This window comes from Falco peregrinus, chromosome 11 (assembly GCF_023634155.1).
Source record: "Falco peregrinus isolate bFalPer1 chromosome 11, bFalPer1.pri, whole genome shotgun sequence".
Taxonomy (NCBI): domain Eukaryota; kingdom Metazoa; phylum Chordata; class Aves; order Falconiformes; family Falconidae; genus Falco; species Falco peregrinus.
Window position 1 is genome coordinate 22685064 of NC_073731.1, and position 72089 is coordinate 22757152.

The window sequence follows — 72089 nt, forward strand, 5'->3', positions numbered from 1 at the left end:
ACTTTTTGTCTTGCACTTTTCCTTAAAAAATCTAATTATAAATTTTGGAAAACCGCGTGGTTTCTGTGATAGGAAAGAGGTTTGTGTACTGGAATGAGGCTGGAAGTGAGGGCTTCTTGACTTGGCACAGAGACCTGCAACAATCCAATTCAGGTCAAAGAGGAAAGGAGAGAGAGAAGAATAGGGAAGAGCCAAGAAAGAAAGAAGAAGAAAATCAAAGAACTGGGGCTGAGGAGGGACTGGGATATGGAGAGAACGTACACTGGTGAGGAGCAGAGAAAGAAAGAGGAAAAGAAATAAGAGGAGAGGAGGGACAAGACAAAGAAATGGGGGAAAAATAGAAAAAGTACAGAGGGCAGAGAGCAAAAAAAGAAGAACTTAGAGACAGAAGGAAAAGCTGCAGGGAAGAGGGTTTATTAGAGAAAAAAATCGCAGCTTGCTGAAATATGGTTGGCGTAGAAGATTTTTATTTCGTTCCCTGCTGCCTAGGCTCTGATGATTCCTAGGCTGAAGGTATATGACACTGGTAGATAACATACAGGCAGCTTCTGTGCTCTTCTGAAAAGCTTTTTGTGTCCCTGACAACTTGTTCTAATTGCACAAGTTCAAACACTTCAGATGTTCTGTGTGGCTGCAAGCACTTTAGAAAAGGTTGATGTAAAAAACCATCTCTCGGTAGTGTCTGTGGACTGGCTTTTCTTCACAAGTGCTTATGTTGATAGTTTAACTTTTTTAATCCAAGCACAGAACAGACACTGTAAATATCTTGATTTAAAAAAAAAAAAATAGATTGCAGGAAATTTGTGGGGAAAATGAAACTTGCTTCTATGTTTTCAGTGGGACTGGCCAGATCTTTTCCTGAACTAAGAAATGTTTGTTCAAGCACTTCCTTCTGTCTGCTTTCAGCACACCTAGGTCCTTTATCCAAACCTAGCACAGCTACATCAGCCTCTGACTTCACTTTTAATGAGTAATAGAAAACGCTTTGAACCTTCAAAGCCTGGGAGAGTACATGAAACTTATTATGATGTGACCAGGAAAAGAATAGTATATGTCTCAGCTGGGACCTCATTTGAGGTCCTCTTGGGAACTGATCATGGAAATGGCAGGACTGACTAGAGCTGAAAGAGCAGCATAATGGGAAAAAAAAAGGGGTTAGCAAGCAGAGATGGGGCTAGCAGATTTTAAGGCTTCTTTCAGTTGCTGAGGGTAAGAGTTGGTTGCACAAAGGGATTGTGGAGGTAGGAGTTGTTCAGAACCAGAAAGCAAAGGTTGCAGATTAAGGTGGAATGATGTTCCAAGAGAAAGAATAGGTATTTAAAGGAGGAAGACTATGTGGGAAAAGAGCAGGAGACTAGGACTTTAGCACTTCAGACTGTGCATATTGTACTCTTATTGTGGCTGGTTTACATCACCTAAAGTGAAAGCCTGGAAGTACGTGCTCTGCTTGTTGTATACAGAAGTGTGAGAGAAGATGACTACAGATGATCTCTTAAACAGAATAACTACTATGTGTCTTTGCACTTAGTTCTTTGAGCAATCATAGAAGGAAGACAATTCAAATAGATCATGATGCAACTGAAAAATAAGCAGTCAGGGAAAGTATGGTATTTCTTTCACTTTCAATCACAACTGATTTTCATCCAGGAATGAAACAAAAGCATCTTAGTCAGCTGAGGTGGAGGAATAATACATTCTGTGAGCTGTGAGGCTGTAGAAACAGCACACATGGGTTGCACCTGATTTGTGATGTGCTTGGCTATCAATCCAATTTGCAGACCTGGATGTGTAGTGTTCTCACACCACCACTTGGAAGAATTGCTGTTGCAGACACCCTTCGCCATTCTCAGGTGCACCGTTGGGTGCAGTAGAAGGATATCCTGGACATGTAATTCACATTTGAGCTAGACAATATATTCACAACCTGGTCTCTATGGCATAAGAAGTGTAGCTTTGGAAAATGTATTGACATAGAAAAAGCAAGAAAAGACTAATTTACTTAAATTTGCTGAAAGGCTCCACCCCCAACATTGCAATCATGAGAGCACACAGGAGATCTATGACATTACACAGGAGATCTATGACATTACTGGGAACTTGGCCCAGAGAGTATACACTCACCCACAGCTGCTGGGAGGAGGGGTGACAAAGCACATACAGGGACATGAAATGAATGTTATGATTTTAGTTTCAGCGAAACAGGACTCCCTCCCTTTTAAAAATATACTAAAATGATCTTTATCTGACACACCTACACAGGAAAGTTGGCTATTCAAACATTGGGAGGTGGTGGTGGGTAGGTGGAGAGAGAGATGGGCCCGTAAAAGTTAATCTATAGTTTAAACAGCCCCAGCTACTCATAAAATCAAAGATGATAACGGCAAGATTTTTCTTCCACCTGTTTACATATGTTATGAAAGGATTACAAAAGGAACATCAGTGGTATATTCTGTCAGGAGTGCACGAGTTGGCAGATGTTTGTTAAATAAAAGAGTTCAGGTAATGAAACAGTACTGAGGGTTCACAAGAGATGCCACATTTGCACATGCCAGTGCCCGTGTGTGTCCCCTTTCACACCCCCCCGTTCACCAAGCAGCACCTGCTCACACCGTTGTTCTTGGGCCGTAGTCAGTGTAGAAGAAAAAAGATGTGTAACACCAGATTTGAGGCAGGTGTCCTTTCCAAAGACACCCTGAACCCTAGCTGGGTGTGAACTCACCCACTGATGGCCCTGCTCATCTGAGGAGTCTGGGTCAACCAGGGAGCCTGTTGCTTCTTCTAAAAATATGGAAACCTTGCCTGGCTCACTGGTGTGCTGCAAAGGCTGAGGCCGTGTTTGTAGTGTACTGTCACACCTTCCAGTGGGAGAAGAGCATGGCATGGCTGTAGGTCAGAGCTGGCTTAGGTGATAGTTCTTTCCCAAAGCCCTTACAAAAGATGGCAGTCAGACATGTCATGTCAACAATGGCATGAAAAGTGATATCCCTGCATCATTTTTCCTGTAGACTGTTTTTCAAGTAAAAAGGCAAAAGAAAAGGTAGAACCCTACCTGAGGAAAACTCTCACTATGTAAAGAACAAAGGCACAAAGTCCATGTTCAAGCTCAGTGGGGGCAAAGCCTGGTCAAAGCAGCAAAGCTTTGTTTGGCTCGGTCTTCAGGTGACTCTGGCTTTTGGGATTTGGGATAACAAAACTGGCTTTTGTCAGATAGCTGAGTTAGAAGAACTTTGGTATTTGTATTTTAAGTAGGAATCACCTTTGCAGTGATGGGTTATGCTTCTCCACAGACACTGCGATATTGCATGGGCTGAGGTTTCAGGGAGGAAAATCTGAGTACAGGGGACACCTGGAAGTGCCCAACCCAAATAGCAGAAACATATCCCCTTGCAGTTAAGAAATATGAGTTATCTTATTCTGGTTGCTTATTGTTTTATTTTGCTCCAAACTGAGATATATAGTGAGAAGAATCAGAAAAAACCTCATTGATTCAGTTCAGATGAACCGAAATCCAAGTTGGATTTCAGGGACAGACTGGGGGTAGTGGAATTTGGGTTACATCATGTCTCTGCCATAAATCCCTTTGCTGTGCTACTCAGTGTGGCTGTTCTTGGATGCTCTAGTTCCTCACCTACAATATGGGGCTCATGGCTGTGTCACAGTAAACCTCACAGCAAGCTGTGAGATGAGATTTATCACATGAGTTGAGGTGCTTGGAGACCTGTCCTTAGTATATGCTGAAAAGTACAGATTTATATTGTCTTGAATTTCTTTGTTCAATAAAACAGATATGTAACGAGTGATTTATGGCACGCCTTACTTGTAGTTAATCTGAGCATAGTGTGAAATCAGTTTTCTTTTGGTTTCTTGCCACTTTTGCTTTGAGTCCCAAGAAAAATCCAGAAATGCAGAGGTGTGTTAACATGCTCTCCCCTTGCAGCCCAGGTTAAATATTTATTCTCTCTTGATGATTTTTACCTTAGTCCTAAGAGCTCCATAAAGCAGGTATCTGTGCAAACTGCAGGGAAAAAGATTGTTTGTTCATGTCAGGTCATTTTGGGAGCTTGCAAATTCATCATTCAACTAGACATGAGTATTTTTGCCACAAAAGCAGTGAAGACTCAAAATGTGTTCAAATTTACTAGTTAAAGAGTACATGTGGGAAGAAAATTCAAGATGTGATACTTGTCTTATAGTCCTCCAAATGTTCTCTTAAGGCAAGTATTGCTCATATTCCTACAAGATGTCTGTAGGAGTCCTATATTCTACCTTGGAATACCTGCATAGCTTAAAATTTATGTCAGTGATAACATTCAGAGTGGTTAGCAGGGTTGGGGAGGGAAGCACCATCAAAGGTCAACTTAAGGAGTCTCAGAAAAATTCCTGAGACAATTTCTCTTGTCTCTGCAGAAATCCAACAGTACTTTTCTCGACAGAAGGCTTAAGAGAACCCAGCTCTGTACCCCATTACAGATTCTCCATGCAGTTCAGCAGCAGAGGGGAAAGCTGAATCTGCAGCCTCACTTGGAAATGGTTTTGTTTAGCTCAGAGAACTGGGCTTGTGCCAATAGGGCACATTATAACTACGGCAAGGAGGGCAGATTTAGTGTCCTTCTTGATTACTCAAGTGTTGCTAACGGCTCTTGAAATACATCTGCAGCCTTTCTTGCCTGGATTACTCTGAGCTTTGTTATTTTACTTGAAAAAATCTGCAACTTTCATATGCAGCATTTAGCATCTTGCCTGTCATCTCCACAAAAAATCTTAGAGCAGAGTGAGGTGTAAGGTTGTATCTTTGAATGGTTTCAAGTGATTCTCCACTAAATTACAAAAGCCATATAGCTCAAGAAAATATTTAAAATTAGATTGAATCTTGGCTGTTTTCATGGGTTACTTTTTTTATATTTTCAATTATTTTTTATTTCCTTAAGAAATGTATTTTCTCTCTTTTTGCAAGTTTTTTTCTTTACTGGGTATGTACAATCATGCTTTTCTATGTCCAAGGCAAGTAAAGGAACACGAGCACTGCAAAAATGAATAGATTTACATTTGTCATCTAAAGTAGATGGTTATACAGAAGTGAGATTAAAATTGGTCCTTAACTGGGTAGCTGTATGTGAAAATTTGTCTCAAATGCTTTTTGTTATTCTAGTACTATTATTATTGCATCTCCTGCTCTTTACCCGTATTAATTTTCTTGATACCCCAATAAGAAAATCAAAAGATTAGTACCCTTGTTACATGGGCAGGGGACAGAAGCCTAGAAACATCAGCTTCCAAAAGTCACAAGAAAATCTCAATTAGATCAGTGAATCAAACTCAGATCTTCCTAAATACCTAAGTAGTACTGAAGCCAAAGAAGCCTTCTGTGCAACAAGCTAGTAAATGTTGAAAACAGAGCTTTGTATTAATTTTGTGGATAGCTGTTGAAAGTCCACATGAAACTGATACAATAACTGTTTACTTTAAAGAAATACGTAAATATTTATAGTGAAAAATAAGAGGACAAAAGAATTGAAAAACAGAGGATGTTAATTAACCCTTAAAAATAATTAACAAGACATGGCCTTGGGAGAAGGAATAGACACCATAAATACATCAAGCTAAGAAATAACAAGATAAGCTCAAGGAGAACCAAATGGTTAATGAGACCAAACAAAAAATTTCTTGAACTATCTGTGAACTATCCTAATTAGCATACTAAAAGATCCACTCTCAGCAAAGAAAGCCCCCTACTAACAAAGCCCCCTCCCCTTAGAACAAGCACAGTGAAGAAAGAGAATACTGTACCTTTACAGGGAGATTTGTTCCAAGCCTATAAATTTTTTCCCGTGTGTTAAGAGGTGTGCTAGCTTTGTGGATTTACCACCTAGCACCCAACTCTGTGCAGACATGCAATAAACTAATATCTCGGCTCTGTGTGTGGATGGGCTCTCACACAAGGGTGAAGAACCCAGATTCGAGATAACAAAACTGTATCCTAGTTGTCTAAGAGCCTTATTGTGGGTCTATTCACACTGTTTGTTAAACTTCCAGTCTATCACTGGGGTTGAATATTACCCTAAATCTGAATGAAATCTAAAATTCTTTATATTGTTACATTCGATTAATTCAATCATTGAAGTATGCCTGCTGCAGGACATGAAGCACAAGACAGGAGTGAGCTGGAAGTGAATTTACAGCAAATTGTAAAACAGCAACATCTCTTCATGTCCAAACACTGATTATGAATGAGCTGTTTGCTCTTTATGTCCTTCCTCAGCCATATTCACTTTCAAACCCAGGTTTTTAAACATTCCTGCTGAATGAGCCTTATAACTTTGGAAGACAAGACTATTCCAAGGGATGCTGCTCATACTCTGATGCAGAAAAAAGACAGAATTTATCCCCTGCTGATAAATGAGAAGAAAGGTAAAAATATGGCCCTTCTCTCTTAGTACAGCAGTTTTGTCAGTCCATAAGGCTGCAGTCCCCGTGGTGACTTTAGTGGCGGCACTGTCCCCTTCTGCTTTGCATCGCTGGTGGCTGCCGTGCAGTGCTGCCTGAGCTCCACACAGTAACCATTTTTTCACCTTGTGCCATAAGTACTGCTGGAGGATTTCTGGCAAGTCCTGCAAGTATGTCTTTGAAAGAAGTTTGACTCTGTAGGCTGCAGTGGCTTCCTTGAAAAAACTATAGTCTTGTGTTCTGCATTGCCTGGGTGCACTAATGGTGCTTTATGCTTTTTAAAGGTCTCTTTCCACGTTTACCCAACTCATAGTAAGTGCAGCTGAAACTTTCAAATGTGTTTGTGTTCATGTCTGCTCAGATTCCTCTATTTCTGTTAGAATTTATCCTTGGAGCAGTTTCTCCTCAGCCTATTTCAAAGGTGAGGGTTTGGTGTGGTAAACTGCAGTGTCTCAGAAGATCGGTGAAGTCTTGATCAGGAAATTAAAACTTTTTGATAAGAGAAGCTTCCATTTTCTCTTGTCTCTCCTCTGTCTCTGATAGGTTACCTTTCAGTTGTATGGAAAGGCTGTGTGTGCTGCAACTATGTTAGAGTATTAATGGAAACAAAGTGCTCCATGGTGACCAGAAATGGTACTTTACTATCCATTCATTCACAAACTGTGTTTTAAAGTTTTCCATCAAAATGCTGAAATGATGTATATGACTTCCACCTTCTAAGGTAAACAGCCAGACTTCCTAGGTTCAAAGGCTGAATTCTTGAGTAAAAACTCTACAAAATGTAAGAGCTAGCCATTTGATTCCAGGGCAGATGTTGCAATTACATTTCCCAGGAGCTATTAAACTTCCTTGTCACCTTACTGTAATTTCAATCCTTCACCAGAATGGAGCATCTTCAGTGTAATCAAAGCTTTGTTATGAGTGGGAGGATCTGTGTGGTAGATGCATTGTGGCTGAATAATGAAGATGGAGTAAAACACACAAGTTTCCTGTGTCCCACACTGCCCTAGAGTGCTATGAACAAGCAGGCTGAGGTTTTAAAGTTATTCTTAAATTTGTGTAATTAACAGTAATGGGACAGGATTTCAATTTAATTAAATGATTGACAATCTCAACAACAGGATTAATTTTTGTGGATGTAAAGTTTTAAATTTCTTTCTTCTCTTTCTTCTTCTCCGTCCTTTCTTTCCCTTCCCTTCCCTTTCCCTTCCTTTCCTTTTCCTTTCCTTTCCTTTCCTTTCCTTTCCTTTCCTTTCCTTTCTCCTTTCCTTTCCTTTCCTTTCCTTTCCTTTCCTTTCCTTTTCCTTTCCTTTCCTTTCCTTTCCTTTCCTTTCCTTTCCTTTTCCTTTCCTTTCCTTTCCTTTTCCTTTCCTTTTCCTTTCCTTTCCTTTCCTTTCCTTTCCTTTCCTTTTTTCCTTTCCTTTCCTTTCCTTCTTCCTTTTCCTTTCCTTTCCTTTTCCCTTCCTTTCCTTTCTTTTTCCCTTGCCTTGCCTTGCCTTGCCTTTTCCCTTGCCTTGCCTTTTCCCTTGCCTTGCCTTTTCCCCTTGCCTTTTCCCTTGCCTTGCCTTTTCCCTCTCCTTTTCCCTCTCCTTTTCCCTCTCCTTTCCTCTCCTCTTTCTCCCCGCCTCCACCCCCCACCTCTCTCTCTCTATTTTTTTTCAACACAGTAACTAGCAAAATAACTGTTAAGATAGAAATGGGAATTAACAAATGGAATAAGCTGCTGACAAAACATACATAACAGTTGTGGTGTAAACACCCTGCTCAAAAGAACAGATTTTCCATAATATCTCCCATTTTGCAAGAAGGGAAAAAAAAATGCTTCACAGCAGTATAAATAAATAACAGTGTGATGTGTAACTAATATTTTCTAATTTTCATAGGAGCCACCATCTTGGCAATATTGTGTTGCTTAGGAACTAACAAAAACATGTCTTTTTTTTGTTTTGTTTTTAATGGTTCCTTTGTGCCCTGATATTTTTCCAAGTTGGCAGCTGTAAGGAAAAACAATGTGATTTGGTTAGATTCAGCCCCTCTCTCTCTCAAGTCTGGAACAGAACAGATAAGAACTTGTGTGTCAGAATACAAAGTTTACTCAGCACGAGTCAAAAGCTTTTGATGTTTGCTATCCAATCTGGCCCGGCATCTTTGAAGTTCAGTTACTCATACTATAGCCCCATCAGTAAGAAATAGCCATTTTCCCTATGTTAGTTAGAACACTTGATGAATAGGAGCAGCCATAGCAAAAGCAGCAAGACATCGTTTTCAGAGCTGATCTAGGCATTTCTGTTTCTGTTGGTCCGAAAGAGTGAAAATATTCAATCAAATATAAGGAAGAAAATGGAAAGAAAATTCTACAGTGTAATTGGATATCCTGTTCCTAGAATGTGTTTCTCTATGTTGATTATCAGTTAAATGTAGTACACAATTTAGTCATTCTAAAGGCTCTAAAACACTCAACTGCATCCCCTTTGTATGCCTATCTTTTGAAGTTAGATACTGGTTCTCATTTGTTAAAAAAAATGAAACTTCTTAAATGTCTTAACCAACATCAACAAGTAACTCTTTTGACATAGGAAATACATTTCCATTCCAGTTTTTTTTCTTGGTCAAGAGGTCAAATTCACAGCTCGTGCAAATCAGCAGAGTGCCTTTCCAGGTGGTGGACCTCTGCTGATTTACACCAGCAAAGGATGTGGCCCAGGAAGGCTGAGATGAAGGAAATTGCCCCCAATAACCCATCACAGAGCGGGAAGTGGAACCCAGCCCTGAAACTCTGTCATGTGCTTTAACTACGAATTTGTAATTAAAGCAGGAAAAGAAAAGCAGTATGGTTCATGGTGTAACTCTTATCAGGGTCTTTTGAACTATGCAATGAATTATTTAATTGGCATGGATAAATTCCTTTTGCTTGAACAAAATCCAGCCACAGTGTTAAATATTGTGGATGTCAAATATTAAAATGATTTTTCCTGTGTTACTGGTAGTGTTCTTTGAAGGAAACAGTGACTTTGTTCTGGAAATAAAGCCGTACAATCAGTATACAACTAGTGAAGTCTCACATTCTCTACCTTTTACTGAGTAAACCTTAGACAACAAAGCAGAAACTCTCCTCTTTCATCCTTTGTGGGTTCTCAAGGAGACCAGTGTTTGTGATTTTTTTAAGGCTATTCTAAAGGGTTAGTTAGATTACATTCGGTAGCCAAGTAAAAACTGTACAGACAGAAGAAATACCACCACCTTTAATTGGAAATCTCAATTGCAGTCTCAACAAATTGTAACAAATCCAACTTCCTATTTTTTATTGTAAATATGCCCTGAGTTAGCTGTTGGGAAGATGAAAGGCTGATATAGAGGATACAATTGAATTACAAAGAAAAACACTGCACAATGGAGAGATCTTTTTTTCCCCCCAAGCTTTCCTTCTGTGAGACCCTGTCAAGTAATCCATTGAGGATTTTTTTATTAACATCTGGGTATTTAGTGCATGGTATTGAAATTCTTTCTTTTCTCTCTTCTCCCTCTTTTGTTTCGTTCTCAGCTCTATTTCATGCCTTGCCTCTTACCACCAGTCTGTTGACCTTTCCCATTAGAAGGATATGGAATCTGGGAGATGGGTACCAATTCTTAGCCACGATAGAAGAGATTGCACACAGATTGACACATGCACACTCCATACAGTAAAGGAAGAAGCTGAGTGACATTAGGCACCGCCCCAGAGATAGATGTATTTTGCCTTAGTGAAATACGTGGAAGCTGTTCATAATGTAACTCAGAGTGTTTGGAAGAAATTGTCTAGTTTTAAGTTGCTGTAATGCTCTCTGGCCTGGAATGTGCTCCAAATATACACTTTTTTTACCTTGGAGCTAGTGGAAATAACAGGAAGACAAGCTTCTACTGAAACTCAGGTATTGTGATTGTTGATGTTTCTACAGTTAAAAGAGAGGCATTAACATGTTTTCTCAATAAAGTACTAAGTTATTGCCAAATCCCCTTTTTCTCTAAGAAGTAATAAAAAACATAGAAAAGAGGGCTAGCACAGAGGTAGCAGAATATGCTACTGATTTTATGACCTCAAGTCTTTCTAAGGGAGTGTATGGATACCCTTCCAGCCAGAGACAGCATTTACTCTACGTGACCAAAAATGCAGATATTACTCATTTCAAAACAGACAGAAGTAGATTAATGTGAGATGAAGCTAGGAAAGAAACAAAGAATGAGAAAGTAGTTGTCCTTGACCTGTTGCACAGTCTGTTGACTCCTGGCTAGCCCGTGGGAAGAAGGGAAGAAAGAGATGTCTGTGCAGATGCATCTTCAGTGGGTTTACAAGTCTCGTTGATGGATGCCAGAGATCCATTGAACTCCCTGTTCTCCAGAGGCGTGGCACAGGTGGGTTTACCGCTCAGGGAGAGAGGGAGGTTTCCTTGTAAGAGACCCTTCTAAGAAGACACAGATATACACATATTTAAGAAAGTACTTTAGCAACACGTTAATTAAGAATGAGCAATGTGTTTAAATTCAGCAGGGAAGTAGTTCTGCTGACAGTTGATCTGTCCTTGCAGATGTGTTTTGTGCCCTTATCAGAGTGAGAAAAGGTAGCTCATGGGATTCTGGGCTTTTCTTCTTTTTTAGTCCCTGTAGAATAATACCCATCTCCCAGGGTAAGGCTATTAACAAACTTTTCCTCCTATACTAATGGCTGAAAGGTGGTTCTTGAGATATAGACCAGCAAGGGAAAATCAGCATAGTTCCACAAAGCTGATTTACTGCAGTCTTTGTTTTGATTCAATGGATCTGGTCTGTAAAATGAACCTTAGGCCAATAGAGGATGTGATTTTTACATTGAAAACACCATGTAATCCTAGAAAGATAAACTGTTGGGAGTTTTTATTTCATGTGCAACATCACTCTATTATGTTGCTTGGGCAATGGAAAGAAATCTTAGAATTTCTTCAGTGTAATCTTGAATGAGATCTTTATGTATGTAATCATATGTATGCAATCTCTGAAATTAGACAAAAGGTCCCATTGTGTTCTTAATAATCCACTTTGCTGCAATATAGTTGCAGGCACTGCACAGCCCTGGTGATACTGTTTTTCCACATCTCTCTGCAATGAAAGTATCTGTGTTTGGACTGTAGAATAGGAAGCTCTGTGATAAATCCACATTTGTCTCTATATTCTGTGCTATAGAGCAACTGCTGCTGGTGGCTTGCTGCAATAAGACTTGCAAGTATGTTGTTTTGTTTGAGGACACGCGGAACTCATTCATTGCATGAGAGTAGCTATCATTTCTGGTTCAGAGTTAACCATGGCATTTGTGATTTGAAGGTATTACGCTGTATAGCATTCTTTTCTTTCCCAGATTCTCCTTCCAACGAGAGGAAACTCGTAGGCTGATGTTTTGACAGTAAAGCAAATGTCGATTGCTCTTTTATAAATTCTGACAAGCTACTGTATGTAACATTTATTTAGTGCTCTCTGTGTGTTGCCAGCAACACTAGCTAAATTTCTTCAGCAAAAATAAAAGGGCTCAATCAATCATATGATCTGGGCAACCTGTATTTATATCTCCAGTGTGTCATAACCTAGTGTTGCTTGTCATTTCTTATCTGATCTACAAATATTACAAAAGCAATTTTCTGTCAGTCTAAGGCTTGATCACAGTTGACCTCAAACGCCTAAGCATATTCACTGGAGAACCTCCAAAGCTCCACGAATATTTACGGGTGTTGTTCTCTCTCTGCTGTACCCATCAATATCAAACAAAACCTACCTGATGTTTTACAGTTAGGTTCTTTCCACTTTCATACGCCTTCACGTCACTTACCCTTTGCCAGTTTCTAAATGTTCTGGAGACAGAAATAATATCTTTCTGTCTTCAGCTGGGCAGTATATGAGCTTAGAGAGACACCCACTTTTCTTATCTCGCTCTCCCTCTCTTTCCCTTTTCTCTCTCTTACTAGTTTGGTCTTTGTTATTACAAAATGTATCTCTTTTTTTGTTGTTTGGAAAGTGTACAATGAAAACAGAATGCCAGCTGCATCTTTGCTGAAAGAGCAGCCTTAGTTAGCACAGTAGCTTCGGAGCACACTGGGAAACTGTTGATGCTGCAACCTCTATGACTGTGAGAATATTGCTCTGTGAGTTGTTTTTTATCAGGAACTCATAGCTGTTGGCTGGATGTCTGTGGATTTTTCTGGATTCAAATTTATCCTCCCCCCCCTTTTCTCCCCAATACCAGATTTATCTTTGAAATGTACTCACAGATGGTATAAATCATTGCTAAATGTCCTCAGTACAATGCAGTTTCTTAGGAATTCCTCTTCTCTTGTTTTGCAAATGTTTTTTTTCTTTGGCATATTGAAGTGACCTTGGTGTGTCTTACAACACTCAGTATCGGGAGGCTTTATAAAACTCATATCTCAGAAGTGTCTGACATTACATTACAAGAGGATCTGTAAACCTCCGTGAGATGACGAATGTCTTTTTTAAACAACAGACCAAGACTTCATTTAAATTAGTAACATGGAGATTAGAGGAGCTCTCACAGGCTGTGCTGCAGCCATGCCAGGACTCTAGGAATATCAGTCACATGAAAGCTGTTAAGTTTGAGATGGAAATAAATCAAGGAGCCTGTAAAAACTGTCAGCAGGTCAGGGAAGTTTATGAACTCTTGCTGTATCTAACCATAAATCATAAGAATAAGCTAAAACTGAGAAGAAAAATGTCCTCTTTTGTAATCTAATGCTGTCTGTTAAGGCAATAAAACTCAAATGAAATGCATGCATTGCAATTTTTAGTTGATACTTTACATTATTACCAAAGTGAAGGAAGAGTTTCAAAGTTATAAAAGTGAGACAAATGAGAGGCGGGCCTGTGTTGGTTGGCTTTTCCAGGCCTGCATCTCCTCTACCTCCCAGAAACAAAGAGCAGTCATCCAGCAAAGAAAGCACTTAAGTGCGTGTGAAACTGTAGACACTCTGACAGACCTAATAATGGCAATGGCACAGATTCACATGCTTAAAGCAACAAGGGCACAAGCTCTTTGCTGGGTTGGAGCTTAGAGGACGGGCGCAGTAATCAGCATTGCAGTGCTGTACAGCAAGTAAAGGATCAGATCTGGGGTGTATCTGTGAGCTCCAGTCTAAGGACTGAGGCAGAAAACAGAGATATGTGAGTGTTTGAGCACTGTGGGCAATAATGCAGATAAATTCTGGAGGACACCAACCATTTAACCTTCCAATTTCTCTCTACTGTCACTTTCAAAACCCTTCTGACCAGCTTGCTTGCTTTTAAAGTCCTCTAGCTCTGGAAACCAGAAGCCACTCGCACAGGGCAGAACTTGCTTTGTCACATTTTAGCCCCTTTGTGCCTTAAACCCACAGTCTTTCCATCTGTGTCACTCAGGAAATAGTCTCCATCTGTTTAAAGCCCCATTGACTTCAGTGATACTTCATACAGGGGTGAGGGTTTATTTGTGGGGATTGGATTGCAGGGTGAGGGCCATAGACTGAAAATCTTCCTTGCCTGGCATACTGTTGAAAAGCACTATGAATGTTTCCAGCTCTATGGGTATTGTTATGCCGACAATCCATCTCCAGAGTGTGGTAACTGCTCACAGTGCTTTAAAATGGAATGCCAGGCAAGGAAGATTTTACAATCCGAGGCCCTGACCTTGCAATCTGATCCCCACCAACAAATCCTTTACCCTATCTGGAGTACTACCGAAGTCAATAGGACTAGTTGAGAGTAAAATACTATTCAGGATGAATAAAGAAATTGGGAGGAAAATCCTGATACTATGTGAACAATACCTGAAAGAGGGAGAGGAAACATCTCAGCTTGCATTTGGCAGAATATTGAAAAGTTTGAGATTAGGTTTTCTTCCTCTGCTTCTTAGCAGGACTGTGCGCACCAGCCTTGGAATCATCTGGATAGTATTTGCTGCTGAGAAATTTGAAAGGATTATTTGTATGCAATTACAGAATATGTACCTCGATTTTACACCTCAGTGTTCAAACTCCGAGTGTCAGAAGTCAGTGTGAAAACATATTACTGAGGGAAATACATCAGTGATAAGGAAAACTTGCTGAGGTTGTAAAGTAAGTACAGACTGAACACTATGGTACTTTAAAAATACAGTTGTTAATGTCTGATACAAAGTGAAGTTGAGTTGCACTTGTTTAAAGAAAAGCATTGTGAATGACCTGTAGAAACAGAGCAGAAATCTTTTACTTGCTCAAAATTATTGTGTGTGGTTCTTCTGTAGAAGGTAATACTCTCTTGCTGTGGTTTTCATGGGACAGGCACTGAATCCTGTGTTCATAAAGCTGGGGAGCTGCTCCATCTGAGCAAACCCATGAACAGCAACTGACTACTCCTTGTATTTTAAGAGCTGGGTGTTTTTAAAGCAAAGTCCTAGCTCCATGGCTTTTGAAGATAAGCACTGGGTGAATTCTTCTGACCTCAGATAATATAGCAGGATCTTTACAATACTGCTAGTATACCTGCTTGATAAAGAAAGCTAGCGATGGTGGTAGAGGGGGATTGCTCTGCAATCAGGAAAACCTGGAAACAGAGGCTAGAGTTTAAAGTCAGTAACAGGCACTTTAGGTGTTTCTGACTCAGGATTACATTTCTGTTAGTCAAGATGACTAATTTAAGAAGATGCTGTGTTCTTTAGACCAAAGAAATTTTGGTATCTTATGGTAGTTACTGAAGTTTAATGAGCCCAGTGGGCTCCTAGTCCGGTTTCTTTAACAGTGGACAAACTCAGCAATGAACTCGTGGATGTGTCCCATGGCGCAGCCATGTGTCCTGTTCCGTATACAGAGCCCTGAAGCAAAGATTACTGCCATGAGAGCCTCTGCCACTCACTACAAAATCCTTGATTAGCATAACACGTTACATAGCTAGTTTGGTTTTGTGTGTGCGAGGTGAAGGAATAAAAATAGTGTTTCAGAAAGAAAACTCCATGTTCAGCCTTCATGGAGTATTAAAGTGAGGAAAACCTCCCACCTTGAGAGGGAACTGCACCTATTCCAAGTCAAACACCTGTACTTTTGATACTTCTGTACACAAAAATAACACTTCCCCATGTGGACTGTCCCTGCCGTGTTACCTGGCATTGCTTCCAGCCAACCGATCTGACCTCAGGAGACACCAAAGTGCCACCTCCTGCCACGGGTGGGAGAAGGGGAGTGGGCTGCCAGGTCTGGGGATGGAGAGAGGTTTGTGTGATGTCTTCTCTGGGTCCTTGAGGGAACACTTCTGTGGAGCAGCAAGCCCTTTTGCACAGCCGTGTGACTGGTGGGTTAAACGGGTCCTCCAACGATTGTTCACAGAGCACAGAGCTGATAGAGCCAGAATAATGGATGGGAGAAAGGGCCAGGGTAGGCTCCCTAAAAACATTCAGCCAGATCCCTTTTTTGCTGATGTACACAGGCTCCCATTTGCCTCCCCCTATGCTTGTGCTGACCTCCTCATCTCACTGAGCTCTCAGCCTGCTGTTTGTTCTCTCTGCTTTAAAACCAGTGAGGGGCCTGATTAACCTCGTGTGTGAATTGCCTGGTGAGGACTAATTACTTGTACTTCCTTCTGTAGCACTGAAAAACATGTTTTATACTTGCCCTCCAGGCACAGACAGGACATCAGGATTGGGAAAAGGCTATAAACTGGCTCTTCATTAGTTTCTCTTCATTGTTACTGGGACAGGACCTTATGGCTTCACTTCCTCTGAGAGGGGGTTACTGAGACAGAATAAAATGCAGGTGCCCAGGTGCCCATGACATAGTTTTCCCCTGCAACCAACCTGAATAGCTTTCAAGAGGAGAGATCAGAGGCTCCAGCTTTTGTAATGTCAGCATCCTTGTTAAACATTTAGCAATCTGAATTCAGCTGCAGTAATGCCTCTAGCTTTTTTGTTCAATGGACACAAATCCTTTAACAGACTTGTAATGATATTAAAGATGAATGAAGAACATACAATATTTAATTCCTTGTCTGTGATCCTTAGGGCAGAGCGGTTTGATCTGAGTGTTTGCTTATTGTACCAAAAGTGAAGGTTTAGTAAATAAGAAGGGAAATTCAAGGGGAGGGATGGCAGGAAGAGCAGAGATGGGTAGTTTGTGACAACTGGCGAAAGACGGTCTGGAAGGCTGTGGCTAAAGTGTACATCTTAGAACCAGAGGCAATGAGAGTAAATTGGCAATGGAGAATTTCCTAACGTTCTCGTGATCAGAAGGATAAGGAAATAGGTTATTACATAAATCAAAAACTTTACTAAAAGATCAGTCAAATGCAGACTCAAGGGACCAGCCCTGGTAGCAAAAATCTTTACATTGTTAGATCACCCCACTGAACCGGGTCAGAAGCAAAAGCTTTATTAACTGAAGGCTGTTGAGAAGCAGGTGTGGAACAGATTAATGGTTTGGAGCTCAGCTGGCTGAGAATGGCCAGACACAGAAAAAACCAAAAATTAACCCCAAACTATTGACCAGGGCTGATGTCAGTGTGCAGTGTGGCTGGGAGAGCGATCAGGCATGCCAGGGAGCAAATGGATGGGGAAGTGTAAGCAACCAGCTTCAGTGGTGAGAGCTAATCGCAGTATGTCCAGGCACTGACACTGTGCTGAGTAAGTAAAAGGGAATGGAGAGTTCATTTTCAGTGTGAAAAGTGGACATCTCTTGGATGTCCTCAGGAAAGAGGGCCACAAATCGGCACTGTTACTTTCAAAGTTTAAAGGAAAGAACGTTATTGTGTTGGTACAGTGTGCTGTTTATACAAAACCAGATGTGGTGGGTTGCTTTGGCTTGCTTAGGTGGGACTGGGCAGCACAGTGGCAGTGAGAGATGCTGCAAGTGAAGGCAAATAAATCTATATGGGAAGAACTAGCTCATAATTAAATGGCCTGGTATCCCTTCCCATGGCTGTGTGAATCCTGTCTTTGCTCACCTGCGCTTGGGGCTATCCCTAGGTTATGGCAGGCCACTTTCCACCAGTCAGTAATGGCACTTCGGTTGCTTGGGATTTCTGAGTTCACTTTCCACAGAAAAGCCAAATATAGCAATTCTTTAGCTGTGTACTCTCCTCTTTTCCTAAACAGCTTTTTCTTGCAAAGTATATACACCCACCTGTGTGTTTGTTGAGCCAAGAAAGGGAAACACTGTTTTTAAAAAGTCCTACACAAGGTCAGAAGGAGCTGCTCCTCAGCACAGGGGTGTTCCTCAGTGGTGTTTAGTCTTCAGATAAGGCAATGGAGATGATATGAAAGACTGGAAAGAACCCTTTAATGAGAGTGAATGAAAGGATTCAATTTATCTTCCCTAGGAATGAGAGAAAGAACAAGAGAATATATAGGGAAAAAGCATATAAAGTGTAGTGAACATGGCAACAGGATGGTGTTGAGAGCATTAATTCAGTGAGATTAAAGATTAGAATAGGTTCTTATTTGGCTAATGAATTTCCTAAAAATTATATAATAGCTAAAGACAAAGATTTAAGATGAAATATGTCATGTCTGACATGAGATCTGCTGAACACTGATCCGCTATTAGAGATTCATTGGTTCAAGCTACTGGAAGCAGATGAGCTTCAGATCTAATCCGGTGTGGCACACAGGGTACTTCTCTACCTCCTAGATTCTGGGTCTGAAACACTGTGATAATTCCTGTGTTCTGTCTTTGAAATGCTTTCACACCTCAACAATATTACTCATTCCCTGGTTGTTCCTTCTTTCCTAATCCAGTTTAAAACAGAAGCTGCTTTGCATTTTTTTTTTAAAATATTTTTCTTTGTTATAGGGGTTTTTCCTGCTTCTTGAAGGGTAAAACAGTTTACAGTTAAGTTCTCTTAACAGTGGAAAATTTTTGGTTTCCAGTGTCCAAAGGTGTCTGCTGTTGATTTTGGTAACATTTCAATTCAAGTATGTTAAAACCTCAGCACTTTACACTTAAGAGAGGTCCATTTTGTTTATTGAAAAATATAATCTTTGCAATTTTGGGGAAATAGTTGTTTTTGTTTTTTTTTTCCCCAGCAGTTCTGCCGAAAAGTCTCTGTCATCTTTACAGCATAATTCACTATTCAGTAATTATCAATATAAAATATATTCAGATTAGCTATCAGAGTATGATCGGAAATTAATATTTTTTGCCTGTTGCAGTAGCTTCTCAGAAGAATGAGGTAGGTGCATTGCAGAAAGGCCAGTAATTGGGATGAAAGGGAGAAGTGTTATCAGTCATTATGCTTCAGGGCATAATCTGATCACCAGCTGTAGTCAGAAGAGATCATCATCTCCAGTATTTAACAGGACTAAATTGTCACATTTTGACGAGGACGTGAAGAGGAAGGGTATGTCTTTGGCTGATCAAGTACTGAAAACAACATCACTTGAAAAATAATTTTTTTATCTGATCTGAATGTGGGCATACGTTATACATTAGCTACCTGCCAGCTAACCAATTCCACAACTTTGTTCAAATTCCCATTTTCTGAGAGTGACTGTGAAAAGACAGTGTTTAAAGTGAGCTCAGGCAGTGAAGCAGTCTAAGCATGATAGGACACCAAGTAGCTTGTTGCTGTTGGTAAAACCAGTGGAAGGTCACTTTTTTGCAAGGTTTTGGAAGTGTGAGCAATGTGGAATTTCTGCTTCATGGTGTTTACCGAAAGGATGTTGGTTCAGACAGAAGCCAACTTTCTCCACAGCAAATTGCAGGCTGCTTCCCTCTTCAGTCAGTAGAAGAGATTTTTTTCTGCTGGAAAACACCTCTAGGGAAATGTAAGTGGAGAAAGGGAAATATATTATTTAATTTTTTATGTGAATTGGATTAGTTTTACTTGTAATCAATAGGAATGGTATTACCCCACTGATCTAAAAGGTACCGTAGGAAAACCCTAACATTATTAATGTTGAGATTGAAGTACTTTGTCCTATTTTTTCCTCTGTATCAAATTCAACATTTTTCTTTAGTCCACATCTTCTTGGGAAGGGTAAAAATGCGAAATAGTCGGAGGCTTTGTCCACTTCTTGAGCTGAGCCTGAACTTCCTCTGAGTTTCAAAGGACAGTGAATTAACGTTTGTGTAACTCACTCCCATAGCAGTGTTACAATTTATAATGGCAAATGGGAAATATGAGAAGGAAAAACACTTTTGTGTCAAAACCCAGGAAAGGAAAGCGTTTTGCCTCCAGTGTTAGGCTGAGGGGGGTGGGTTTGAAGGCTAGGGTGAATGACTGGTGCAGGTTAGCACTGACATGAGTGCACTGTTGGATATCATGTTGGATAGTTGCTTCACATCGCTCCACACTGGCTTCAGAGTCCAAGCAAGGGAGGCTGATGAGGTGGGGGTTGCTAAAGTATTGGGGAATATGCAGCTGCTGAGGATGGTACTTGAATTTCAGCTTTTGAAGACTAAAATGAAAGGGAAGGGGGGTAACAGAAATGGGTGAGATGGGGGAGCTTGCCTGGGCTGCGTATGCCATGGGCAGCAGAAGCCTGTGTGCAATTCAAATGATTGGTACAGACAGACAAGGGTGTGTGGAAAGTAAGCAAGCATAAGGTATAAAACACCAGGGAAAGAAGAAGACTGGACAAATTACAGAATGAAATTAAGAGTGCAAAAAAGTGGTAAGGAAAGCAAAGCCTGAGAATGAAAGGGATTGTACAGGAGGTTAAGACAGATAATGAGAAATGTTTCCAGAATGTAAGGGCCACGAGGTCAGTGAAGGAGAGCATAAGGCCTCTAAGACATTGCAAAGGTAATTTATTGTCAGAAAACATTTCCAAATGTAATGTATGCTGTGGCTTGATACTCACAAAAGGTGGACAGGGGACACAGGCGGACATAAATTTCCCCAGGGAGGAAGAAGAAATATGGGGAAGGTGGGAAGGTGTCAGGCTGACACAGGACTGCCTTATGACCTTCAAAGACTGGCAAACAGTGTCAGGATGGGATATTAATTGAGAAAAATAGTGTCTTATCATTATGCCAGCTGAATGAAGAGGACTGAAAGCAAGACCAGTTTGTCATTTTGGGCAACTACTAACGCATCTGAGTTGCTTCTGTGCAGCGTCCTGTGGCCTCACTGGGAACAAGTTCGCCTGGAAGTTGAACTTTATTTTGCCAAGTGTGGGTGCAAAGACTATAAAATGCTTCTGAAGTCACAACTAGCTTTAAGTTAATTTATATATGTCTTGTTTTCCTGTGGTCCTGAAATAAGGGAAATACTTATGTTGTAGGGAACATGTTTAAGGCAATGATGACTTCCCATGGTACTGATAATTACCAGGGCTTCAAGCCAAGATTTTTTTTACTCATTGAGAAATAATTGTGGCAATATGATTGTGTATAGGGAACTTTCTCATGATAGGAAAGTAAGAAATATACCTCTAAGCTTTAGTCAAATTACCATTAAAATATTGCATTTTAGTATTTATCTTCTACAGATGCTCCTGGTGTTCATAGAAAAGATCCTTTCTTGAAAAAGCCTAAGGCTTGATTCTTAGCTGGTGCAAGTTAGCGTTTCTGCAATGAATGGAAAATGGAGTTTGATGCAATACTCTGATTATGTTTATGTATTATTTTGCTGTTCCTAAGGCCCTTATACAATCTCCCTATGGCTTCTAGAGTTGTTTTCTCAGTCTAGACTTATAAGGCCAGATTCTTTTTTTCTCCTAAGGCCTTTCTCAGCTAACATCTGACAATTTCTAGTGGAGAATTTAACTGAAAATGGAGATTCTCTAAGGATGAGAGTTACTGGATCTGCCTCCTTCACCAGGTGTTCTCTCCATTCCCCAAATAAGGCAAAAGACAGAGAGTGTCCTGGGAATAGGATACAGCTGTGCTTTGCTCTGCTCAGTCCTCAGCTGGTATGAAGGTACTCACTCTGGCAGCACAACACAGAATGCAACAGAGTTGAATGCCACAGATGTCCCCTCCTTTTACCTGGGGTAGTTCAGATGAAAGAGAAAATCAGCCTACAGCTGATAAGGTAACAGAACTTTGTCACGTGCTTCGCTGCAGGTAGGCTGAGTCTGTACTACATTGGTGAGTGTTTTTTCCCATGATTATTCATGTTTGCTCCTGTGGGGGTGACATGTGTGAGCAGTGCGTGCTTACTCATGTGAACGAGGCTGATGTGCTCTGTCTCACAAATAGTTGTGTGATTAGTCGTTCCTGTAGTGAGGGAAGGTCTAAGACAGTTGCCTCAGTTGAATGTAGCTCACAATATCCATTCTCAATTTTGGTTACTACTTACTTATTTGACACAGCTTTTAAATTAGAAGCATATTTTCTTGGAGACCTCTATGGGCATAACCAGTCCAAGCGTGCTGAGAACACTGACAATCTCCTTTTAAAGCTGTGCTCACTGGTGATGTGGGCAAACAGAGCAACTGATAGCTTTGTATTGCTTAGTACTAGGATGTGTGAGGCCCAGGTAGGTTACGGACAGGCCAGTTTATCCTAACAAATCAGGTGGTGCCAGGTTGTAGGACCAGGCACTGGAACCTGCTTGTTTATATGGTTACATTATTAGAAAAAGCTTTGTCTTTTGTTACCTACTACTATTCAAACATCTCTGTGGCATGGCTATGGGCTAGCACAGCCCAGAGACTCTTCCCAGTAGGTGTTTTGGATGTGCAGCCACCCTGTTTTGCAGACAAGGAGATTTTAAATGGTATAGATGCAATCAGTTTCATGCCAGTTGGCCTCAGTGCCATGGAATAGTCTGAGGTACTTCTAATTTACCAGTGAATACAAAGTTTTATCTGTCAGTAAACTGCATGACGTAACTTTCAGAGGATGATACAGGGGACCTGACATTTACTTCATTCCAGACTTGCAATAGTGTCACTTCAGTAAATTCATTCCTGATTTGTTCTGCTACAAAAGAGAAAGTGGCTGTGAGACAGGTTTCCACAGAAATGTCCTGCAGACTAGTGGTCAAAGAGTGAACATCCCCTTGGATGGACCTCCACAAGAAGGCAGAGATCTGTATCAGGTCTGAGGTGTCTGACTGTTTGCTATGATACACTGCACATCTGGAGATGCCCCATTGCAAACAGAAAGTTACGTAGTCTGTGTCACTTTATGCAAACACCAGCACCACGTGCTATTGAATCTTACAGTCACTGGAAGGCTTTTTGGCTACCTGCTGCTCCAGAGCTCTGAGATCTCTAATTTTAGTCAAGGCTTATCTCTGTTGCTGTGACAGGAGCCTTGGAAACTTGAAAAATCCCAGCTTGAGTCTTAGGGATGTGGAGCTCCCCACCATGGTCTGCTAGGGCTGGCACAGAACAGGAAGCACAGGACTCTGGAAATTATGATTGAGTTGAGCTACAGAATTTGAGCTCCCAGGGATCACTCAGATTTGAAGTATTTCAATCATTCTTAAATAATCTTATTTTTACAGAAATGAAGCATTTCCTGTAGAGTGGAAGTTCCAATTTTACAGCTAAAAAGTTAGTAACTAAAAGCTGAGCAGGAAACAAAAGGATAACAACCAAATTATGGCTGCTCCTAGTCGGTGTACTAAGCAAGTCACTCAGCTGAGGACACCAAAGAAGGAACTAGTGAACACTAGACAGTGCTTGATTAAAAAAACCTTGCTGGGAACAGTTATGGGTGGGCAGGGGGTGCCTGTTAATGCAACAGAGGAAGCAGACCTAGATGGGCTTCCTGACCCTTGTCTGTCTTAAAATTTCCTCTGTAATCTCCATAGACATCTCCTTCAGTGCAAATATACTTTGGCCAGTAGCCTTGAGGTTTATTAACACCATGGAAAGTAATTATTGCCTTGTCCACACTCCCCATGGCAGTTATTGTTTAAGTATTTCCCTTATCCTGGATTGCAGGAAAACAATCCATTACATAAATCTACTGGCAAACAGTTATGCTGCAGCAGCTCGAGAAGTGCAATATTCTCTCTGTGCTAATTTCAGTAAAACAGCACGTTTTTGTAAATGAGCTAATCCACAGAAAGTGACAGAATGTTACATTGCAGAGGCCTGGCTGAGCTAATGGTACAAAATGAAAGAATGTTTTCACTGCCTGTCCTCTGAGTTCAGTTGGCATAATAAAATACTGTTTTCCTCGGTAGAATATATGTCCTTCTACTTTCCTTCACTGTCACAATAAATGACTGTCCTGGAATTAAATGGGTTGTTCCTGGACATGGGATGTTAGTGATGGAAAAGACCTGGTAGATCACCCAGGCCATCTCTTTGCCATTATAATGCTTCTTACCTTTCATTTTGTGATGCTCTTTCTAATTTAGTTTTGAAAGTCTCAAGCAGTCAGACTTCCAGTGGTCTTCTTAAAGGTCTTTTGCTCAACTTCAAAGTGTGAACTTGCAAGCAAAGACAGTTAGGTTACTGAGGCTTAATGGAATAGCCCACTGTAATTATGAGGAAAGCCATGTTTACCTGCCCCAATAGCAAAATACAGCATGTAAGCATAAATTACAGCTGAAGTAAGTAAGAAAAGATCTTCTCAATACCACATGTTAACATGGTTTGTTCCATGACTGGGTTGGAATAAAAACTTTTAGTCCCTAATGCTATCTCAGCTGGTGGCTGAGAACTGGGATAACTTGGTCACTTCTGCTCATGGTAGTTTGAAAGTTTCCTCTCACTGTTGGTCTTCCTAGTTTCATCTTACAACTCCCAGCTATATCTTGCTGCAGTACAGGTAATAATTCGCAGTCCTGTGGGGTTCATATGTCTGCAATGTCTGTAGACTGCAAAAGCATCTGAGTTGTTGTTTCCCCTTGTGGAAGGCCCAAGTTCTCTGCTTTGCTGAGCTGTGGCAGCACAGAAGATGTCTCTACAAGTCCTACCTGTCTATGCCCAGCAGCAGGGCCTTGATTCAGGTCTGAGAAAGGATGACAAATATCACCACTGGCTTGACTGTGGCTTACAGCCTCTTAAATCAGTGTTTAACACAGGTTTAAATCATATAATGAATAATAAGGGCAGAAACGTACTTTCCTCTGGGAATGTGTAAGTCTCTTCATCAAATGCCTTGAATGCACTGTGACGTATGCAGTCATGTACCTCAGAGTACACTGTTGGACTCCTGGGTCTAGAGGAGGCCGTTGTGTCTGGTTAAGATGGAAGTGCAGAGGGAGAATAAATCTATGTGAAACAGGTGTGATGAAGTACATGTCTGCATATAACTAACTGGATATCACAAGGTAAAATGGAAAGTACTCAAACACAACCCATGTAAGATGGAAATCTTTGTTAGAGAATCTCCAATTGGTCCAATTAATGGAAAGCCACTATTAGGCAGTGCTGGCAAAGAGCACACTTGCTGATATTTCATATTCTCCACCAGGTCTGTCTGGCTGCAGCTGAGAGCTGCAGCCCTTCCAGAAGACAACAAACAGCCTTGGCAGTCTGGGCTGTGAGGGAAACAGAGCCCTCTCATCAGAACTTGTGTAGAAGTTTCTACATGTCAGTGTTCCTACTGTTGTCTTTTTTTCTCCCTCCTCATTAATCTCGCGTAACTTTGGAGTGACTCCAGAGAAAATGATGGAAGTGTCCCGAGATAAAACCATTGTAGATGAGAATGAAACCTGGTCCCTATATGATTCTAAAAAGCTCTTTTATTTTCTGACATAACTTTAATTGTAAAGCAACAGACTCTGGCCAGGCTTAATGGAACTTGATACTAATTTTTAAAGGTTTAATTATCACTATGTGCCTCAGAAGCTAGCTGTCACCAGAAGGTGACATGTTTTGAAAAACACGACATGTTTAGATGTCTTTTCCATGAGGCAACAGAGGATTTTGTCTGTAGTAGAGCTGCCATGAGTCTATCTTGGGCTTCATGTTTTAGTACATTAGGCCCCTGAAAAATGCTTCTGCCTCTTGGAAAGGTCCCTTAACTTGATGTACGAAGTGTTTTAATCACAGTGGAATTAGTGGCTGCTCCTGTCATCTGTAAGGGACTGCACTGTGTCATTGGTTGGACCTTTAGTTTTATGCAGACATGTCAGATAACAAGTATTGCAAAAGCTTTTACTGTTGGTTTTTTGGTGTGGTTTTTGTTTTTTTGGTTGTTTTTTTTTGGTTTTTTGGTTTTTTTTTTACGATTGAGTCTGGGTGTGTTCATTCAAAGCTCTCATGAGCCCAGCATGGGACATTTAGAAATAACTGGCTTGATAAACTACAGCAAATTAAGGAAGAAACTTAAACATCCTGTAAACCTTAAAGGGAGAAGATTACTGCAGTAGTTGAAGTGATTTAGTATCCATTGGGGAAGTTTCTTTAAATTAAACTTGCTCTAACCTCAGTTTTCCTGTATTTAGAAGAGCTCTGTGGCAGCAATGAAAGTTGTGAAGCACTTGTGGCAACGCAGTGATGAGTGCATAGGAATGATACCCTCTGCTGGGATTCAGGATCTGCCTTTGCTGGATGGAAACGCCTAGCTGTTTCCTATAGCAAACTTGTTGACCCTAAGTATGTTTTACTTGCTGCGATACGAGAGAGCTCATGTTGAATGGTTTTTAAAGATCAGAATAGTAAACAAAGCTTATTCCTACCGAAAAGAGCTTATTTAACACTAGGTTATATGCAAACTCAAAGGAATCTGCTAAATAAAAAGCCCCATCAGGGCTTTTAACTCATGCTGTCTTGTGTACCAACCTCATCCTAGGCTCATTGGAGTTGCTACTTTGGTTGGAACACCATGGTGACACATCTAGTTTTCATTTCTGTGATACATGTATTTTGCCATATAGCTATCAAATTGGTAAAGGCCTGGCCTGTAGGTGTGCCTGGTAGAAAGAGGACTTCTCATACATTTAATATTGCTGATTAGAAAATTTAAATATTCTTGACCACACTTGCAACCTGACCACTGAAAAAAAAATCAGTTGCATCATTTGTGACTGCAGCAAGTTTGTGAATCCACTGATTATTGTGAGAGCATTTGCCCCAGGCAACTACTAGTGGAATGATTGACAGCAGTTTGGGTTTTGAGCGTTGTAGAGAGCTGTTATTGCAGACTCATTTTACATATATAAAAGGTTTGGGGGGTAAAGAAGACTCTTCACACTTATTTTCCTAACCTTTTATTTCCTTTAAAAATCTGTATGTCATTCTATTCCTTTTTCTGTTGTTTCTGGACGAAGTGATCAGGGACATCTCAAATGTGCACTTCATTTTGTGTAGTGAGGTTTCTATCTATTTATCTATCTAGTAGCAGTGATGCTGTTGGAACTGGAGTGCTCTAGCATATTCTCTAGTGTTCACTTAGACTCTAGCATAAGTGAAGGACCCTTAACCCTACAACTTGTTCACTTTTGTCGGTTGTATCGGTTAGTCTAATGAAAGATATTAGCTTTTCCTATAAACCCTTATTTATCTAGGTATTATCAGTAACATGAACGTTGTGGTGGCTTGTATGGCACAAACACATGAGAGCAATAGAATGTTTCTGCCCTAAATACCATGGCGGAAGAGGAAAGAGAGGTATTACAGGTAAAATGCATTCTGTAAGGACACTAACAGAGCTGAGAGTTAAACTTATGTCAGCTGAATCTCTGTCCATGCCTGAGCCATAGGTATATGCTGCTTTCCAGGAACACATGGAGTCTGACATTGTTTGTTGTTGAGCAAACAGGAAATTCACTCTGAAATGGAGATTGTGTAAGGGATCAAAAATACCTTTAGATTAGTTCCCTCCTCACAGTGGATTTCTGTTTGTTTTTCTGTAAAGTTGAAGTGTTTTGCCCCTATGTATTTCAGCCAGTACAAAGCAAGCTTTGAGTTCAAAGTGACATTTTCATTTTGAAATCTTGTTTTTAAAAGGACTAAGCAACCCCCAAAGTAAAAGAAATTCTGATTTCATATTGAGCCGAATCAAATAGTTCTAGTCAAGCCAAATACATACTTGTCTCTGTTTTAGCAGTTGAGATGGGCCTTGCAACGCTTTGCTCCTGTGAGTGTCTCTTTCCACCCCCTGCTCCTGTAGCATTCTGACCAGTTTATATAACTTACATCATTACTTTACACCATTCAGACAGACACTAGTAGCAGGAATTGGTTGTCATCAGCCTGGATTGAAATGGCTTTTCTTTAATGGCCTGTGTGAAGTAGGTGGGTGGATTCAATTCAGTTTCTGAACGTGCCCACACTACAAACTGGTTGGCTTTGTGTTTCCAAACCTGTGTGGGGCAGGAGCAGTAGTGCTCTTGAGCCTCAGAGCTGAGGAGAGAAATGAGGCTTCTCTGTGGTTTTTTTACACGAGGCTTTCAGGTCTTCATGGTCATAAGCCTGGTGGTCTGGGGAAGTGTTCAACACTGCTTGATTAACAGGGAGCAACATTTCACCAGTTTTCAGGGCAAATAAAGCTCAACTGTAATCCTGGACTCCAAGATGTGCAGATGAGAGCTGGGAGGAAGGCGGCACTAGGCTCAATTTGGGCACTGTGTGGAAGTCAAGGATCCTCTTGAGCCTGATGCCTTGTCCTCAGCTATTCCTTGTTTCTCCCCCCCTGCCAGAGATAGATACACTCTCACTAAGGGCACTGCAAAGCGCAGCTTAGTACTTGTCCATTCATTCCTGCAAACAGAGGTGACAGCAGAAGGTGCTTAAATACTGCGGTACTGTTCATGTGGGTGCCCATCTTGCAAGGAACTACAGGTTTGAAACTCCACTAAATGCCGATTTTGATGGATGTCGGCACCTGTCAGGATTGACTCCATGTAGTATTAAGTTCCTGAAGCATTTGTAGCAGGAACAAACACATTCTTGAGACCATAAATCACATCTGCAACTTTTCTGGACAGCAAGAGAAATCAACCTTTCAAGGGCTGCCTGGGCACAATCTTTTGCTGTTCTAGTCCGGTTCACATTTGTGAATTCAGACCCCCTCTGCTGCCATGTCGTGTCTAAATTCCATGGCAGACACTTTTATCTGGCAAGCTTAGCACCTTTAATTTGGTGGCAGTACTTTGCATAAGCCTTTTGAGTTTGGTATCTTAATACTGTACACTTGGTAAGCCTAATATTTGTAAGGAGGATGTGAAAGACAAATCAAATGAATTTGAAGTTAGAAGAAGTCAAAAACATGTCTTCCCTTATTTTCTTTCCTGTTTGCCTAAGGATTATTTATTGTGTTTGCCTTGATTCCAGCCACTTAATTTTTCCAAACAGATGCAGCTGATTGATTAATGGCATTTCATGTTTAAAGTCAGAAGTGTCAGCAAGACTCTTGCACGCCTGTGTCATTCTCTCCTAGAACAATAGGTTCGGCTGAGAAGCAGGGACTTGTGCCAAGTATTCTTGAGGATAGGAGGTCATGTGCCACTTTTCTGCTAGGAGACAGATATATATATAAGGACAAGGGGAGGCAGGAGTTTGGGGGGTTGGAGGGCTAACTCTGTTCTAATAATAGTTGGATCACATGGTTGCTAAGTCACCTACAGCAAGGCTTAGTTTGTGGAGGTGAATCAAAGTGCCGGGAATTAAGGACATTTCTTTGACTATCCTATGACATATAAAAATAGGCCAAGGGAAATACATATGTGATGAAGAAAGAATTGACTGTCTAGGCCAAAACTCCTCAGAGGAACAGCGGGACTTCAGTTCTCCCACCTCCTTTTATGATTTCTTTTCTCTTATTTTTAAATAACGCTGCACGTGAAAATAGCGTACAGGTGATCCAAGTTCTCACCTAATATGTAATACTATATGTTTGTGTATAGTAGGGTATGGGCCAGAACCTCAGCTGTTGGAAAGAGCAATAGCTTGACCAATGCCAGTTACCCTGGTCAGGATCAGTCCTATCTGCTCAGCCTGGTGTGAGAACCGGGTAAGGAGTTGCAAATGGGGAATTACGTACCCATACACCACATTGGAAACCTATTGCGTATTCTAGTGTCAGTAATAGAAAGCATCTACATTTGTGGATCAAAATGAAACTGGCATAGGCTCTCCTTTGACAGCTGTTTCAAATATACGGCTCATCACGTTGTAATTCTTTCCCACTATATGCTTAGAAACATGTAAAACACCAACAAGCCTGAGACCCTATTGTTCTCTTCTGCACGTTCGGAGTGTTTTGTGTAAATGTATCTGAGGTCTTGAAGGCCAGATTCCTAGATATTGAAGTCGGAGACCAAGCTTTGCTATTTATTGTTGATGGCATTAATCAACAAGTAGGGAGTCCCTTTTGTTTCCCTGACCTTCTGTATATTTTCCCAGCTTCACAGGCTAGGCTTCAGAGGAAACTTCCTCTGAAACTATAAGCCACTAGAGGCCTCCTGAATACTTGAATTGATTTTGCTTCCAGGAAGACAAGAGTGTCCTAAAAAGTACATCAGGCTTGTAGAAGAAAATGATTCTCAGTTTGCCCAGCCAGGCTGACACACAGCATAGCAAGGGTGAGCAAAAGATAGCACAGCTGAAATAAAGAACAGAAGCACACTTGAAATTCAGCTCTTAAAGTACAGCCCATGTAATATTGAGTCACGGTGAATTACTCATTTCTATTTAGCCTTTATCTGTTGCAACCTGATTAGAGAGAGAAACTACATTCCTTTATTCAGGCATGAGGCCAACATTCATATTAGTCATTTTTGGCCAAAATAAATTCTACAAACTTTGGTCAAAATGCTTAATCCAATAATGCAAATGTAGGGTCTCTTTAAATAAACCATCCCACAGCAATCTCTGTTTATTTTTCGTTTGCATCCTCACACCTTCTTTCTCTCTTCCTGTAACATTTTTTTTCTGTTGCACCAGCCTCATTTGTGTTTACCTCTTTTGCATAAGCATCCATTGTGAAACCCCCATGGATATCAGAGATACTTCGATGACACAGTTGATGCTTCCTCTCTGAGCTATGCCAGGTTTGCCCATTGATCCAGGAGCATGTTCCTGTTCATTAATGCAAGGTCACCCCTAATTCCCTCCTTCTGCTCTCTACCTCCCAGCCCTCAGGGGGGCAGACACTTGGAGGAGAAACCCGTTTGCTTTCTGTGTCAAGAAGCTGGTTGGTAGCTTGCTGCTAATTACTTTGGCTACAATAATTCTTAACCCGATTACAGTGATACAAATTAAAGCACTCTTGGCGAAGGGCAGCTAAATCCACATGTCAGACACCAGAGCCTTGGTTTATTTAGGGACATCAAATTTCTTCTGATCTTGTTACCCAGTTTTCCATCTTCTTTGGGTAATCCTGAGTAAATCTTCCTGCAGTGGAAATCAGCACCATACACATAGGCCCAGATTATTAGACAGGCCTTTGAAATTGCCTCATGAGGTTTGTCCTGCAATGCTTTGGGGCAGTCAGGTCCTCCCGCCTCAAAGGATGAAGAACAACTAGCAATTTTAAGAGCTCCCAATGATGCATTTTGACAGGGCCTGATTTTCAGAGATGCTGCTTGCACCTCATCCTTAAAAACATCCTCTGCAACATGTTTCAGCATCGATCCACCAAAGGAACTTGCTTTTGCTAAAAATAGAGGTCTATGTACTTGTACAGCCTTTGGCCTTTGCTTATGCAAATTGGACCGTTGTCAGCTAGCCTTGTTTCCAGTACCTCGTGTGCAAACAGATTGTTCTGCTTTCTTCATTCTTTGAAAAATGTGGTCCTTTTTATGAAATGTGAGTTGGGATGTGGAAAGAATTATTTCCTTGAAAAATCGGCACTGCCTTCTAGACAAGTAGCATCTTTCAGCATCTGTTTTCTTTACTCTGGTGAAGACTTCCTTTATTCAGTTTGTTAATGAGATCATGCTGGCAGGTAGGAAGTTGGATTTCTCTCTCTCATCAGTTCAGCTGGGCCAGTGAACCTGAATTTCTCAACTGCTGTAGTCATGTGCTATAAACGATGAAGTACTTCTGCTAAAATAGTGTTTCCAATATCCTGTGAATAACACACTGATCACTGAATTAGTTCCTCGGTGGGAAGGACAGTAACAAGATTAAAGAGAAACCTGGGAACAGATTTAGTTCTCTTTTACTTCTTTTACTCTGACATTTATCAAGCTAAACTCCCCACAAGTCAGAACTATATAAATATTGAGCAAAGACTGCAGGATTTAACAGTTAGTTCATGTCACATAATTATTAGCCTCTGGCACCCTCTTATTCATTTGTAAAGCCACTAACATGAATGTATTGTACCAGATAACAATATTGCCAGGTATTTTATTTAGCAGGTCTATTCTGTTTGCACCTTCCTTTCAGAAAACCTCAGCTGTACTGTATGCAACAAGCAGAATGTACATGCTCTTTACAGTAATTTACCACAGTAGAATACAGTTGATCTCAGTTTGCTTAGCTGTGATATAACCTTCCCTGTCATAGTTTCACATCTCCTCTGTGAAATTTCACACTGCCTGAATTGCATAAGCATAGGAATATTTTGCAGGGTGGTTTGAAATGGCCAGGTAGCATGGCATAAACTTACACTTAGATTTTTCCAAGAGTTTTATACAGTTCTGGACATGTTTCACCGATTCATCTGCATTTTTAGGTAGAATGCACTGCGTAGCTATAATGGCATTAGAAGCATTTTGTGAACTGGGACTTTCTGCTAAAATAAAGCTCCTGTGAAATAAGGCTGAACTTGGCATGATAGGAAGGTACCCACTGCCTTGCTGGGAGCATGTGCTTACATGTTATACGTGTCTGGGTTAGCCCTTTGTAAACTTCCTGACTTGTTTTCCACAGATTTCTGTTTCCAGATGTTAGGAATGGAACTGAAAGGCTGAAGCCAAAATCTGTAAACTGCGTTTGAAGAATTAGATCTGTAAGCCCATACCTAGTCATGTTCAAGCAAAAAAAAAAACCCCACCACTAACTCTTGTTTTTCTGTGCAGCTGCCATGCTCTCTGAAACAGAGCTTCAGGCACCTCTGGGAACAGGTGACTCTTGCCTGCATATGTAGACATGGGCTTTAAGCTTCTAATTTTAGATGTTTGAGATATTTGACTCAGCACTCCATTTGCTCTGCACCAGAGCTCTCAGGACATATTCCTGTGGGCATTTGGACCCAGCCTTGGTGTGGTCATGTCCACCTTTTCCCTCTGTCAGTTCTGCCTGGCTCCTGGCTGTATGCTTTCCTGCGATTTACAAACGCTGGCTGTGATGATGCCAGCGATTTCTTGTGACCTTGCGAAAGCTGGCAGGCCCCTGGGCAGACCTGTCTCCCGAAGGAAGGTTGTGGGAGGTCAGATATTCCACTCCTGTCTCGCTGAGCTCATCCGTCCAACTTCTTCTTTCCTTCCTCCCCACCCCCCACCCCGTCCCTTTTTGTTTGGTTTGACCTTGGTCACTGATGACAAGGCTGCTTTTCCTGCCAAACCAATCAATAAGCTAAACAGAGAGAAGATGAGTATTTAGAATATGGGAAGCCAAACTCAAACACAGATAGGTTATCAGCCTAGCCCAGAGCAGACTTCTAAGCAAATATTTCATTAACAAATTTTTCATGGCAACTTGCATGTTAAAAAAAAAAAAGGCAACAACAGGAGAGGGAACAGTAAAGGGGATAAAGGGAAAGAACTGGGCTGGAGCCATCGAGCTTAGGCTGTTGCATTGCTGTCTTTGGTTACCAGTACTTTCCACAACACACTGCTGCTCCCTAGAGAAATGGTAAGTGGGAAGGGTGAAGACCTTGCACAAATGGGGCTTTGAAAGCCCGCTCTGTGTTGCCACACCTTGTGCTTTCCTCTCAGGCAGGGAAAGGCTCAGGGTGGGCGCGTAACTGTACCATATGTTTATGGTGGAGTGACATTCTGGGCACAGTATGAAGTTTATAACTGTTTAATCCTTGGACCTCTGGCAAGGGTTGTATACATTTTCTGTTAACAAACAGGAGCCTGAGCCAGTTATGTCATTACGTTCCCAGTTAGCTTAGTGACCTGTAGAAAATATATTTGTAATATTGCAAAACCTTGTGAAAACATATTGAAAGATCTCACTTCAGCGCCTGTCTCACCCCTTCTATGTGAGACCCAGATTTTCCTTGATGAATTGTTGCCCTCCATTTAAACCAATGAACACACATCAATGCATCCTGGGCGGATTGGGATATTTTACAGCTTTCTTAGCATAGATTAACAAACCCTCACTTTCATATATTGTGAGAATGAGGAAGAGAGGGTTAACCGTTTTTTGTCTTGACAGATATTTTCAAAGGTTGACTGAAGGGCAGGGAAGTTGCTAAATAACTTTTCAAATATCGTAGAGGAGAAAAATATAGGTCACTAAGCAATAAACTCTCTACATCCTTCTGGCTAAGGAAGAGACTCTGAATCTCCGTCCACCTTTTACTAAAATGAGACCAAAATCCAAATCCAACATAAAGCATTACAGTTTTAAGTACTGAAAATATTTATTATTTTTATACCAGTAATCCAATAGCATAATCTCAAGAACATCAGTGCTCCAGGAATGTCTAGAAACACAATGGATTTGCCTTTATTCCTTTATCCAGATGTTTCTATAAAATACTCTGGATACTAGGAATCTGTAGGGGAATTAAAGATTTATTTTTAATACTTGAAAAACTTGAATTTCTAATAACTATGATCCTTTAAAATGTTTTAACTGCAGATGCAACATGCTTTGACTCTTTGATGAGCTTTCCCTATATCTTTTAGCTTGCTTTCCAAATAATGGACAACTATTTCTCACAGGCAGCTGCAAGACAGTCACAGGACACAAACACTTTAGTGATAGCTGTAAATGTGAGAATTGAACTATATGTTGGCTCCAGTTCAGAAGTTTATCCTTATTCAGCAAAACTGATTAGATTTTGTCTGTACAGCACAGTGTAGATATACCTGAGCTAGGGAAGGAATCAGCAGCATGCTAAATAATATCTATGTGAGGCAATAGCCACCCCTGCTTATTGAGGACTAACTTTCATTTAGCTATTGCAGGGTGGGAGGTCTTCCTATATTATGTCACAGTCCGTAATGCAGTAATTGTACCTCATTTCTGAAATAAGATTATACTTTTTTTTCCCCTGATAGATACAGCACTATGAAAATTTCTGAGCCTTGTCTGTTTACACACACTTTATGTTCACCTGGTGCAATAGCAGTGTAGCTCCCAGATATGCAATCAACAGCAGGACTCTTTTCAGGATCAGGGTAGTAGGTGTTGAAATAATGTAATTTTTTTGTTTATAAAACACTATGGATTTAATGACTTGTTTAATAACAAGACAGGTGCAATAATCATGCAGGATTTTTAGAGGCAGACATCTCTAAAGCTATTGCATTCCAAATAGCAGGTCAGAAACTGATTTTCTGAGGAAATCCAATGTGGAAATTTCACTGTATGTCAGTATCCAATTTCATTTCTGAGTTGTCTATCATTTGTCTGCTCCTAAAATTTTTTAGTAACAGTGAAGCACTAGCTAGTATTATATGTAAGTGTTCTAAAATACTTCTAGATCTCAAAATCTGATGGTAACATTAAAGAGAGGCTTTTAATGTAAACATTGTGAGCTGGGAAATCAAATCTTCATCGGAATTTCTTCAGCTTATCTAGTTTATGAATTTAACACCAATTTGGGCCAACCAGGTACACTGTTTCTTTTTAATGGCCACTTAGAAATCTAATAGAGATGGAACAGGAATAGGATACAAATTTTTAATCAAAAGAGATGATCAGAACACACCCAAAGAAATGGTGATTGTAATTTTAAAAGTAGTGTTCTGGCCAAAGCCATGGACTCGCTGCACAAACTGCTGATTTTCTAAAACACAGATTAGTGGCTCACAGTAGTTTCTTCAAGCCTTAAAAATCTATGAATCCGTGAGGTCTTTGGCAAATGAAGAGCAAGGGGGAGGGGGGGAGGGAAGCGTAAAGAAAATTGTTAAACCACAGATACTGACAACAGAACACAGGGAATGTGATACTGTTTTCATGATCCATGTCCCGCTACCTCACAGTTTTCCTTGATGACTTTGGAAACTCCTGTGCATGTCTGTTCCTCTCTTCTGAAAACAGTGATAAAAAGCCTACCTTAGAGGAGCGGCGTGTGGATAAACCAGATCAGAGGAAGACAGGGATTCCCTTTGCTTGCAGATTCTCCTGAGCAGTGTCTGTAACTAGACTGAGTCTGTGACTTTCTGATCCGAGGGGTTTCTGGTCAGGAGTTATGCATTGTATTTATTGCATTAAATACTTTTTCATTATGGGAGGCAGATGCCTCACCTTCATCTGCAACTGCAAATATGAACACTGCCCTACAGATTTAAGGTTTGAGAGTATAAATTGCTTAGCACAGTCCAGCAATTGCTCATGACTTCAGCACATGGTGGTATTGCTTATGTTGACATTTAAAGGTGACCTTCTAGCACGACACAGTCTTAGAAACATGTCTGTAAGGACCAGAGGCAGTGACGTCAGTAGGGGCATGCCTGTGCCTTTGCATTGCCACCTTCCCTACTCCTGGGACAGATTGGAAAGAGGAGGGCAGCCAGCAGCAGCAAAAGCTGCTCTCTGCAGGAAGGCACCAGGCTTCTCACAGTTTTCAGGGTGGAGGCAGCCAAAGGCAGACAACTTAATCCTTTCTCTTTTCTCCCAGCCTACAAGAAGACTATATGGCAAATGCCCAGCTGATGTGATGAGAGTGCCTCCTGAATTCACTTAACAGTGCTTCCATTCAAAACGCAATAAATCGTCAAATCCAAGTCTGCCCGCAGACCACACAGTGAATTAGGAATGCTCCTCATGTAATACTGACTTGATCTCATCTTACACATACCCCAAAGCAATAGCGAGGGGAAAATGCTGTGAAGCATTTTTTCCTTTGTTAGTGCCCTAAGGGCTCAATCTGAACTTTGTAAGAGACAAAAAAGAATAGCTAGGAAAAATGGTGAATTTCTGCGTGCCATAAGGAAAGGAGGAACTCACACTGTCATCTTCTGCTTCTGTTGTGAGGGGGTGTGCAGATATGAGAAGGGCTCTTCTAGCCGCACTCAAGTCAAACACGACCTATGTTGGATCCCTCTCAGGGGCCACCTTCCAATTGGCTCTTACCTTGGTCCCAGGAGGCAGCAAGATACCATCTCTGCTGAAGATTATTTTTCAATACACTTATTAGGCTGATAGTAAGATTCTGCTTTTTTTTTTTTTTTTTTTTTTTTTTTTTTTGCCATACTCATGTTTATTTTATATCTGTTTCATTACTCAAACCTGTTCGGTGCTGAGTTGTCTGTCCCCGCACCCAGCTAATCCAGAGTGAGGCCTCTGGGGTAGGAACTATGTTCCTTCTTGCGTTTAGGTACAAATGGCCTTAATCCGTGGCTGGAGTTCCCAGAAAAGGGCTATTATAAACCACCTCAACAAAAATAATCTTTGCGAATAGCTGTAGAATGATATCTCATGTGGAAACTCTAGGGAAAAAAAAGAGTAGGCAGCTTTCAGAAAATTATTGCTCATGAAAAATCTGTATTACTTGGTAGTACAGTACACTATGAATCTGAATGAAAGCTTGTGAAAAATGTCATCTTTCTCTATGTATGAGAATGTTTCAAGACAATAGCCACAAGGAGTAGGATTAAGTCTCAGAATTCAAAGTATCAGAATTTATTTGAAGCCTGAAAATTTGGTTTCTCAAATTTTCCTATTTTATATAGAATTTTCTGGGGCACAGAAAAAAATAAAGGTAGGAAGAAGGAAAGAGATAAGCATTATTCTAAAACTGAAAATTCAATTGATACTGTGGCATCTTTCCTAAGAAATAACATCAAAATGTTTTTGTGTGGCAAAAACCTTTTACTGTTCTTGCAAAGGTATGTGTATGTGATGAACTTTATTTGTTTTGAGCCATTTCACTGAACTCACAGTAAATCAAAATGTCTGTGCTATCTGTACCGGAGGAGGACCTTAACTGCAACACACATTTAAAAGAGTTAGGATATTGATACTCCTTGTACACTGTGTGTCCATCTAGAAGACATGTAATATTTTCATAATAAATTTATTTTGTGAAGGATTATATGAATGGCTGCTAATGAGAGGGAGCCCTCAGTGCTTGTGCTGACTCAGCAAACAGCACAGACTAGGACTGTCTCTCCTGTACCCCCTTTGGGTGAGAAAGCAAAATATTTCAACCCTTTCTGCTGGAAAACTTACTCCTATGTGCCACATCGCTGTTCTGCCTGCTGGCTGGAGCATGTGGCAGAAACTGTGCCTCCTTAATCCCTGTGCTGTTCCTGAGCATCTGCTTGCTGTGCAGTGCAGCACCTGAGTGTCTCACTCTCCTCTGCCGACAGTGGGATTCCAGGCAGGACCTGGTTGTGGGGTGGTAGGGGTGAAACATGTCTTCAGGCTCGGAAGGGTTGTGTCAGCTAGGGCTGTGGTTTGCACGTGAGCTGTGTTTACTAGAAGACAATCGGTATCTAAAAAGAAAATTGGTATCTATTACTTTGGAGAATACTTTATAAAGATGAAATCACTTTCATGATAGCTAGTCCACTTATCGTGCACTAAGGAGCTGCAGGCAATGGGTGCTGCTTGTTCATTGCAGGCTTTTGTCGGGAGGCTGTGAATCTTCATGGTGCCTCCGGGTGCTGGATTTTGTATGTGGAGGCTGGAGGAGATGGAGAGCAGCATGACCTACAGGGACACCGTGCGTGAACTGCTGTGTGTGAACGTCCACGTCTGCTGCCTTGTTCAGCAGTTCCCAGCTCATATAGCCAAAACAACCTCTTGCAGTGAGAATGAGTGGAGATAAAAGGGTAGATTTAATAATCACATGCTTTTTAAAAATTTCTGCCCTGGATGTCTGGACATCACTGCTGAAAATGATGCAGACCCAGAGGTATTTTAAAATGTCCTTTAAATGACTTCCCATTTCAGTGCTGAGACAGTGATCTCAAGTACTTCAGGACAGGTAGCAGGGCACAGCCTTGGCCCAGAAAACTTGCTTTTTGTTCCACTTTGGTGGTGCAAACGGGCACTGAGCTGTCTATCTCCTTGATAGACTACTACCTTGGTGTGGTTAGCTGAGTATTGCCCACTTGCCCACCTCCTCACACTTGGAGGGAGTACAGCAGTGTCAGAAAGGACAGTGCAGAGTTATGCTTCAGTCTGGTGATCCTCCCCTGGCAGAAGCCCTCAGCCCACAGGATGCTTCTGTTTCCAGTTTGATCTCTGTTGATCCTAAGCCTGGGAAAGGCATGAAAAGGGCTGAGAACTTGGCACGTCCAGACTAACTTGGTCATGATGGTGTTGATTGCCGTGTTTTTCTTTTGGGATTGCAATTGGTTTTCAAAATTTTGGTATGAGTTTCAGAAGTCCATGGGAGGAGCTGAGCGAAAAGTAATGGGGAGGACAAGAACATTGATTAGAGATTGAAAATGTGCAGAACTGAAATTAATATATGCCCAAGGGCCATCTGATGTGCAGGCTTGAAAGAAATTCGTTCACACTGTGATGAACAAGCACCCCCCAAAAAGTAATCAAGGGTAAAAAGAGGCATATGTGAGGTATTAAACATCAAGTACAAGGCAACACCAGAAAGATTACAAAGTGAAGTTCAGAAAGTATTAAAAATTATAAGAAAAGCAAAAGTAGAGAATGAAAATCGGATTGCACAGGAGGTTGTGAAAAATAATGACTTTTTTCAAGTACACAAGGAAAAAGAGGTCTGTGAAAGAGACAGAAGGGCCTTTAAGACATGGCAGAGAAAAATTGTTGAAGGGAAAGGTAAACATTGCTTAAAATATTCAATGCATTTCTTGCGCTTGTACTCTGAAAAGAAGGTAGTGGTAGCAGACACAGGTGTCAGAAACAAGCATAAATTTCCCTGGGGAGGGGAAAGAAACACTGAAGAAAATCAGAATCATGCCAGAACAGGTTATTAAGAAATTAGAATATCTGAAGACTTGCAAAATAACCTGTTCAGATGGGATGTAGTCTGGTTTCAGTGAAAACATCGAGACAGATAGGATAACCCCAGGCAGGCACATTTAAGACCCTGTTCATAGGAAAGTGTGTGGCTAGGGAGATAGCTGATAGGAGACAGGTTTCTAGCTGCTGTGAATCAGGAGGACTCTGGACTTTGTGGGAATGCTCTGGTAGCATAATGTTTGTCAGCTTGCTGTGGACTGCATCAAAAGTATTCATGTTAAAAAAAAATTGAGCAGCATATAATGTCTTCTTTTTAGCTTCTTAAAGCAGAATTTTTCTGTTCCAGGGCTTATGGACTCTTTAACAAACTGGACTTCAATTATCTGACAAGGTCCTTAGTCCTGCAGCCTTCTGCTGAAGCAGCCTGCAGTTCAATAGCAGATTTGTTTAAATTAAATTTATATAAAAGTTTACTCAATTAATTACTTAAATGAATAAAACAATTAGTTTTATTTATTTTGATACTGAAGTCAATTTAATTGATGCTTTTTTCCTGACGTTCATTCCCTACTTAGTTCAGTGTTGTAACAAAAATGCAGAACTGCATTGTAGGAGTTGCCATGGGGAAGCTGAAGTCTTTGGCAGCTGGGCAGGGGACAGTTGGAGCTTTTGGCACCTGGGAAGGCATGGGAGGCAGTTAGGGACTGTGGAGTAAATGCATTGGATGGATGCTTCTGCTAAAATGATCATCAGTGGAATCATTAATAATGTTGGAATTTAAATTGTCAATTTTTGTTTCAGCATTAACACACTATTGAGGGGAATGGGGCTGCCCACACCTCTCAAAGCCATAGTTTCAAGCTATCTGCAATGTCAGATAAATATTGGTTTATGGTCCATTAATGTGTTCAAGGTTATCTTCACAAGCATGGCAGTCAGCAAGATAACATGTAAGTTTTGCTTCAGAAACACAGCTGTGCAATAAGGGAAAGATGCTTTGGCATATTTCAGAGTACTAGTATCACAAGCTATGGGAAATTCAGCTAATAGTTCAAAAATACATCTAGGGAAGATCCAGAAAATTGCACGCCTATGGGTTTGATTGATTTTAGCAGTTGGAGGAGGATAAAGTCATAAACCAGAGTCTGAAGGAAGGAAAAAGATGGACAGACTTGTGATATTACTGCAGATACTGTCTGTAGGTGCACAGAAGAGATCATCTACTGGAATTTTAAAGGAAAGTCATGAAAGACTGGCTGAGGAAGGCCTGGATACAACTTGTCTGATCTGCAAGAAACCTTTCTGATCTGGTATCACACAAAAGATTGCTTCTTAGGTCAGTAGGCAGGTTTGGATATGAGGTACATCAGTGGATAAAGAACTGATGTGGATACCAAAGAAGGCAAACGGACATTATTCAGGTCAAAGGGGAAGAGAGTAAAGAACAAACTGAAAGAAGAATCGGTGTTAGATATGATTTTCTTCACTTTATTTATAAATGGGCTTTTATGAAGAAATGTGCAAAAGTAGTCTAATTCCAAAGCTAAGTGGGAATGGTGGTAAAGAGGGATTAGGTAGCATGAGAAAGAGGGATTGGTGGGTGGGGTGTGCTAATCAGTAAGGAGGAAAGAACCAGGATGTTACAGGGATTGTTCGCAAGCCTTTAAAAATGTAGCATGAAGAAATTTCTTGGGAAATTCAGATGCCATGATAGCCTTTTCTTCCTCCAGACTATTTCCCTTCCCTGGTGTTATCAAGAATAGCCTGAGAAACATTGCTGCTGGAAGGAGCAAAGTTGGAGAGGACTCGAAACAGGCAGGAAGTGATAAGACCTAGTTCTCCACACTGGAGAAAACCAGAGCATCAGCTGGACCGCTGGCAAATGCAAGACAGTGATTTGAATGGTCATGGTAAAGATCTATATGGAGATATGCAAAAGATAATCTGTGTTTTTCTATATAAACTTTTACTACAAAAATTTTAATCTTCATTTTCTTTGTGTTTCCTTACTTTTTAAATTGGTTTAATAAGTGCTTCAATCCATCTTTTCGAGAATACAGTAGCAGTTATATGATGGAAACCATTCAGTATTTCAATATTTACCCTTGATTTTACAGCAATGCTACAGATGGAGTGCACTACTTTTTCATGATTACTGGTCAGAATTAAAAATCAAGTTATGTGAACTAATATGAAAAGAAAGAAATTGAAGCTTCTGGTTTTGCTGGCAATTGTAAGCAACATGTATCTATGTTGTACATATCTCTGGGCCTCAGGAATTCTTCCTCAGGGAGTGCCATCCCTTTAGCAAAACATCATCTGTCACCTCTGCATACTGACAGCCCTGGCTATCGTCTTCAAGATGGGCATGTAAGAATGCTGAGATAATGTCCCTGTGTATTCAGAAGTAGGACAGTGTAGTAATCTGATCTGTGACAGATTCAGTGTCAAATGTTCTGAGCCTGGACACGTTCATTATGGGTCTTGGAGAATGTTGGAAGCCTGTGTATGTCAGAGGAATTACTCACTCCAATTAAGATGGCAAAGACAACACTTTTTTTTTTGTTTGAGCCTAAAAAAGGTTCTTTGGTTTAAAATGAAACAAAGCAGCCACGTAAAAACAGTGCAGTGCCCTTGTACTCATCATAGTGAAGGCAGACTGTGTGCCAGATTGTAGGCTAACCACTTAAGGCTTGTGTGGCTGCATCTCTGTTGGTGTTTCGACATCCAGCACAGCTGTGGAAGAGCAAACAGGACTGTCTTGGGTCTCCAAGTCGGTGCAGATCCCAGGAAGGTCTGAGCAGCAGAAACCACACCACTGCTGAGGCTCTTAATAGCAGAGAGAGAGCAACTAGATTTTCAAGTCTTAGGATGAAATGGCAGAGTTGGTAATTAGGAAAATCATCTCTGGGTTGGCAAACAGAACAAAAGCTCGTATAGAAGGCACACAATGAGAAAAAATTATACAGAATGCCTCCTTATTATTTACATTACTGTTTTTCAGAAGGCTAGATGCACTTTATTAAGCAAAAGCTGATAAATCTATTTTAGTGTCCTAATACTGTTCAGATACCAGTTGCTATTCCTAACATTGCTGAGTAATATTTTGACTTCACTCCAGGGCTAACAAATAGTTGCTTTATGACTCTGATACGCCATATCTTGAAATCTGTTATGACTGTTGCTGCTGGCTGGGCTGGGAAGAAAGGCAATGTATGTTCGTTAACTTGTACGCTAACGGTTGTTATATCTCGTGCACTTCAGAGGCTGCTGCGAGCAGGTGAAGTAGGTCTGGGTGGTGGGGGAAGGGGCCGGGTACACATCTGTCCCATTGCTGCTGGGGTGGAGCACCCTGAGCTCACCATAAGGAAGTTACAGTCCTGCCCCAGGGCAGCTCAAAGGCTGGAGGAAATCCTGCTTTGTTCAGTTTTTAGCCCAAGTACCCCCAAAAGATAGAAAGTATTATTTTAGGTCAGCTGATATAAGACATGATCTTCTTAAAAATGATCTTAAAAAAAAAAAAAACTTCCTTTGAATTCAAACTAAGACATTAAAAACAGAATCCCTTTTTAAATGAAAAAGAGCATTTCCCTATAGTTCCAAAACTTTGCATCAAAAAGAAAAGTAAAAAAAAACCACCAAAACAACTTCTCCAAAATGTCCCTCCCCCCACCCCCCCCCGACACTCTTTATATTAATGAATACTTTTGGTGGACTTAAAGCTTTTCTCACTTAACAAATCATTAATTCATTGAAAAATTCTGTGCACTCCAAAATGACCCAAAGTTGATGTAAAATATTATTAGTGGCACAAATAATTCCATGCTTCTTGACCTGTAAAGCCATTCAGGATACTATCAATAAAGTCCTAAATACTCCCATATCATTACAAAGGCTAAGGGAATATATTTTGGTACTGGGGATAAGTATTAGAGGGATACTGGGAAGCTGCTAGTCTGTTTAACATCTGTCTTACAAATAAGCTTCATATGCTCTCTTTCTAAATTCTTCTCATTTAATTTGCAAAAATAATCAAGAAGGAACATTTGCTGTCTTTGGACCAAATCTTGAGGCCTTATTCAGGCAAATGCCGACCGAATAATTAGTGATCTTTCCAGCAGAAGGAATATCCGACTGACTGCAGAGTATACTGAACAGCTTGACATGGTTTAAGCTATAGTTTCATCGCCTGTTGCTCTGAACACAAGGGGACCTGGCTGGGTGAAAAACCGCTTGAAATTAACTTACAGTTTGGCTTATTGCCTTTTAATAGGATTCTTCCAAAGTAGTAATTAAGAAGTGGTTTCTTCCAGGGATGATTATTCAAGGCCATAATATAATAAGTTTTTTTTCATTTAAAAATGTTCTAAGTTTGAACACGGTCACTGCATCTTCCACCCAGTATTATCCAGGTCCCAAACCCTTGCTGCTGGTGGGGCAAAAGCTTATGTCCTGCTTCCCTGCTGTGCGAGGAGAAGTGCTGAACCGTGAACCTTCCCTCAGGCTCTCCTTGACCCGTACCTCTGGTGCTGCCAGGTCATCAGTTCAGAGGGAGCAGCACCCCAATTAGTGCAGACACCCATAATCTTTCTTCAGCCCTGTGTTCCATCCCGGTTCCCCTCTAGGTTTTTGCCCTTCTACTTGTTCTGGTTGCTCGTGCCCCAAACAGCCTCAAGCTGCTGTGAGCAGGCCCCTAGAAATTAAACAGGATGAAGTTCCTGTTACTTCTAAGGTATCCGTGAGTCTATGTCCTTCTTGTCTTTTGTGTTTTCTTTGGTTTATACTCTGGACTGTGTTTGGAGGATGCGCCTGTCCCTGGCTGTAGCAGACAGGCTGATTCAGGAAACTTCAACACAAAAGCATGCCAGTGCTCTAAATCCATTAGATAAGTAAGACAAAAGGCTAAGCAAAGAAAATGCATTAGGAACTAGAGAAGAACTGACACTGCTTGCACATTTTGCCTGCTAACTTGAAACAACATGTAGAAAGAAACTATGAAAAGAAATTAATCTCTCTTTTTCCTGCTTGTGCTCTTTTAATTATCCTGTCTCTTGTGTAGCTATTGTCCTTACAAATGCTTTTACTGGTTTTCAAGAAATGTCCCTGAGTTCCTTCTAGCTTTTGTAATTTCACCTTGGCTCTTATTTCTGTCTTTGCACTCTCTCCCTTTATTTCTCCTCTCCAGCTCTACCTTTTATTTTCTCCCTCCCATTCTTTTACTAAGCTTCAACCAATACCAGGAAACAAAACTTTTTTTCTAAGAACCAGAGCACACTCTGATTGCTGACACATATGGATATCTTCCTTTCAGGAGGTCTGCTTGGCCAGGTGAACATCTGTTCCTTAGGAGTCTTATGAATAAACAGCAATAATTCTGACAGAGTGAGCTTAAGATGACAGTTTAACTACTTTCATGCAAGAACTTAATGGTTCTTTCTTATCTGACTCCCCCTCCTGGATTTGCACACATGCACGCACACACACACACACACACTTTCTTATCTTAGCTGTTAGACCTGGTTTCACTCTGGAATATAAATCTGCCTCAGTTCTGATTTAAATGAAAATTTTGTTAAATTGCGCAGCTTTTTTTTGTTGCTTATTTATTTATTAGGTGAAAGGGTTTGATGTGAAAGAGATTTGGGGTGACCCCTGTGTCCTTTCTCAGGTGACCTCTTCGTTTCTTGGCTGTGTAGCCCCTCTCCAGCTCTACCAACATGCTGTCTGTGCTGAGACAGCTCTTTGGCTGTGTTTGAGGGACCCCCCTCCCCGTGCCCCTCTGCTTGCTGCCTGTGGGCTTCCCACAGCAGTCCCTGTTGGTGTTTGACTCTGTTGCCTTTGCTGGGCAAAGTCATTCAGGCAGTAATTCCGAACAAGTCGTGGAGAGAGCTGACAAAGGATATTTGGGAAGACATACCAGGGCTTTACCTGTGCGCACGCTTCCAGGCAGATCAGAGCCTCACCTCCCTCACTACAATCTGGGAAGCCCATCCAGCATAAAGAAAACAAACTTTATCTGCTGTTTCATATATCACTTCTGCTTGCAGATGAGAGAAGGCACTGAATTTGCAATTTGTACAAAATGCTGTGGCCAGAGTGAGGGGGGCAGGGTGTGTAATGAAGAAGAAGTGGGTACATGGAAAATGTAGTATGCTTCTGATATTCTGGCTGCTGCTGCCCAGTGGTCCCCACGTAGTGTAAACCTGAGCAGACAGCACTTCGCTGGCTGTTTAGCCAGACCAGGGCTGTGCATGAAGCCAAGACCCTGGCCCTCACCTGGGGGGCTTTGCACAGCTTTCTTGGCTTTGCAAATAATGGCTGCAAATGTCACAGACTCGTTCTGCTGCTGGGAAAGAGGATGTGGCACAGGAGCCTCCTGCTTCACGGCAGGTCTGCTGCTTGTTTCCAGCTTGGCCTCTGTGGTGGGGCTGAAGCCCTGCACCTCCTACTCTGCCTTTCGCTACCTGCAAAAATACCTCCCCTCCCTGAGTAAGCCTGTGCCTTGCTTCAATCAAGGTCCAAGTCCTATGGATACGTGAAAACTAGTGGGGAGATGGAGTTATTTTTAATTCAGGAAAAGGGTTTGCACAAATAAAATGCAGTTAAAGGCTGCCGACACGGGAGCGCCCTTTTCTTTTGAAAACCAGGAGTGGAAACAGGGAGAGCAGACAGGGAAAGGCAAGAGAGTACAAGAAATGGAGCAGGACACAAAGTGAACAGGACGAGAGAGTTGACAAGTTGTCACTTTCGCTTGCATCGGTGGAGGAGGGGGTGCAGAGCCACCCCGCCCCACCGCCCCACGTGTGGCACACTTGATGTGTCTCAAGGCATGACAATATGGCTCTGTTTGTTCTGGTCTGGGGGGAGGGGGGCAGTTTGTTTTCTTAAGACTATTAAGTCCTTCTAAGTACCACTATCGGCATTCTATGATTGAAAGTGACAAACAGAAGCAACCCTATTTAAAAGCTGCCACTTTGAATTAGTGGAAGTATCAGCTTAAGTTTTACAATATTTTACTGCTCCATTTTTGCACTCTTTTACATAAGGACGGCCAAATAAATATCCCGGCAACTTGTCTTTGCCAGAATTCCTCCCCATGCTCCCGCCCCATTAGTAGCTGCGTTATGAACGCTGCGCTAAACAGAAAGTGACAGCAGCTGACAGCGCAGCCGGGGCCAAATTATCAAATGTCTGAAGTTGTGCCCGTGTAGCCATGCACAGGCTCACTCTTTCACATGTGAAGCAGATAACTGCATACAAACAGGTGCTCGTGCATGTGAAGACATTCTTGCAGGGCTCCCCTCCCTGGCTATGCACTGTTGAGGGCTGTATCTAAGAGAGTTTGGTACCTGAAGGTCGCTGGTCTTAGAAGCATCGACTTTTGACCTGGTGAGTCATTTTCTATAAAGAAGAAAACAGGTGCGTGCAGTTTAGCTTTAGACTGAATTTAGTGACAAAATGATGAGCCAAGACTGCCCGAACAGTCAACAGGGATAAAAAGAGGCTTTCAAGCAGTGCTGTAAGTGTGAGAGTACTGATGCCAGCCCAACTGAAGCACTCTGAGTTGCTCCTGGGTGAGCATACTCTGTAGATACCCAACCTGCCTGCTTAAATTTGGGCTGTTCCTGCCCCTGCAAGCTTCTTCCCCACCCCAGTCCTAGCACTGGCATAGCTACAGCTCCAGTTCGCATAAGCTCTGGTGGCTCTCCCGCCTGCGATACATCACCCTCCAGCATAGGAGATGTGAGCTGCATTGTACTGTACAACTGCGGTGTGATAAAAAGCTCAAGTTGCCACCTTAGATCGCCTCTTGGGATGTCTGGGAATCACATTACAAACTTCTGCCTTATCCTGTTTAATAGGAAATATCCGTTTCTCTTAGTTTGTGAGCTCCCCTCAGCAACTGCTGCTATTTCTGTCATGCAGAAGGCTTTCCAGGCCAGCTAACAGGATAACCTCGGGTGGGAGCAGGACTGAACCTCAGACTTTCCTGGGCTCCATGTCTGTGGGGAGGGAGAGGACACGGGGAGGTGCAGGGAGCTGAAACACTTTTTGGGGAATCTTCACCTGCTGCAGCGGGCCAAGGTGCGCTATGAGCCTGGAGCCTGTATGTAGAAGCCTTTCCTGTTGTTTGAAGGGAGTAAGGCATTTTGGTTTTCAAACTAAAGCTGCATTTGCAATCTTTGATCTTTCTTTTCTGTTCTTTGTTTTTCATAAGGGAAGACATAGACAAAATAATGCAGACAAAGCAGGTTATTTGTAAGCCAGCTTGAGTACCCATTAAATCTTAAAGGCTGTATTATTCTGACTTTCAATACCAATGCACAAATCGCTTTTCTTTTTTTCCCATGGATCTTCCATATGGCCAGATGAACAGGCTGGCTGCATGGTGAGCAGCAAAAAGAACAGCTGACATATAGTTTACAACCACACTGCAACATCTGGGCAGAGTTTGGTCAACGGCATGCCTGATAATAGTTTTTACATTCAGACAGAGAGATTCCTTTTTATGGGATCATGTAAAGTAGCAGAAAAAAATTTAATGTCAACTTTGAAGTGTACAATGAGTGGTGTGTTAAACCAGCCAAGCCCGTGTCCTACAATACACAGAGCATTGAACTGGGAGGTAAGAAATTAATCTTATCTCTAGTTCTTTCAGTACCTTTCTATGGCATCTTAAACAAGTAATTTTCTCCTGCTTCTTAGCCTCTCTTTCCCCTCCTCCTCTCTCCATTCATGTTTAATTTTTTGTGCCTTGCTAGTTAGTCTGTAAGCTCCTCCACGAGCTGTTGATTGTCATCACACACTCACAATTATGGCCCCAAAAGGCATTTTTGCCTCACTGGTCAAAGCATATAGTTTTCTCTTTGTTGTTCACTACAGTAGATGGCATTAAAAAAGATAACTTGGGTTGTTACTTGTGGAGATCAAGAAAAGCTATCGCCAAAGGTCAGTAGCGTAGCACTTCTGGTGGGACTGCTGCAAGAATACGGGACCATGGAGGAAGGGAAAAAAATACACAGATGAAGCATAGATGGTGTCATGCATACGTGTGTACATGTGTACATACAGAGAAAAGTCAGTCCATTGAATAACCTCTCCTCTTCCATCCAGATGAAGAAAAGCACCATGGCAAATGTCACAGAAAGTGTTCACTTTCTGACCAAATGCTGTCGATTCAGCAGCATTTCAGCAGCAGCAATTAAGGCTTCCAGTGTATCCAATGTGTAACCTGGGAAGGTGAACTTGCTGTTTCCCCTCAAATTTATTAAATACGAGGAGGGCAGCTGATGCATGGAGCTATTTCTGAGGGATTCTTTCAAGGCTTGCTCACCCCTGGAATGCTCCATGCCATGAAGGAATGCCCCAAAGTACTGCAGGTCCCTTTCAAGGTGTGGTTTCTCAGCCCCAGCTGAATCAGCGTTCAGCTATGCTGGTTTGCACAGGGAGGAAGGCTCCATATGGTGTGTGAATGGCATCCCAGTGCCGCCCCTCCTACCCAGGTGTAGAGCCCAAAGCCTGGGGGGCGGAGGGCTGCAGAGGAGGGGAGTATGCCAGGGAGACAGCACTCCCCCGTCTGTGCTCCCTGGGCCAGGATCCACAGATCCTGGCTCCCCTCTGCCTCTTCTAGCATTTGGCCCAATGTTTTGTCCTCATTTTGCTTGTTCTGTAGCAACAGTTTCTTAGCAAACACCATTCTCAGAGTGGTGCTGATATTAATTGATGAGGCTGGTGCTCAGAGTTGTCTTGGCATGGTAAGGCACTATCTAAGTAGAAAAATAAACAGCCATGTTCACTCCAGTTCCTTTCAGAAAACGGAAAAATAAATTGATGCCTCCCAGATGGAAATGAACAAAATCATCAGCAGAAAAATATCTTAAAGCTCCTAAGAAAGCTCTGAGAAGGGAAGATGAACAGCCCTAGTTTGCTGGGGATTTTGCTTCCATTAAACAAAGAACTACTGCTTCTCTGATGTTGTGCTGTGAACAGAGGAGTTCAGGGCTTCAGATAGGGCATAACATTTTAGGAGTTTATTATCCTTTCAGAAAGAAAATCCCTATCTGCTGTGGGAAAATGGTGATTTGTCTTGCAGATGATTGGGTTTCCTTTGAAAATGCAGCAATGGGAGATTTTGTCTCAAATTTAAATGTTTCTTTCATTCCTTTGAACAGACCTGACATAAAACATTTTGGTTTTAACAAGTCTGTTGCCACTGGCTCAGACTGCACAAGGGACACTGTTCTTACTGTAATGGAGGGGACAATTATATTGGTTCAGCTTTAACAACAGTAAAAATAACATTTAAGATCAGAAGTTTCTTGAGAAGGTATCTGCTAGATAGCATGGTTTCGAATATTGAGCAATGTGGTTTAGATGCTTTTTCTTCTTTTTTAAACTATAGAAATTCTCCCAAATTCATGATATGAGTTTAAAAAATATACATTGTGCCTTAAATGCAGCCTAGATGAATGGCTTTTCTAGTGTATGACATTAAATATGAGCAATAAATTTTAAAATTAGTACATAAATTATCAACAAAAAAGAGCAAACCAAACCATAACCTGAAATGCAAAGATTTGAGCTTTCTTTGAGGCTTCTTATTCATTTTTCCCTTTCATGTCTGAAGTGAAAACGAATTGTTTTAAAATACCTTGAGGACCCGGTAGAGTAAGCTTTGAAATCATGGACTGCATATTCATTTTAAAGAAAATCAGTGGCAGTTTTATAGGGGTCTTCAAAGCAGAGTTTATAAATATTTAATGCTTTGGTTTTCTATTACATTTTGCTAAACAATAATGTAAAAGACCCCTCACTCTTCCTTTTTGTTTCAAGGATATAACTCCTTTAATTTCAAATATTTTTCCCTAAAAATAATGCCACTAATGTTTTCACTAAGCATTCCCTGTTAAGTTCTCTGATGACTGGAATAAGGCTCTGTCTCTGCAACCTGAACCATCATTTTTTCAAACTCAGAAGGAGCACCTGATTAAAGCCTTGGGAGACAGGACACAACTCAGGGCTGTTAGAATGGTCATCATCGTGCTTTGTAGTAGTCTCCTAGTGAAGAAAACTGGTATGATTCTTAGGATCAGCTATCCATTCACTATGAATAATCCAGAGTAAACAGTGTGTGTATGATTGAGGAACTGCCAGGCTGAAAAGTGGAAATTGAGACAATAGAGTCAACACATTTGCAGGAATGAAGTGATTTCAGTCCAGATTGTGAGACAGCTTATCAGCAAAGACCTATGCAGATGTATTTAAGGGTATGGTGTCCACGAATTACGGTGTCTTTCTGAACAGCCCTCTGAAGCCAAGATGCTAGACAGCTAACGGGTATCTCTCCTTTGCGGCTCTTTCACAGGAATCAGCATCAAGGTAAAATGCAAGGTGGTAGATGTTATACATGCCCTGATGAAAGTTCAGAATAATTTTGTGATGTAAAGTGTAAAAAAAGGTTAGAATAAATGTTATGGAAATTGCCCTTTGTTACATTATTTGACTATAATTAAAAGAGAAGCCAAGTGCTGATAGCTTAGCAGAGAAAATATTTTCATACTTATCTAATCTGTGGTTTTAAGTAGGGACAGACAAACTCATTTTGCCTGGTTTCAAACCCACTTGAACACTATTCAGCAAAGCACTTATGGTCATATTTTCAAAGCTTGAGATCTTTTCTTTCCCCCACAATGGTATCACTGCTGATATTCCTTCAGTGTGAAAGTTCACATGGTTTCACAAATGAATTTCAGGAGCATCTGAGTCTAAAAGCTCTATGAAAGTCTGAATTATAACTCTCTGGCTATCTCTTTTCATCCCTGAGCCTCTCCTTTCCTCTCCTTAAAGCAATTGGCATACAGGTCATTAGTGAGTTGTCTATCCAGCACAGAAAGTGCATGGAGTGAGAGGAATAGAGGCTGCTCCTGGATACCCCATAGTGTCCACGTCTAGCCAATTTTTCAGACAAATCTGTGCTCAGCTCAGGTTTCTTGGTACCTTTTTTTTTTTTATTCAAGATGAAATTAAGACTTGTTGGAAGTCTGAGAAGCTGCGGGATTTTGAGATACAGAGTGGGAAACACGAAATACTTGCCCTCGAAGGCTTTCCCTGTTGAGCTGAAAGGGGACTTCAGCATGCTAACCTGCTTTGTTTTAACTGACTTTAATAGACCAAGTGCAGCAGCTAGTGAAAAAGCCCAAAAGCTGTGAAAACACTAATTAGTTCTAACATCTGGTAAGAATGATCTCAAGTGTATGGATGTTCATTATATGTGTGCAGGATCAGGCCTACTATTTGTACCAACTCCTTTGTACGCACGAACCGGGGACCAGAGTGGGTTTTTGCTGCAAAACAAAGACAAGAGGTCTGATAAGAGACATTATCTACTTGTTATTACAAGGCAGAAGACAGACAGGATTAATAGAGTCAAAATATGGATTGCTTCATACTACTTTGCAGCTTTGAAGAGCTGGTATGCACCCTGGTTTTACTACCTTTTTTACTCCTCTTTAAGTGTATATGCCAAGATAGAGTGCAGGTGAAAAGGGAGGAGAAGGAAAAAATTACTCTCTTCAGCCCTTTTGGGGATGCTCTAAGGCTGTTCTGTCCCATTTCATACTTGCAAATTGATATACAGCTGATACCGATATAAATACAGTCCTGTGATTCTGTGAGCTGACAGACAAAAGCGAGAATTGCTTTCTAGCCATTTGTCCTCCTTAGTTCAAACAAGACAGAAAATTAGAGTGAAAGAAGGCCAATCAGAAGACAAAGATCTGAAAAACTGTTGCATGACTGCACAGTGAGACCAGATGGCTGTATGAACTGTCTCTCTGTACACATGAGCACATGGATAATGAAATAAGATTCACACTCATCATCTCTCTGTAACGTCCACCGTGTCACATGGAGCCTGTGACCAAGTATTAAAGATCAAATAGATGCCTTTTGTCAGAATGATGATTAACACACAAGCCTTGCTTAGTCCTGTTCCTCCTACACATAGCTTTGGAAATCTATCATGATTTGTCCAAAAATGAATTGTCTGCTGGTGACCTGTGTTAGCTGTAAGTCGGGAGTGCTAAAGAGATTGGCACGTACAGTTTTCTGTGGGAAGAGCTCTATGCAATCTCTGTCATCCAAACCAACACTGGAGACTTTTTGGCTGTTTTCTCATACCTTCTGTTACGACTTTATTTCTGTTCCTACTGCATTGTTTTCCCCAGAGTGTAAGGCAGCTGTAGTTACTTGCACCACACTTTCATTTCAGCCTCTGTTCACATTCTTTCACTCCCATAAAAGCAACAACATCAGATCTAATCCAAAGTAAAACAGAAATGAACTACTAGAACTGAGAAGTATTTTGGCATTCTTGGTTCTGGGAAATTGCTTTTCAGCTGCTTGTTCTTGGCTGAGACAGGACTGAGACAAGAAATGGGAAACAATGATGGCACTATGAAGGATTTCATGAACTGTTTAGCCAGTACCCAATTCTCACAAACGTTTCCACATCTGACAGTATTTTTCTGCCCTATTACTTGAGCTTGTATTGCTACTGTGTGTCATTCCCTGGACTAACAGCGCTTCCAGGCCTGGTTTCACGTTATTAACCAATGAGTCTTTCCACCCCTATAGCAGTTGCTTTCAAAGTACAGCTGGCAATGCTGGCTGTCTCAAAAAGCAGATGACTAACGGCTGAAGCTGCAAGGTATTTTCTTCACCCAGGAACTTCAGACTGCCACTTTTAGAAGTCATGTCTTAACATATGAAGTTCTCAGAAGTCTTTTAAGCAAAGTATTGGACTATCAGGACAAGGTACAAGTTACTGACTTAATTTGCTCTACTCATACAATTCTGCGTGGACACCTGGGCTCCTATCCATATGTACTATATTGAATTTAAATGCAAGAAGATATTCTCTAAGACCCTTCTCTGCTTTACCTATTCCAAAATGCTGGCTAGGACTCTGATGTGACCAGGGAATTTCAGAATCGTGCTCCTTTCTTCCTCTGGCCAAGTGAATACCAAAGTCTTCCACATGTAGTGAAACAGCTTTAACAGAGTATTCCCAGCATCCTGGCCTACTTTATGGACCACTGGTTAGCACAAATTTCTGGAAACTAAAATGTTTATGTTCAAGTCACTGCAAGCAGATGGAGGATATGAGGTCCCATCTTTCATACAACAAAGTGACTCCTCTACTTAAGTGTTTATCTCTCCTCATGACCGTAGATATTGGAGTTGAACAAATCCTTCAGCCACTGAAATCTTCAGTACTTGAAGTGGTTTTCTCCCTTTTTTAAAACTCATTGTAATCAGTCTATGTTTCTATGTTCTCCCACACTCTCTGCATAGCTTTTAAAATCAGGCCAGGAATCTCATCACATAATTTCTCTTTCCTGAGAAGGTATTGCCAGGAGTAAAACCAAAAACTTCTGACTGAGGGAAAAACACGTTGACAGGGAAAGTGGATGTATAATGCTGGAATGGAAGTTTTCAGCTCAATTTAGCATTTCCTCCAGGGTTTACAGAGACTAGTAGTTTGAGCTCTCTGGCACCCACATGAGTTATATGGTTTATTCTTCATGTGTGGAAATGAAGTATGACACAATATTATACAATGGAGTATTTAAATAATGCAGAACTAAGTGTGCAACTACCTGTGTTTAATTATATATGTCATTCCACAGAAAAAAGTCAGTAGCTGAGCTAAGGTTGCTACACTGCATATTCTGCCACAGCAAAACAGAAAAAGCAATTAAATTGTTCGGCAGCTTATTCCACCCATCAGCTCTTCTCAGCTTCGGCTACCTCCCTTCCACCACCCACAGCCCACATATTTCTATATTTTCCCTGAGCAGTCAGTCCTACTAGTGTTCACCAGTTATAGGTGCACTAGCGGGTGAATGTCGCTGCAGTGAGGTTATTTCCTTGAATTACAAGACGCTCAGTTGTGTCTACAGCTTTGAAAGGGAAGTGAGATAAAGTAACAACTCAGAAGGAAAGGTAAGCTCTTCGGTAACATGCAGGCAAGCATAAGTCTATGGGAAGACAGAGGAAGATGTGAGGAACTGTAATGCTGCTATTAACAGCAAAGATGTTATTCCGAACCAAAACCAAAAAAGTCTGCGTACATGTGTGAGTTAACGAACTGGATTTACAGGAGCTGTAAGACTGCACCTTGTTTCTTAAGGGTGGAAGCAGTAGGCTGGGAGACCACAGCATCTCTCAGTGTCCTTAAGACATCAGCGCCATGCTCAAAGACATTGAGATCCTTGCTTTAGTGTGTCAGAAAATGAGGATAATTCCAGGAGACACACACCAAGAAGTGAGGTTGTTCTTTGCTAACAGGAGGGCAGTACAGGGATAGGCTTGTCCCCAGTGAGCAGCAGGCCCTGCTTCCCTCTGGGGTGGCTGGGCCTGAGCCAAACAAGTGTTCAGGGTACTAGAGCTGGCTCAATTTCTGGCATGCTCAGCCTTTGAAGAAGTGAGTGAATTGTAGTATAGAAAAGAGTCAGTTCCCAAATCTTTTGTTGTTCATTTTTGCTTCGCTGGTGGGTTGTGAGAGAGCCCTTGGCACAATGTTGTTAGAGCACATCTCCCTGTGGTTTTCCTTGTGTGCCCATTGCCACAGTACATATCAAGCCTGGAGACAAAGGTGAAAGTGTTCCCTCCCCCACAACTACATTGTGCTTCAACAAGCATTTAAACACAGGGAAGAAATTCAGTTGCTTAAACCCAGTCTTATTCTGCAATTTGAGATACCCATGTTTACTGGAAATATTTCCTTGGGGCCAGCTGGCATGACAATGGACCTGTGAGAGACCCACACCCTTCTGGAGCAGGAGTGGCCACCCGGTGGAATACTTTACAGCACCTCCCAAGGCATGAGCTGCCTATATTAGGCAAATTAATTGAGCACCTGCTGCTCATCCCAGCAGAAAATTCAGTACAGGTCTAAGAAGAGCTGAGGAAAGTTTCCTCTAACTGGTCATAACTGTTTTGGGACTCTTGTTTATTTTGACTGAAGCAGTTCAACACATCCGAGCTGGAAAGATTAGGTATGGACATGGGTGATGTTTCTGTGAGTGACACAGGGTGACTGTGTGTTATCCTTACTCAAAATATCTCTAATAATCTTGGTTATGACAAAATTTTTGTTCTCTCTTTTTTTGGTTGTCCTATTCGTATTTTGTTGCAAGAGTTCCCTTGCTGCCTGAATATCATCGTCTGCAGGCATGGAGCGATCTCTGTCAGTCAAATTGTGTGACTGCTCAACAACTGATTCCTTAGACTTAATGAAGGAGCTGAAATTAAATCAGACTTTTCTCAGGTAGAGAATCTGTAGGAAAAGTCAGAAGCTATTGGTCTTCAATGTGAGGACAGAAATTTGGAAACAGGTTTTTAGTACAAGAAATCAGATGGGGAGGAAAAAAAATGTCATTTGTTTGAATTCAGTCTAAACCAAAGCTAACTATCAGTCTGCTCTATAGAAATAAGTGGAAAATCTCAGTTAGGTTCTTACTGGACATGTGTCCATGTCTGTAATGGCCTCCACCACCTGCTGGTGCACATGGGAAGGGGCAACAGCCAGAGTGAGATGAGGCAGGATTTGACTTTGACTAGTTAAAACTTCCATAGGACCTCATCCAAAAGTGCAGTCTTACGGTGGCATGAAGTCCCCAGCCATAGCCCGTGGTTCTTATGGGGGTCTGGTGAACCACCCCAGAGGAATGTTTCTCTTGAAAACAATCTTTTATTTTTCCTGTTACTTTTCAGCCAGATCAGTTCCCTGACCCAGTTCAAGATGTAGTTCTGTGTTCCCCAGCAGAGAGAGTTGTACAGATGCAAAAACATGCAGCGCAACTCAGGACACTTTAAACTGGCCATGGGAGCTGCCAAATTCTTGAGTAGGTGGCAAGAGTGAAATGCACAAAATGCATGTGTAGGAGCGACTTCATAGGTCAAGAGAGAACCTCAATTTACAGAAATGTTAATCCAGCACCTTTTACTAAAACACTCTTAAAATATGTGTTTGTCATGCTGGAATGTGCTAATGGCTGCAATCAAGTTGTCTTTCATCTGCAGGCAGTTGCTGACCTCATTAAAGCAAATGGGCTTGCTAGCCACTATCATGGTGTTACATATTAGAAAAGGTTTCTTTATGAAGAAGGGTAGATGAAGACAACGAAAGACTTCACCTAAGGATTTAGGCTTCAGGGGAAGCCAATCAGCTTGAATCCTTGCAGGCCAAAGCATTTTCTCGTAGCAAATGTAAGGGCCTGCGTGCTGAGCAGATGGTGGGAGTGCAGTGGGAGGTAGGAGAAGCAGGGTGAGGTAGCTCTGGAAGGAAGTCAAGAGAGAGAAGGACATTTGGCCAAAGCCTTTACTGAGAAGCAGACTTGAACTCTTGAATGGGGAAGTTGCTTTTTCTCACAGCTTCTTTCAGAGAAACAGGAGTTGCTGTGTATACTTTGTAAATAAGCTGGATTATGTCAAAGAAACCTCTTCCTCACGTGCTCAGTTTTTTCTCCTAATTTCTGTAGGTGAATTAGCAAGGTCATGGGTACTGGTTAAGGCCAGGGTTCAAGAAGAAGTAAGATGAGGCATAGATGTGCAAAACAAGGGCTTTGGGTATTACAGTATGCCCCTTTTATTCCCCCTACACATCTGCAAAGCCTCTTGCCATAATGGTGGAATATGACAAAGATTAACTGATCATGTTTTAATGAGTTTTGGAATTTGGGGAAAAAACCCCAACCAAACAAGACAAGATACCCAAGGTTTAAAAAACAATCAGCCACTCCTCATGTGCTGTGGCTGAAATATCTTCTACCAAAATGTCACAGGGTTTTTTTGCAGAAGGTTGTAGCGTTCATATGCAGCAGGCAGGCTGACACAGAAGAACTTTGCAATGATTACAAACAGGCCCATGAGGTTTGATGTGAGCAGTATTGCCTCTGTAGGTTTTATTAATCTGATGTTGTCAGTTGTTGTAGGGAAAATGCTAGGCTCCGCAGTGTGATTTAGTGGCAGGTGAAAGAAGACAGATCACATTTTCATATATTTTTGTTTTAAAAACATAAATGCCTTTGTGCTGTCCAGGAACAGGAGTCAATCTCATCCTGGTATCTGATTGATTGTAAGCAGAGCTGTACACATAAAGCAGAGGACTTTATCACACCCTTTAAGAGAAATAGATCCAAGAAACCAGAATGCCTGTATGCAAGTTTCAGCCAGCCTGATTTCCCTGTTGAGCAGTCTGGGGTTGAGTTAGTGAAACAAGGACAGTTTGGATCTAAGCATTAGCTATTAGGAGAGCTCCAAACCAAAATACCCCGTAAACCAGAAAACAGTAGTAGTTCCTCCTGATTTTGATTATGTTGTGGGAGGACTGACCTCACAGTGACTGGATATTAGTATTATTGTTGTTATTTCTCGCACCGCTGTGGCTAGCCACGAGGCAGGTCCTGCGGTTCTAGGCTCTATACAAACACAGGACAAGAGCTTACAATTGAAGGGTAAGAAAATGGACCACAGGTCAAGCTAGAAAAAGCGTTGGGGAAGGTGTCCAAAGAGAACAGATCTGTATCGGCCAGAGAGGGGAGCGCACCGCTCTGTTTCTGTACCCAACCCTGCGCTGCATTGCATGCTAGGAGGGAAAACAGGCTCTGTAATTCATTGCAGCACCTTCTCTAAGAGCAATAGCACTTGGCTCTGCCCCACTCATAAAAGCAACCCCTCAATAACCAGGGATGTTTCATGGTATTTTTGGGTTCTTGTTTCTTTATTATTTCATGAAATAATGTACATTTTATCTGTAACTGGGTTGCAATCGTCCTCTAGTTGCCCTAGCTTCAGAAACAAAAAGATCTTTCAGCTGATACCTGCTTTGAATGTGAGGGCTGGAAAAGACGTAACAATACTCTGTGTGTGTGTGTGTGCATACAGACACGTATGTATGTGCACTGCCAGTTAGCTGTGGCACTAAGAAACTGGAGAGTGGAATTAGAAAGACAGGTTGATGTGCTGGGGAAGATCAATGAATATGAGAGGTTCACTGATGACAGATGGCTGGTTTCATACTCCGAAGGAGTGACAGAGGAGGAGGAGAACCAGCTGTGAGCGAGTTGCAGGATGAGTGCATTGGAAGCACAGCCTTGTGCAGGAGAAGCAGCCCTGTTCCAGCAGAAGCAGGAAGATAAAAAGGGCAGAGGCTGCGTAACTGGGAAGAGGTAGTAAAGGAGGGAAGAAGTGTAATAAAGAGAAGGGGGCTCGTGCCAGCGCCCAGTACATTTCCCAGAGTTTTAACGATTCGGAAGACAGGATCTCAAAAAACGATGAAATGAGCATGGGGAAATCTGCAACAAAATTAGATCAGAGAAGTGTTGATGGCACAGTTGATGTTGCAGATAGTCGCTGCTGTTTAAAACACCAAATCCTCGCACAAATGCACAGAGTCAAATGCTTCCAGGAGAAGGGGCAGGGGATTTTTAGTCAGTGGGCTATGGCAGATAGAATAGCTTTAAAAAGACTCTAGCATAATGGATGGTGATTTTTATAAATTATGCAGAGGGGAGGCATGCAGGTATTGTAAAAAGAAAGCCTTACACCCCTTAGCTAGCCAGTGCAAGAAGAAAGCAGCATAATGGTGTTTTCCAGGATGCAAATGGTTCATTTTACCACAGACAAATTAATAGATCTGGGGTGGGGGGAGATGCAAGAGGTTTGGGGAACTATAAACAACAAAACAGAGAAAGCAAAATGGCAAAGAAGAGATGGCCTGTATTATTCCCAACCCTATGGGAGCAAACAGATTGTCCACTAATAAGGAAATGATCTAGCCATTTTTTTAGATTAGTGGTGTGGGAGGAGAAGAATTTAAAGGAGGGACTGCATGGATCTCTCAGTAATGTATCCGCTGGTTGTCGTTGTAGGAGATAATGAGAATGTAAAGCAAAGGTGGGAGGAGAAAATATCTTCTATACAAATGCTGTGAGCATATTAATAAGGTCACCAATTGAAACCATGCATTTCCAAGCTAAGTGTGATATTCCTGGAACGTGTGAGCTAGAAGAGACTGAAAATGGAGCAGGGAGATGCAAAGTTTATTAAAGGAAACAGGCTGTGTTCTTCAGTCACAGCAGAGACAGCAGTATATATCCATGTCCAGAGCAAGAAACACTACAAATGTTTTGCCTGTCGAAGCAGAAGTTGTTTGGGCAGAAGCTGAGGAAGGACAATGAATGCAGTCATGTTATTCCTGGATGTTGCTACCGACCCCCAGGGCAAGCAAAGAAAGTAGGCTGGGAAATGTTTTTACAGATAAGAGAAGTCTGTAAAACAGCTAGAACATTGATCACAAGGGATTTTAATTACTCGGCTATTGATTGGGACAGCCACGATGCAGAAGTCAAGTGGAGGAATGGGTTTCCAGAAGTAATGCAAGATTGCCATCTCACACAGCTAGCAGAACAGCCAAGCTTGCGTAGTCTGAGGCTATTCAGGTCCTAATTCTAGGAAACGTGCCAAGTCTGATCAATTAAGTTGAAGTTGGGGAGTAGTTAGGATCCAGTGACACCATCTATCATTAGAAAGAAAATGCTCAAGAGGAGGCAACACAAACACTTCAGACACAAGAAGGAGCTAAGCAAATGAAAGTTATCCTAATGAAATTTGACTGGAATATTGTAATGTGTTGGAAATGTGATAGGGGATATTTCTTGAAAGAGGCCATAAAGAGAGAAGGGAAGGGAAGGGAATGGAGCAGTAATTGAAATTCATCCTAGTTCAGCCTAGAGAAGGAATACAGCAGCAGAGGCTAATAGCTGCAATGATCCTTGGCTAATGGAGAGTTCAGTGGGGGTCATGAACACCTGCGTATTTTAGAGCAGCCCTGACACTGCTCTAAATTATGTGTCTGTCTCTTGCTGTCCCTGGCCGCTATAATAATACCTTTACACCTTGTCCCTCTCAGGTATATCAATTGATGCTCCAGAGCTTCTAAAACATAGCTTTCTGTTTCTTATGGCACTAGTAGTCTGAAGAAATAAACGTCTCTGTGACAAAAGTAGAAACACAAAGGAAAACTAATTCTTGTCCCAAAAGGCAAAAATGAAAGAGGATTTTTTTGAGCTAGGAAATGACAGCATTAAGAAAGAGATGAGCTATTCCTTCTCTTTTAGCAGCAGTAGATGAGGAAAAAAATACTTATGGTAAGTAATAAACCCCACTAAATCTCACAGGTGATATGACAAACACCTAGCGTGGAAAATATTACACTTTTTATCAGGTAAAGGAAATTATTTGGCAGTACCTGATTGTTCCCAACAGGGACTAGCCCATGAAGCCTTCTAGGGGAGTGTGGAAATTAATGTATATATAAGCACAACGTGAAAGATTCAATGGTAACATGATTTGGTGTGGTTTTTCTAGAGGATAAGCTGACCGGTATGAAGTGTATCACTAACCTTGGATTAGAGCACGAAAAGCAAGCAGGGGAGCAGACCAGGACATGGCATTACCCAGAAAATTCACAATGTGAAAATGGCCTGCAGACAACAGAGAAGGGCAGATGATGTCAGAGTGCTGCAGCAGCAAGCACCTGGAAAAGGCAGCCACTGGCACAGGTGGGTGACCATACCTATAGGTGGTGGAATGAGCTTATCTACCTTTACCTGCTTCATTTTGTAGTGTTGATTGAGTGGTCAGTGGGGTTCTTCCTCAGCTGCAGGGTTTGCAGAGGTAGACCTCTCCATCTGATTCACTCCCTCTGGCTTCACTTACAGCTGACTGAGAGCAACTGTAAATTTGTTGAAATGAGGGCTTAAATAATGTGGGCTAGAAATTCCTGCTTCTCTCCAGCAGCCATAAGGTGGTACGGATGATAAGCTCAGATGCAGAGGCCTGAATTGAAGGTACCTATAAGGAGCCAGATGGATCTTACACTCAGCATCCAATATCAGGGCAACCGTTTAGGTTGTAGGGTGCTAAGTCCCTGATTATATTGTTATCCCGAATCTGGGATCTTCACCCTGTGTGAGAGCCCATCCACACACAGAGCCAAGATATTAGTTTATTGCATGTCTGCACAGAGTTGGGTGCTAGGTGGTAAATCCACAAAGCTAGCACACCTCTTAACACACGGGAAAAAATTTATACACTTGGAACAATTGTTTACAGTTATGTTTAGTCATACTTAATTCTTACTTGTTCTTATGAACCTCCTTTCCCTGTAATGGTACAGTTTTCTCTTTTTTCACTGTGCATGTTCTAAGGGGAGGGGGCTTTGTTAGTAGGGGGCTTTCTTTGTTCAAGGGTAGATCTTTTAGTACACTAATTAGGATAATTCACAAATAGTTCAAGAAATTTTTTGTTTGGTCTCATTAACCATTTGGTTCTCCTTGAGCTTATCTTGTTATTTCTTCTAAGTATTTATGGTGTCTATTCCTTCTTCCAAGGCCATGTCTTGTTAACTATTTTTAAGGTTTAATTAACATCCTGTTTTTCAAATTCTTTCTTGTTTTTCATTATTGATATTTACATATTTCTTTAAAGTAAATAGTTCTTTGACAATGTTAGGCAAAGCAGGGACTCAGACTGGTGTCTCCTTCATTACTGCCATATCCACTGAGTTTCTGGATGCCTGGGCTGTTCCCTTGCACTCGGTTTCAGCACCTATCAATAATGAGTGTAAGTGCTGGTTGCTCCAACTAGATCATTCAATTGTATGGTTCCTGGTGAATTCTAGTAGGAAAGCATTTGCTTACAAATCTATCCCCTTTTGTCGCTCGTTGATCAATACGAAAGAAGATCTAGCAAAAGAGAGAGTGTCCTAAAGACTTATGTACATTTGAGCATACAATATACAATTACCCATTGCTTTCTGATCATGTACTGCCAAGGGCGTGTTATCATTCTTGAAAATGTATCAGTAGGTGATGGTGTATCCTGGTCTACACAGAAAAAGCCCTCCTTACATTAGTGGTTCCTAATGCAGCTGTGCTTGCAACCAAGTCAAAGGCTATTTCCCAAATTCACAAGAAATATTAGAATAAGAGAATTAGAAAATACAGTGTGGAACATTTGTTAACACATAAGCAGTATTAGCCTGAGCAGCTGCCCTTTTCTGCGGTTATTGAAAGACACATCAGTGTATAATGTTGTCAGAGGAGTTATATTTAGGATACTCCCTCATATTTTGGAATATGGCTTAGTTGTCATTAGCCTTCAGCAGCATGGGTTCTGCATCTGCAAATTTGACATGAATACTGTGAAAAGAGCCTTTCTTCTGCTGTATTAGGCACTTCAGTTGTAGTACACCAACAGAATCCTACATCTGAACATTGGGGGTAGCTCGACCTGTGTATTTCCATGTGTCTGCGTCTCTGCTTCTGTGCCAAATTCTCCCTACTCTTTCCATTTATATGAAGAGATCGGTTAGTAGGGAAGGAACAGTAATGAAGAGATATAAAGCAGAGACCAAACCCCAAAGTAAAAAAAAAAAAAGCCTAGAAACAGAGTTCATTGTATTAGACCTAGAAAATTGTCCTGAGACAACACCCACAGAACATAGGAACCTGGCAGACAGTTTTCAGCATGGAAATGCATATTCATGTATCTTCAGTCTTTATTTTAATTTCTTTTGTTCCTGGTAAGCTAATTTTCTGTGGGCTGAGGACTATAAGTGCATGATCATCTTGAGCTCAGATGAAAATTATATTTCAGTATTAACAATGATAGAGTAGTTTAGAAGGAAGCAAAGATGGAGAGATCTGTGATTTAGCTCCAAAAGGGAAGCAAGTGAAGATCGCTTTCATTCTAAGACCAATGATTAATGAACAAATATATAACAAATACGTAAGAAGAGCTGCATATGAGATATTAAAAAGAGGTTCTGAGCATGACTGCCAAATGAGACAGTAAACTAATGACAAGGCTAGAACAGGTAAAAATGGTAAGATTGCAGAGGAGTTTAACATAAATAATAAGAAAGTATTCAAATAAGTAAGTAACAGGGGGTCAGTAAAGGAGATGTGGTGAACATGATCTATTGACAGCATAGGTAGACATAGACAGAAACATTGAGGGATTCACTGCCTCAGTGTGCTTGCATAAGAGGATGGGGAACCAATACAGAGGCAGAAAAATATTTCCTGGGATTGTGATGCTGGGGTGGGCAGGAGGAAGAAAAAGAAACAGTAAAGAAAATGGGAAACCTCCCACCAGCTTGCCCTATGTCAGAGCACATTTTCCAAAAAGTATCCGATTTGTAATGAGGACTGAAACAAGACATGCCTTTCCTTTAAAAGTAAGTAATGCAGATTTGGCAATTTACTACACAAACTTTTGGTGGAAGCAAGAATTGGCAAAGGTGGTCAGTAGGGATAAAATGGTGACAGAGAGAAAACGCATTTGTAGGCTGAATCAGGTGAGCATGATGCTTAAGGGTCATACACAACCCCAGTAATAAACTCACCAGGAAGTGAAAACCAAGTAAAAAGATAAAAAGAAGAAAGCTTCTGTGGATCAACAGAGCAAGGCAGAAAATAAAGCTCTCTGGTGGAGCAGGGTGTGTAGAGGGAGCAGAGGGACTGCATCAGCTATTGAAATATGTGTTTGGTTTTCTTTTGTTTGAAACTCTAGTGCTCTCCAACAGTCCTGCAACCCTGGGCTGATTTTCCCAGCAAGGGCCAGCCAATGGGACCAGGAGATCACCCACCCCATCCTACCTCCTGAGGTCTCCATCCATCTTGGGGAAATATGACAGGGGAACACCAGGGAGAGGCTTGTGTGTGGGCACAGAAGCTGGACATGCTGCCGTCCTCCCACCTGCCTGGGAGAGATGTTCCGCCTGGGTGTGAAGAGATAAAGGAGGCAGCAAGCTTCAAACGTGACCTCAGGGAATAACAGCTATTGTGTGCTAGAGCATAGGAATTACTCAGATCAGAGAAAGCTAGTGCCAGGTCTCCCCGAGCGTATGTTTCTCTGAGGAGGGCAAAGGAAGGCTTGAGGAAACACGTTCAGGCTAGAACAAATGAGAGACAAGACAAAGTGCTTGAAAGCAACGAAAAGTGTAACTGTCATGGTGCTTTCACCTTCTGATTCGGAAGCAAGGGTCACATCAAAATTACAATCTCCTTCGCGAGGACAAGGCTTTGATTTTTTTCACTAAATCTGTTCTCTTTGTTATTGACTCATCCCACCCGTTTTCCTTTTTCACACGCTAGTTATTTCCTGACTGACTTGTTGACTGTCTGTTTTCTGGGGGCAAAGGCTGTCTCCTTTGTCACTTAGCCCTACGGTGTCACAGGGGCCCTGATCCGTAACCGAAATTTTTAGATGCCACCATCACCCAAGTATTAATTGCCAAAGAAGCAGCTAAGCCTGAGCTTTTGCCCTGGGTCCGCACAACTGCAGTATAGGCAGAAGGCTTCAAAACTACGGTCCCTGTCAGATGGTAGGTGTGTTGGAAGCTGGGGGGGGGGGGGGGGGGGGAGAGGTGTGAGCGTGCAGGGCTGGTGATGCTGGGGAAGGTGGCAGGGTGCACCAGGAAACTGTGCTCGACTGGCCTCACAGGCACCGGTCCAGGGTCTGTTTGCTGAAAGATTTGGGGGGAGAGGTGTTTTGAGAAATAATCAGAAGTCCAAGGGTTCTTCTTATGCAAATCCTCAGCAGCTGGCAGTGCAGAGGAAATGACTAACGTTGTGTTTGTTGTTTCCCATGTGGCACTTGTGTGCACGGAGTCTACGGGAGGGGGAGAGGGGGATTTTCTCAAACCGTGTCTGCAAACAGACCCTGCTGATTGCTTTCCTTTCACTGCTAGCAGCTTGGAGGGGAAAAAAGGGGCTCATCCCAGTAAGGTTTACTTCACCTGGAGAGAGAGACGCTCTTCCCTGGGGAAATGACCAAGGTAGTAGGTGGGGGGAGGAATCTAGTGTAAATTGTGTGGTGACTAATGCTCCAGGTGCTCACCACCTTTCCTGCGGGGTTAATAAAGAGGTACAAAATCCTTCAGGTTCGGAGCCGTGCCTCACCTGCTACAGTCACCACCAGCCACACATGGGGAGTACACACCTTATTCAAGCTGGGAGTCCTGAAATTGCGCCAAGTCAAAACTCTGCCTTAGTTCTTAACGTTGAGTCCCTCCATAGAGCTGGAGTGCCCAACTTTGCTATTTTACCTCCCAAGTGTCTGTGTAGGAGGTTACCACCACTAATACTACAGGGAGTGGAGACAAAGAAATGAGGGAGGTGGAGGGAGACTCCTCTCTTGCTTTCCAAGCAGCAGCATTGGCCTCACAACAGGGACAGTGTCCAGGTGCAGAGTGACAGAGATATTTATGATGAAACCGTTGGCGTGAAAAATAGTAAAACCATAGCTGAGACAGTGATGTGCAACTGGCACTGAGCAGGAGGTAGTGGGAGCTAGAACAAGAGCTCAACAGCGGCACACAGAGACTTTGATTTCCAAGGGCCTGCGACAGGGCTCAAAACTCAACTTTTAGTTGCACGTTTCTAAGGAGAGCAGAGAGACATGCTGCAGGGCTGCCTGAGAACTGCACCAAATGTCATGATAAGAAGAAATGAAAACTGGGCTTAAAAAAAAAACCCACCAAAAAACCAACACAAAACAAACCCAACCTTATCCCATTCAAGGAACAATCGAACACAAAGGAAGGGGAAATTTTGATAAATACATCAAAGTCCCTATGGCAACATATCAGTTCTACTAAGTCAGCCTTTGCTGCAAGCGGGTGTCCACTCAAGCGGAGTCCTTGTGAACAAACAGAGAGAGAAGCTGGAATGCACTCAGACAAGCAGGGGTCAGATGTTTCTGTTGATGGGAATATTTTCTCCTCAACGCTTGGGGCATTCGGGGCAGTTGTTTGCTGTTGTGGTTGCTGCAAATCTGGCAGAAGTTCAAAGAATTGGAAGTCGGCAGTTTCTGTCCCAGAGGCCACCTGGTCTTGAATGAGGCCAGTTTTCTTGAATGAGGCACCAAACCAAAGGAAAACAAACGTTTGGTTTGTTTATGCTATTGTTGTTCCCTTTGCTATTGTTCCTGTGTGATTATTTTCAAATAAGTACCTAAGGGCTTTTTAAACTGTTGCTTTTAACCCTGAACACTTTCAGAATTGTTTTGTTCAGAAAAGCCACAAGCCTCATTATTTGAACTGTTCTGTAAAACCTGTAGTCCAAGTAATATAAGAATATGCCAGAGAAGAGTGCTATCCTACCTGCTTTCAGAGAGGGCATAGAAGGAAAATGTATTTAGCAAGAACTGGTGGATTATTAAGTGGTTTTATCTCTACTCAACATCTCTCTGTAAATAAGTCAAGGTTTGTTGCAAACTTGTGCAAGTGCTGGCAAAATTTAAAGCCTTAAACACTGAACTGCTTTGAAGAAAGCTTATCTTCCTAATGGAAACAAATTGTGCCCATTATTTATATATGTGGTAAAGCTTTTAAAACATAGCAGGGGTGGCTTTAGTTTCCCTCCTTAAATAGGTTGATCATTGAACATCAAACTTAAACCTTGGATTAAGGCATATTGATAGAATATGAGCCATACACCATAATAAAAGCAAATAAACTTATTCTTTGTGTACCACCAGCAACGTTTTAAAACACAGATGTGAGCTCAAAATTATTCATTAAAGGAATGCCTGTAGAAGTCAACAGCATAATCTTAGTTGTGCTGCTTGGGTGTTGGCTCATACCCTCGTGAGTCAGATGTATCTGAAACATGTACCACTGCTCTGGCATGAAGTGTACTGTTATCCCAGAAAAACAGATACAGGCTTCTTACTACCACCACAGGATTTCATGCGTTTTGATGTGTGGGATAGCAACTGGAAAAAGCAACTATTTTGCTTCCTTTCAATTATTTAAGCTCTTGAAGAGTTGGGTTTTTTTAACTTGATGATTTATTTGTTTTAATCCGCATTTCTCAGTCACAAGAGGTTAGTCTTGATAATTAAAACTTTCAGTTACAGATCTGGTTTCCATTTTTGGCTCTTATGGAAATGTGTGGATTTGTGGTGCTAGGATTCCCGATGCTTCAAGTGAGTAAAAGTAGCCTTTAATTCTTTTTTTCCCTTTAAAAAACATAAAATTGAAACAATACAATTGGATTAGGTTGATAATTAGGTTCGGTAAGTGAAACATTTTTTCTCATTATTTATATATATAAACATATATCTGCTTTTAGTTTTAAGGTCTTTAGAGCTGACATCAATGCTTTGGTTTAAGACTGCCTCTGCTGTTCTAGGCTAGCTATTGTGCTGCAGAGGACCTGTATGAAAGTAAATGTATCTGAGCTCACTATAAGTAATGCTTCAGTGTGAAACTAGCTTTCTCCTAGGATCTGAAACTGGGAATGAATTTCAAAGCCCTTAATGGTGGAAGGAGAGCCACTGGGTTATCTGGTGTGATTCCTATTGTATCCATAAGTTATGTCCCTAGCTTGTGGTTTGGGTAAGGACTAAGGGTGCTCAAGAATGCCTTGTAGAGCCTCTCTTTCTAACACAAGTGTATTGCACTCCAAAAACCTTGTTGCAATGTTTTTAAGCATGCTCAGCTCATCTCGCCTGAGCTGTACCAGTGGGTAGGCATAAGATCCAGGCTCTCCTCCGCAGGAGGGCTGAGAAGCCAGGAGGCTTGGGGTATATGGAGGGTGCTGCAGAGCTGCTGGCATTGGGAACACCAGCACAGCTGGCAGGGATGGGCAGCCTTTCCGACTTTGTTTGCGGCTGTCAGCATCTCGGGGAGCATACTGCATTTGGAAACACAAGATATCAGCTGTCAAGAACTACATTTGGTTTGCATTACATTTTGTAAAAAACAAAACAACAAAATTTTTTTTTCCTTTAAAATTAAGACAAGAAGTTGGTACAGCCAAAAAAAATAATCCCATAAGTATCCCTACCTCCTGCCCTCAGTACTCTAAGCCAACAGCTTTGAAATGCGGCATTCCCTGGATAGGGCAACTTTATCTTCTGTCTGCTGTGTAGATAAGGTACCTTAGCCTTTGGCCTGCTGTCCATTTCTGGGAAAGATGGTTGAAGGTGAGAGTGTTTTGTGCTGTGCAGTGACATCTTTCCCATGTAGACACCCACACATCCAAAATTGTTTTGGTACTTGCACTACCCCTAGGCTGGAGTATCTGAGGACCTTATAACCTTGCTGGTTTTGTTTCCTTGACACCCAGCACACCTGGAAAGCAAGAAAGCCCTAACTGTATCCTCTTACTGGGTAGAGAACGAAGACGGGGAGAGGCTGAGTGCCAGGCACCTTGAGCATGTAGCTCAAAAACTTCTCTGAAGTGCTGTAAAACACTTAAATGAGAGCCTGGGCAGCAGCAGCTGGGCCCCTGGTCAGGAAGGAAAGTAGAGCAGGGAGCTGGAACCCGTCTCTGAAATTACATAACCCCAGGCATGGGGGTGTTTTGCCTTCCTTTTAACTTTGCTTGCAAACTGACACAGGAGTACAGAGAAAATATTGTTATTAGATGCAACGTGAAGTAACAAACATAAGCGTACCTCTCAAAATATAGAAAAATAAGTTTGGTCAGAAGTACTTTGTTGACCTTACTGAAATAACTCCTTCTCTGACCCAGATACAGCATGTGTAATCCACTTTGTAATGTCACTACAATGCTTATCAAGATTTCTACCTTGATATGACATCTGTAGATCAGGTATTCATTGTTCTGATCAGCAGCGTTCTCGTGGTTGTGTTGCTACCTGGGCGGCTGCTGACACCAAAGAGACTTTGGCTGTATAAGATCATTTGAAATTTGCAGCAGTGGAGCATTTAGGATTTGCAGACAAAACCATTAAAGTATGGGCAGGATAGTTTTCTTTCCCTCTAAATATGAAGGAAGAGGACACAGGGATGACACTTTATTTAATTTGGATTAAAAGAATGCTGTGAGGTTTCATTTTTTTGGAAAGGTGAGTTTTGATGTTACCTTAAACTGGTAAAAAATATATATGAAAGTTCTGGTTGAAACTGTTTCCTCTGGAGTTTATTTCTAAAATCAAAACGCCTCTCTGATTTGAAGTTCTGAAACCCACTGCTGAGAATAAAAATGTGCAGCCATTTCATTTATTCATTTTGGAAGAATGAAAGAGGCAATGAGTAAAACTGCAGTGGGGTGAGGAAAACCTGCTGATCAGAATGAAGGTTACTTATATTACAATAAACATGTGTTGGTCTTGGCTAATATTGGTTTAAGTCACAGTCTCATTTGAACTCAAAGTGCCTTTTGCTTTGGCTGCTCAAAGGACACGATTGTCATCAAGGAAGTAAAATCTCTTCTGTTCCCCCAGCTGGAAGAAAAGAGATTGGAGGTGGCCGTGGAAGGGACAGGGCACAAGAAAGAAAAGGAAAGGAAGGCAGACGCTCACACACAACTTCTTACAATGGCTCCAGTGTGCCCTTCCATTGGCAGGAATCCTTTTGATCAAATCCTTGCCCTGGGCTGAAAGTGTTTTAATGAGCATACAGGCACCGTCTTTTTTTTCTGGGTCTGTTTTGTGTTCTTAAGGATAGCTAAGTAAAGTATGCACTTAAATGATTGTGTCTGTGCTCCTTAAATGTGCTCTAGAGAAAACGCGTAGGGCTTGAATGTGGAGGCTGAGCAGTGCCAGCCTGAAGGACAAGAGGGAAATAGCAGAGGAGGAAACTTGAAGTCAATTTGTTTCCTTTAACATTTTGTTTGCTTTAGGAGGAGGAATACACAATCTGCAGGGAGGCGGGCGTTTTGGGGGTGAGGGGTGTTTTGTGGAGACTCCCATGTCTTTACTAAATTTCCCCATCACTAGTTTCTTCAAGATTCCTATCAAGTCTACGGTGGTTCGCCAGCTCCTTCTGCCTGTGTCCCGGGGTGGGTGCGTCGTGTCCTGCCATGCGACAGCACCCAGCTTCTGTCGGAGGGTGACCCGCACAGGTTGCTGCTCAGACTCGGTCCTAGACCTATGCTGTTAATTCCCCTGTTGGCAAGGATGAGTGTAATTTGGTCTGCGCTGGTGATCCATCAGTCCTTGCCCTCACCACCGTGCTGGGGGCAGGTATGGGCTGACATGGAGGAGCTCCTTTAGGCGGTAATCTGAATGTAGTGGGTTTGTGGAGCTGAGGAAAACTTCATTCACCTGGGCTGCCTGCATGTGCCCTAAACCACATTAAACATTAAAAAAAAAAAAAAAAAATTATGCTTGACAAAAGGGAAATGCAGGTTAGTTTGACATATCTCATTATTCTGAGGTGTTTGTGGGAAAACACAAACTTTGTCAGTGTGTCACAAGGTACTAACAGTTACTGGAAATCAGTGTTACTAGATACTGGTAAGCTTGTGTTGGAAAAACACTTATCACTAAATTTCAATTTACCTGTTAGGTTTCAAAGACGGGGGTGCAGAAGGGCAGAAGCCAAGACCTCTGTGCAGAAGAAGCAGATCCTTCCCCAAACTGGGATGGCAAGACTTGAAAGAAAGTTTTGCCTTGACAGCAGCTGCCAAAATCAAAACCTTTTTCAAGTTTTTTTTGATGTGAATCACAGGAGGTGTGACTACCGGATTTGCATCCAAACAGGAACCCTGCAGATTTCTTCAAATCCTGGCGACAAAGGTATGACATTTATGATTTGTGACTGTTATTCCACATGTGTGAATTGTCAAAAACAAAGCTTTCAAAAAAGCAAATTTTATTTGTGACTGATGCAGTTTGTAAACAAGAAAGTGCCAACACTGAAGTGGTTTAGCTCAGGGTACCAGGTGCTTCCCAGGTGGAGCTGCTGCCTGGAGCTGATTGCTCCGACGGTATTAGCAATGCTCTTTCAATAAGGGGAGCTTCATTACTGCATAGCTTTGGCTTGGCTAGCAGGTATATGTGAAGTAACTGTATACTTTTAGTAATGTGGTACTGGGTAAACAGTGGAAATTAATCTCATCAGAAATAATTTTGATGAGTCCATAGTTTATCTAGTTAGATATTTTGCCTCCAAGGATGGTACAAAGAGCCCTGCAAAAAAAGTAAACCTCCAAATATCGACACCAAGGAAAAATTCTTGAGTTTATAATATTTAGGGATTTTTATAGGGTTTTTTAACTGCTGGTGGTAATTCAGCTCATGTTGTCATTACTCCCATTACTGCCTTTTTAGCTACCTCCTCAGTTATTTTTCCCAATAACATTCTCCAACAGTGACTGTTCCATAAGTTAAAGATACGATATGTAAAACATTTGTACTCCCAGTTTTAATTTTATTGCATTAGTTTATTTAGGAGTCTCAGATTTATTCCATGTAGATTATTTATTAATCCACTCAATTTTGCTCATCTTCATGTGAACTAACCTGCAGTAAAGAGGGAAGAAGGCACATGTATCAAATCACTTTTGTTTCCATTCTTGGTAATGACTCTCCTGCATCTTTTTCAATGAAGCAACCAGATCTGTGAAACTAGCTAAAAGGATGCCTCTTGGGTTTTTTTCTTTCTTTCTTTTAGAGTACAATACTTCTAGTGTCATTCTCTTTGGCTTTACACACCTTTACAGTTCAAAAAATGTTCCACCTCGTAAGACTTAATTCTAAAATATTCATCAGTTTACAGATTTTTTAATTTTTATGGTAGTTCTGCCCTCCTAAGTTTGGGGTGATTTTCTTTATCTCTATCCAAATAATAATACTAGCAACTGACATACTCTATGCACTCATACACATACATATATATATTTATAGACAGAGATATATATCTACATCTAGCTATGTATATGTTTATACACACACACACACATCTGAACTGGCTCTG